At 37.9% G+C, this 70,716-nt stretch overlaps 5 protein-coding genes and 1 pseudogene across 8 annotated transcripts; 4 read left to right on the top strand and 2 right to left on the bottom strand.

Moving 5' to 3' along the window:
* Positions 1 to 3,532: 3,532 nt before the first annotated feature.
* Positions 3,533 to 9,540, top strand: LOC133871704 (disease resistance protein RPV1-like). The gene is made up of 5 exons (XM_062309121.1): positions 3,533 to 3,812; positions 4,854 to 5,550; positions 6,820 to 7,921; positions 8,348 to 8,629; positions 8,746 to 9,540. Exons 2-5 carry the CDS (start codon positions 5,051 to 5,053, stop codon positions 9,448 to 9,450), a joined length of 2,589 nt encoding a protein of 862 aa, XP_062165105.1. The 5' UTR covers positions 3,533 to 3,812; positions 4,854 to 5,050; the 3' UTR covers positions 9,451 to 9,540.
* A 20,465-nt stretch (positions 9,541 to 30,005) lies between these two features.
* LOC133871693 (probable xyloglucan galactosyltransferase GT14) lies at positions 30,006 to 32,182 on the top strand. The gene has a single exon (XM_062309116.1). It carries the CDS (start codon positions 30,460 to 30,462, stop codon positions 31,969 to 31,971), a length of 1,512 nt encoding a protein of 503 aa, XP_062165100.1. The 5' UTR covers positions 30,006 to 30,459; the 3' UTR covers positions 31,972 to 32,182.
* A 2,096-nt stretch (positions 32,183 to 34,278) lies between these two features.
* On the top strand, positions 34,279 to 39,717 carry LOC133867661 (uncharacterized; annotated as a pseudogene).
* A 2,119-nt stretch (positions 39,718 to 41,836) lies between these two features.
* LOC133871678 (disease resistance protein RPV1-like) lies at positions 41,837 to 49,503 on the bottom strand. 4 transcript variants are annotated; one of them, XR_009900861.1, is made up of 6 exons: positions 48,203 to 49,503; positions 45,770 to 46,871; positions 45,053 to 45,340; positions 44,099 to 44,935; positions 43,420 to 43,955; positions 41,837 to 42,593 (listed from the first exon to the last, which is right to left on the bottom strand). XR_009900861.1 is itself a non-coding variant. In XM_062309106.1 (5 exons), exons 1-5 carry the CDS (start codon positions 48,709 to 48,711, stop codon positions 43,470 to 43,472), a joined length of 3,276 nt encoding a protein of 1,091 aa, XP_062165090.1. In that variant the 5' UTR covers positions 48,712 to 49,501; the 3' UTR covers positions 43,072 to 43,469. The 4 variants fall into 4 exon arrangements, 1 of the variants encoding a protein (XP_062165090.1); XR_009900859.1 differs by having other exon boundaries at positions 43,420 to 44,009; positions 48,203 to 49,501; XR_009900860.1 differs by having other exon boundaries at positions 41,837 to 42,552; positions 43,420 to 44,009; positions 48,203 to 49,501.
* A 4,651-nt stretch (positions 49,504 to 54,154) lies between these two features.
* LOC133871667 (uncharacterized) lies at positions 54,155 to 59,045 on the top strand. The gene is made up of 9 exons (XM_062309096.1): positions 54,155 to 54,381; positions 54,501 to 54,623; positions 54,726 to 54,788; positions 55,943 to 56,009; positions 56,142 to 56,242; positions 57,478 to 57,522; positions 57,605 to 57,919; positions 58,015 to 58,117; positions 58,586 to 59,045. Exons 1-9 carry the CDS (start codon positions 54,364 to 54,366, stop codon positions 58,666 to 58,668), a joined length of 918 nt encoding a protein of 305 aa, XP_062165080.1. The 5' UTR covers positions 54,155 to 54,363; the 3' UTR covers positions 58,669 to 59,045.
* A 2,759-nt stretch (positions 59,046 to 61,804) lies between these two features.
* Positions 61,805 to 68,116, bottom strand: LOC133871657 (selenium-binding protein 1-like). The gene is made up of 7 exons (XM_062309088.1): positions 67,774 to 68,116; positions 65,537 to 65,732; positions 64,049 to 64,276; positions 63,488 to 63,719; positions 63,236 to 63,343; positions 62,836 to 63,108; positions 61,805 to 62,268 (listed from the first exon to the last, which is right to left on the bottom strand). Exons 1-7 carry the CDS (start codon positions 67,931 to 67,933, stop codon positions 61,987 to 61,989), a joined length of 1,479 nt encoding a protein of 492 aa, XP_062165072.1. The 5' UTR covers positions 67,934 to 68,116; the 3' UTR covers positions 61,805 to 61,986.
* Positions 68,117 to 70,716: the final 2,600 nt, after the last annotated feature.

Genomic DNA, 70,716 nt, shown 5'->3' with positions numbered 1-70,716 from the left:
ATTGTTTTGTATTCAGATTATCCATCTGTGATTGTAGGAGGACAATGTCCATGTGAATGCATTGACGAGAAATAGATGCTTTTCTTCTTCTTCAAGAAAAGCTTGTGAACGGCCGGTGATATCGAACTTATATTAATGATTTGGCAAAGCTGCATATAAAATAAAAAAAAAGTCAATGATCGCAATATATTTTTTTTAATATATATATATAGATGACTAAGAACAAATACATTAAAAAAAAAAAAAAATTACAGATATGAAACACAAATAATTAATAGAGAACCAACCAAAAAAAAAAAAAAAAATCAGTTTTAATAGCGATTCAACCATAGTTTCAAAGGGGATTCTCAAAGGTGGAGAAGGAAATCAAAAAAAGCTGCTAACGAAACTAATTGTTGTGGTTCATGATGGACAGTGTAAATATTAATTAATAAAATAAACTCCTTTTTAACTTACCTCATGTCTAGCTTATGATGTAACTGGGGAGGCTAAGAAGTAGATGTACAATGATGGAAGAGACACCATCTGGGGCGGTAAGGCAGAAACCACCAGGATCTGATATTTTTTAGGTCCATATTTAGATATGAAATTTTTGTTGAACTAAAAGAGCTTTACAAAGGAGAGCCAAAAAAACTGTGGTGGAAGAAATTTGTAGTAAGAGACCAAAACACTCATGCTAGAATGGTGCGTGGGGTACACCAACAAGGGCGATGCTGATTGATAGTTGAGTGAGGCCCGACAATGGAGAAAAAGGCGTGTGTGGGTGATGGAGGTTACTTCATGATGTGACAATGAACATCACTATTAATATATCTTATATATACAAATTAGCCCCTCCAAAATTTAGTGATGATTTTTATAATCAAATCAGAAATTACACTTGAAAGTAAATATAGCATTATTGTTTCCTTTGAACTTTTATTTTCCGAAGAAAGAAAGAAAGGGTCTTCATGTGTGTTGACAAGTGTTCTTACGTGACTTCCGTTATTATTAATTAACCCTAGAGTTAGTGGCCTGTTCTATACGCACCTTTGACAAAGCAATTTTAAGAAAAATAGAGAACTGAAATCCATACAAATAATTCCCTCTTTCTTAAAGAGTAAGAATAGACAATAATTCATAAATATCTAAATTATTATCTTAAGAATTATACTACTTTCTTTTTCACTTTTGGACTCAGAAGTCTGCTTGAGGATCACATCTTCCCCTTCTTTTCTTCGTATAATTATATATATATAAAAATAAATAAATAATAAATAATAATAAATGTATGTAATGTCAATAATAAAAACACCCCTTCCAAAGAAACCAATGAATTTTCGATTTGCATTTTTGAAGTAAATATACATGTCCTCCAGGACAAACATGGATTGTGCAATTTGAGCTTTTCTCAGTTTTTAAGATTAGTTTTCATTTAAAGGCATGAAGACTTTTGCAAATAATTAAATAAATAATATTAATTGTGAATCATAATTCACAATACTTGTTGATCCGAATCTATTTTCAAATATTAATACAATATTTATTTTCATGGTCCCTACCAAGCCGTCTTCTATTTTGGATTTTGTAGTGTCTCTGTCCTTGCTATCTCATACGACATACACTGTCACGTGTTCATGTCCTTGCTTCGAGTAACTTTCACTTTAAACACGTAAATAACAGTTACATATCATCGAAAGGGCAATAAAAAAAATAATGAAAAAAAAAGATTAAATACGTATTTGTCTACGGGGTTTAAAAATTTTATTTTTTACTCTATATGATTCATTTTGTATTGTATATGATATTTTGTTTATGGCTTAAGACGGAGATAGTACATCCGTCCAACTTCCATCCAAAACTTAACGAAAGTCCACGTTAACAATTTTAAGAAGCTGACATATGTCATATACCTAATAAAAAAATAATAATTTTTTTTTAAAAAAAAAAAATCTTTAAAAAACTTTTTTTTTTAAAAATGTAGGGGCGGCTAAGTTACCCCCTCATACCCGGTCTGGAGGTGGCCGAACACACCTTCAAGGGGTTCGGCCACCCCAAAGGCCCAACCTTAAACGTTTTCTTTTCTTTTTCTTTTCTTTTTCTTTTTCTTTTTAACCTTGTGGGGGTGGTTGGGGGCCACCCTCAAATCGGCCATGAGCCACCCAAAAAAAAAATTTAAAAGCTTTTAATTTTTTTTAAAGTTTTTTTTTTATTTTTAGTTTTTAATTTTTAAAGTTTCAAGACATGTGTCAACTTCTTAGAGGTGTTGACGTGGACTTTTGTCAATTTTTAGACGAAAGTTAAATGGAGATACCATCTTTGTTTTTAGCCATAAACAAGGTACTATGTACAATACAAAATGAATCACATGGAACAAAAAATAAAATTTTTAAACTACATGGAGTCAAATGTATTTAACCCCCCAAAAAAAAAACAAGAAAAAAAGAGGTATTTTGGGTTGAATGAAACACTACCGACTACCGAACAATCACTGTCGACTGATTGAGGTTCTCAATTGACCAAGTGCATCACAAAAAAGCAACTCGAAAAGCCTTTAATTGAACTCCAACCGATGCTCGATTGACTGAAGGGCTCATAAAGAAGCTCCGTAAATCATTCGATCTATGCTCGATCATTATTGATTACACAATATCTCGATGAGTAATGCTACACATCATCCTCTTGTCTACCTTTTATCCTCCCAAAATTGATGTGGCTCTTAAAATCACTATTGGATCAAAATTCAATAATGATTTATCATAAATTTAATGGTGATTTTAAGAGTCACATCAATTTTGGGAGGATAAAAGGTGGACAAGAGGATGATGTGTAGCATTACTCATATCTCGATAGTTCCTTGATTGATCGAGCTAAGATAGTGGTAGCAATTTTTTTTTTTTTTTTTGAGAAGTATAGTAGTAGCAAATTAAATGTTGCTTGCTATTATTGCAGAATAGTTTGGACCACGAGCTGTCAAGAATATGAAAAATAATTGAAGTGACGTGGCAGACAGTGATTTGCTGTGACACTCCTTCTGGGCTCACCATGTGTTGGGGCCGATGGGCTTTCCTTAGACCTATCTGGGTTAGTGGGCTCCGTAGGATTGTACCAAAATGAAAACTTTTTCACTTCTCCCGATGCTATTTTAATTAACATGTATTTACTATTTTACTGTGGCGCATTCCCCGTGATTTTTTATTATTATTTTATTTGAAGTAGCATTCCCCGTGATTTTAGCTTAACCGTTCGTTGCGGAAGAGCTTAGTCTTACGTGTGACGTGTCCACCGACAAATTTACACTGTTTTCTGAAAGCTGAAAACCCACCGACAAATTTACACTGTTTTCTAACAGCAGCCGTATTTGTGCCACAACTACGGGGGTTTTGGAAACCTTCGCCGCACATTCCGACTCGAATGCGCCACAGTAAATAATAAATACAAGTTTTTAATTAAAATAGCATCGGGAGAAGTGAAAAAGTTTTCATTTTGGTACACCCTAGTTTGCTCCCTACCTTACACGAATCCAAACAAAGTCCCCATCATCCAACGGACACCACTTTGATTCGAGCTCTCTGAATCGTTAACACCCCAAAAGTTAATTTTGTAGTTGTGTACTCTACACAATTAGGCTCAAGTCTTAATGAACAAAATCATAAATGCATATCCAGCTCAGTAGCTTTCTTCTTTCTGTTGCTCTATGAGTCTATGCACTTCTCAGTTGTCAGAACCTTTTTGGCAATGGGATTGAATAGATAGGAGTCGATTGTTCTGGGAATCCCATTTGAAGAGCATATGGAGAAACCAATCACCGGAAAATGCTCTCATCAACTCTGGTTAGTCATCTTCGTCCTCTTTATTCTATGCCTCGTATTATCTTCCTTTGATTATTCAACTCTGATGGGTGCCAACAAGGAAGTCGCTTATTTATTCAATCGACCCACTTCTTCTTCTCCTTTTTTTTTTTTCTTTTTTTTTTTTCCAAAAAAAGTGCACAGCTAAGAATACCCTCAGCAGCTTCCTTTTGATTTTTTTTTTATATATTAAAATAACGAATATAGAAGGTAAGGAGTTTGTAGCTTATCCAATATTTTAAAAAAAAAATTGCTAGAGTTTCTTCTAGTGTTTTAATTGTGAGGTTCTTCTATGCTGAGATAACACCATATTCTTTTAATAAAAATAAGAAAGAGAAAATTAAGTTGTAGTTTTTTTTTATTATTAAAAATAAGGTGTTATGTCATACTCATGAAGGACACAAAATAGAATAAATGTTAGCATTTCCCTTTAAGAAATATATAAAGGATCTGCTTTTTGAAACGGTTTCTTATATTTAGAGAAGAAAAGAGGTTTTAGGGTAAGAGCCCTTTTAGGTTTGCACCGCTTGGCTTATAGTTATAAGTTATAGGCTACTTATAGCTATAGTAACTATATAAGAAATGCACCGCTTTGGTGCTACATACCCATAAGACTTTTTGTCTCCCTCAGATAGAGAGACGTGCTGCTATACATCTTCTTTGATTCTTCTCCCATGTTTCTATTTTTTAAAATTATTATTAAATCTGTGGAACTTATGTATGAAATAACATGAGCACACAAATTCAATGTTAATTATAAAAAGTTGAAGAATGAAAAAATGAATTATTTCCCTTAGATAGAACATCATCTATATCAACGAAGTAATGGGAACGAAATAAATGAATATGTTTCCGCAGACCAAATAAATGAATATATATGTTAAAAACTTATCAATTTGGAACTGGTTATTTCTCTTCACTTTTATCATTTCAATTTCTACAAAACTTTCATATTTAAGATTTATCCACCTCCAAGTTTGATTCACTATTCCATTAATTTGGCTTACGTCAACATTGTGGTAGTTGTCAAGTCGTTATCAGCAATATTTAAGTTTCTCAACAACTATTGAAGGACGGTGGATGCATGGTAACTGCAAGCAGCTGGACAACTGGAAAACATCTTGCAGACTGCCGGCTTCCTTTTGCTTTTACACCAAATTAAAACTGAGTCACAAGAGCCTCCTTTTTCAGTCAAGTCAACCTCAATTACCTCCGTATCCATGGCTGCTCAAACCCAGCTTCTATCACCTTTCGAACCTCGTTGGAATCACGATGTCTTCTTGAGTTTCAGAGGTGAAGACACCCGCAAAACCTTCACCGATCACCTCTACACTGCCTTGGTGCATGCCGGAATTCACACATTCCGAGATGACGACGAGCTTCCTAGAGGGAACCACATCTCTAACGAACTGCTCAAAGCTATTCAAGGTTCAAGGGTTTCTATTGTGGTTTTCTCTAAAGGCTATGCTTCTTCCAGTTGGTGCCTTGATGAGCTTGTGGAGATCTTGCACTGTAAGAATACCATAAGCCAAACTTTTCTTCCCATATTTTATGACGTGAACCCCTCGGACGTGCGAAGACAGACCGGATCTTTTGCCGAAGCATTTTCTAAGCACGAAGAGCGGTTTCAAGCGGAGATGGAGAGGGTGCAGAAATGGAAAGCAACTCTTACTGAAGCTGCAAACTATTCCGGTTGGGATATCCAAAACATTGCAAACGGGTATTATATCTTACGATCTCTTATGCTTTTTGATGCATTAATAAATTATTATTATTTTGTCTTTTGTTTTTCTTTTAAATGTTAGTCTAAAATTGATAAAATAAAATAATATTGAGGTTGAGGTAAAAATAGATTGACAAAATTTCGAAGTTATTTTAGCTAGAATCCAATGGAAATCTAGACTTTCATCGATCTAAATATTTTCAAACTAATTTGGGATGCTTCAATCATCTCGAAACACATCTTTTATTTGGACAAAACCAAATTAATGATGAGTAACCGAAACTGTGATGAGTCCTGTTTCATCATTTCTGTTTAACTTTATGACTCATGATCCACATTTATCTTTGTTATAGAAAAAGTAATACGAGTTTTATAGTGATAGGCAGCATCAGATCTCAGATCAAGATGCATAGAATTCTGGGGTATTAGACTCTATCAAATCTTTTGTTTTGAAATTGAACTTAATTTTGTCATACCGGCATTAACAACTCAATGTTTACATGATGTTTGGTTGGGATTGGGGTTAATCCTAAAAACAATGGATAGAGTTTTTCTCCAACTTCCTTCAATTCAGTCTCTAAAAATATCATTGTCTTTTTCCGCGTGAGAAGCATATGCTTTTTAAATAGCAAATATAGAGTTTGAATAAATTTTATTAAAAAAACATGTGTCTTTTCTAACTTTATCCTTACTATTTAAAAAGCACGTGCAAAATAACACATGACGTTTTTATGGACTAGGTTGGAAGTAGTTTTTTCAACCTAGTTCGGAAGAAATCTTTGCCTGTATAAATTTCCACTGTAGTTCAATTCAATTTATTATTAATTATCAAAAAAGTAAACAAAGGTAAAGACATTGTTAATATAAAAAATGTTGTTTTAATAATTTTTTTTTTTTTTTTGAGTTGTGGCTCTCAAAAAAGTGAAAACAAATACCAAACTAAAGACATTTTCCATTTATATCTCTGTTTTTCAAATTTCTAAAACTAGATAACTGTTTCATGATAACTACATAAAGCATGCTCCTAACACTATCCAATATATTCCCCATTTAATTCATCATGTTGTTTCCATTCTCTGGCAAGAATTGTGTTTTGTTCGAACAAGACACCGAAATAGGCTTGTGTTTACCACGAAAATTAGTCTCAAATGACCAAAATGATAATATCCTTTTGAATCATATAATTTTCTTCATTTTCTTTTCTTGTGCTTATGTTGTGTTTTTTTTTTTTTTTTTTTTTTTGTTCTTTTAAACTATAATTACCAGGTACGAATCAAGGTTCATCGAGAAAATTGTTGAAGAAGTTTTGCGTAAAGTGAACAATGCTTGCTTGGATATTGCCAAATATCCAATAAGTATAGATTATCGTGCTGAAAAGATTAAAGCTTTATTAAATCTTGGAACAAGTGATGTTCGCATTGTAGGCATCTATGGCATGGGTGGAATCGGTAAAACAACCTTAGCCAAAGCTGTTTATAACCAAATATATAATGGGTTTGAAGGAAGTAGTTGTCTTTTAAATATTAAAGAAATTTCCGAACAACTCAATGGTTTAGTTCTTTTGCAAGAACAACTTCTTTCTGATGTCTTAAAAACCAAGAACTTGAAGATTGCCAATGTTGATAGAGGAATCAATTTGATTAGGGAAAGATTTTGTTGTAAAAGAGTTCTTGTTATCCTTGATGATGTGGATCACTTGAAACAACTCAATTCATTAGCTGGAAGCTCTGAATGGTTTGGTCCAAGAAGTAGAATCATTTTAACAACTCGAGATGAACATTTGCTAACCGAACTTGAAGTGCATGAAAAATATAAGGTTGAGGAATTGAATCATGAGGAATCTCTTCAACTTTTTAGTTGGCATGCCTTTAGGATAGCTCATCCAATAGAAGATTACCGAGAGCTTTCAATTAGTATAGTTAATTATGTGGGAGGGCTTCCATTAGCTCTTGAAATTTTGGGTTCCTCTCTATCAGGAAGAAGCACTATTGAGTGGAAAACTACATTGGAAAAATTACAAAAACATCCTCACCATGAGATTCAGAAAATACTTAGAATGAGCTTTGATTCACTAGATGATGATACTGTGAAGGACACATTCCTTGATATTGCGTGTTTCTTTGTTGGCATGGACAAAGATTATGCCATCAAAATATTTGACGGTTGTGGTTTCTTTCCGGATATTGGTATTAATATTCTCATTGAGAGGTCTCTCGTGACAATCAATGACAAAAATGAGTTGAGGATGCATGATTTGATTCGCGATATGGGAAGGGAGGTTGTTCGAGAAATGTCACCCAAGAATCCTGGAAAACGCAGTAGATTGTGGTTTCGTGAGAATGTCTTAGATGTGCTTAACAAACATCTGGTAAGAGGTAGATGCATTAATATTATATAAATACATGTACATGTACATGCACATAGACATAATATGCATATGTTTTGAAAGTATTTCTATATGAGAGTTTTGTCTTTTCGCCAAACTTAAATATTCTATCAATATGACCCATAACTGTAATTCATTAAAAAAAAAAAAAAAAAAAAAGGAGACCCATAAATGTAAGATCTTAAATCCTACGTACAATTCTCTAATCAATCAAACAACTAGTACTTGACTATAGTAAAAAAAAAAAAAAAAAAAATTGAAGTATGCAATTCTGGCCATGTATAAATCACATTAGTTTTTATTTATTTATTTGATTATGGTGAAAATATATAGGTCACCTCCAATTTGAAGGTGTTCTAGCTTCACAAAAAATGTGAATATGCATTGCTAACCCATCTATGTTTTCAGGGATCAAAAGCAATAGAGGGTCTTAACCTAAGTCTACCTGCACTTGAAGTTGAAGATGTACAATTGAAAACTGAAGCATTTGCAAAGATGAAAAATTTAAGATTGCTCCAAATCGATGGTGCATATCTCATAGGATGCTATGAACATCTTTCCAAAGAGTTAAGATGGCTTCACTGGCATAAGTGCCCTCTGAAATTTCTACCACCAAATTTCCACCTAGAGAACCTTGTTATTCTCGACATGCAGCATAGTAATGTCAAACAAGTTTGGAAAGAGAACAAGGTATAACAAATCTTACTTTGCCTACTATTTTCTTATTAAATATGAATGAATAAATTACATGAAATTCTCTTTTCTTTTCTTTTTGTTCTTTTTTTCATTTGATTTCGTTTTGACAGGTACTCAACAAGTTAAAAGTTCTTAATCTCAAAGGTTCTAAATGTCTCACCCAATCGCCAAACTTCTTACTAGTCCCACATTTGGAGGTGCTGATACTTGAAGGTTGCACGAGTTTGGTTGAGGTACATGAATCCATTGGACATTTGGAAAAACTTGTTTTATTAAATTTACAAGGATGTGAGAACTTGAAGAATCTTCCAGAAAGCATTTCTAACTTAGAATCTTTAGAGACTCTTAACTTGCCTGATTGCATAAAAATTGTCAAGTTACCAAAACAATTGGGGAATATGGTTGCTTTAACAAAGCTGAATTTACAAGGATGCAAAAACTTGAAAAATCTTCCGGAAAGCATTTCTAGCTTAGAATCTTTAGAGACTCTTAACTTGTCATTCTGCATAAAAATTGACAAGTTACCAAAACAATTGGGGAATATGGTTGGTTTAACAACGTTGAGACTTAAAGGTTGCACGAGTTTGGTTGAGGTACATGAGTCCATTGGACATTTGGAAAAACTTCTTGTATTAGATTTACAAGGATGCGAGAACTTGAAGAATCTTCCGGAAAGTATTTCAAACTTGTATTCTTTAATGATTCTTGACTTGTCTGGCTGCAAAAAAATTGACAAGTTACCAAAACAATTGGAGAATATGGTTGCTTTAATATATCTGGTTGCTGATGGGACGCAATTGAACAACTGCTATTGAGAAACTCGAAAATGTATCATTATCTTGATGTAAAGGGCAATCCTCAGAATCTTGGATGTCACATTTTTTGTTAGGGTTATCACGAAAATGCCCGAAACCCATAAATTTGCTACCAACTTCTGTTTTTGGATTGTGTCGTTTGAGAAAGTTGAATCTCAGTGATTACAATTTGTTTGAAGATGAGATTCTTATGGATCTTCGGAGTTTATCTTCATTGAAAATATTAAACTTATCACGAAACAATTTTCGTAGCCTGCCTCATTGGATCGGTAGCCTCCCTAAATTAGAAAGACTTTGGTTGGAGGAGTGTGCAAGTCTCCAATCAATTCCAGAACTTCCTGCAAGTTTAGAGGAGTTGTATGCACGTGGCTGCTCATCATTGCAGAGACTCCCAAATGTGCCGAACCAGGAAAGATTATGGACAAATTTTTTCATGGAGAGATGTGACGGTCTAGCATATGATTTCAGGAAGAGTCTTCTCCAGGTTCTCTCTCTCTCTGTCTCTCTCTGTCATTCTCTCATTTTATGATGTTGTTGGTACAGTTTCCGGTATGGTGACGTGTCGCCTAAGGATTCGCTGCCTGACTTTTTATCGAACACTTCAACCCTGCAAAAAGGAACAAACAACTCGTCGGGGGTGCCGACCACGCCCACTCCGATGCCTAAGTCAGTCTAAAAGGTTTTCTGTATAGAATCCTTAATCTTAATCTCCAGAGCTTAGAGAATTCGTCTCTTATACCTGGTGTGACGATCTTTATTTATAGGCCGGACCTTCTTGACATTGAGTTGGATTAGGAGTTTGAGGAGTCCTAGCCCGGTTTGAATTTTCATCACATCTTCTGGGAATTTGAATAGGAGTGTTGAATCCGTAGTTGATTGCGTTTGTACTTCTTTAAATTCGATTCTATGTCAATAATCATCTTATCCCATAAATCATGGATCTGTAGTTTATCCCTGATCTCCTGGGATTCTATCCTTATCGAATTCTGAGACGGGTGTGGCGCATGGCACCTTCCTAAGAGACTGTAGCACATTTCAGCTGACCTCCGAGGTGATGATATCCGAGACGTTTCTACTTTTACCTGGAGATCTCGGGATATATCCGCACCATAACAGGGTTGTGTAAGTCCGAGATGTTTATACTCTAAGATGTTGACTCATCCAATGGATATCACCCCGAGAAGATACCGCACCGACTCGATATTGTACCGAGGTGTTATTACTCCGAGGCAAAAATATCCGAGATACGTTCACTCCATCTTGGCTGGGAGATCTCGGGATATTTTACACACCGTAACCTGGAATTTTAAGACCGAGACATCGTTATATCTCCGAGATGTCTTCGGACCTAAACGTCCTTCCCTTTGCTGGATAGAACCATGCGGAACAAGTAGCCGAGACATAACTCCGAGATGTCATTGGATCCACGTGTCTCTAGGGTTGATTTTATCCCTAACAGTTACCCCCCTAATTCTCTAATTTCAGAAATAAACGGAAATAAGAGAATTACTTTCCAGCTGCCAGTCTGTATTTGATGTTTGCGCAGGGCGCGTCTTTTCAACAGTTCAAATTTTGAATTTGACCGCTTCTTTTCCCAACGTCGACGTCATCTCTGCACAGCCGCCCTTTTGTCATCATTAAATGGTATCGTCGAGGCAGCATATTTAATGCTGAATTTACGGAAGGCGCGCCTTTTCCTCTTCGGAAATTTTGAATCGACAGCGCCCTTTGGCATTTCGGACACGTGGTAGTGGAGGCGTTTAAAGTTGGGATATTGTACTGTTCACTCACTGATACTTCTTTTTCTCGATACTCCATTGTCGTCTTCCTCCCCAAACTTTTCCTTTCTCTGTATTTTTCTGTTTCTGCCTTTCTTCTTTCTTCCATGGCTCCCAAGAAAGCTGTCTCAGCCTCGTCTCGGGTTCGGACAAAGAGACCCGACGGCTCTGTGGATCTTTCTCCTTTGGAGAGCAGGGTCGATTCCATCATCTTCGCGAAGCATGAGGGTGTCCTTCGCTCGAATTATGAAATTTCTCCAACTGTGAAGATGTTCTATCAGGCGCCTGGAGCTCGGTTCATTGATGGCGGCGATATTACCCTTTATGAGAGGATGTTTCTTGCTGGGCTTCGATTACCGTTTCCGGAGATTGCTCGAGACTTCGTTCTTTTTCTGATGATCGCGCCCAGTCAGATAATGCCAAATGCTTGGCGGTACCTGTTTGCCTCTTACATCCTATGGAGGCTTGTGTTGAAGAAGGAGATGAACATCCTACAATTCTTCCACATCTATAGGCCGAGGCAGACTGCAGAGGGAATGATTGAACTCTGCAGCCGTCACCCGCCTGTTTTCATCAAGCTCAAGAGTGGGCTGACGAACAACAAGTTCTGGGAGATGCAGTTTTTCAGAGTTTCCGGGGAGTGGGAATGCCCCGAAGGTACTCTCCTTCCTGAAGATCGTATGATGCCTCGGACTTGGCAGTTGTTGCGACCTGACCGAAGTGACCCCCCTTCGCTCACTGTTTCCGAACTGGAGGATGTTAAGGAGATAAGTGGGTGGTCCGCTGCCAGAGTCAAGGCCGACAAGTTTGAAGAAGTCGATTTTGACAATCTTGTCACCGAGGAGAATATGAGGCAGTTTCTCGGATATGACATTCCGAGAGACAAACAGTTAATCACCAAAAGGGGAGCTGTCAAGAAGAGGAATGAAGCCCCTCCATCCCCGAGACCTATGACTAAGAAGAGGTCACCTGAGGAAGTTCTCGGGGATGTTCCTGCACAAAAGAAACAGAAGATTCCTTTGGCCGCCTCGGGTGCGAGGAGAACTCCTCCTTCGGCTCCATCACCTAGGGTAAGCGTTGAAGAGGGGTCTGCCAGCTTTCGGGGTTTCATTCCCGAGGCTAGTCCTGCTCCTTCCTTTGTTTCACGGGATGAGTCTGGCTCCGAGGCTTCGTTCCATGGTGAACAATGTGCGGTACCTGAGAGGTCTGGAGAAGGAGAAGGAAATGTACCTGAGGTCCGAGATGTCCCAGTTGCGCGTAGGGTAAAGCATCCGGCCAGGAAACGGAAGCTTACAGGCCAAGACCGAATGGCTCAAAGACTTGCGGACGCCGGGCGATTGTGGGGTAAAGCGGTTATAAAACCTTCCGACAAAGAGGAAGTGCGTCAAGAGCCTGTCGCTTCAAGTGGTGACTTTCTCGAAGAGATGGATGAAGAGTTCGGCACCCCCCTAGACGAGCCTTTGGCTGAAGATTCTGAGGTAGAAGGTACTCCCCGAACTCCTTCTTCGGAACGTCCAGAAACACCACCACCCCCTGAAGAAAATCGTGAAACGGGGTACTCCACCCCCCGAGTTTCATGTTCTGCGCCTATACAAACCGAGACTCCTACTGGACTGTCCGAGGCTGAGGACGTTGAAGAGCCTTGCCCCTCTCGGGAAGTGATTGATCAGGGGGTGCCGGGATCTGCTCCTGGAACTCAAAGTCCCGATCAACCCGAAACAACTCCCCATGTTGGAGTGGCTGAGGAGTCTCGGATCGAATCCGAGAACGTTACTCCTGAAGCTGGCGTGCTCCCCGAGACTTCTACTAGGAGCGAGTCTCGTGCTGAGGCCAGCCCAAGCACCGGGGCTGTACCTCAAGTGGGTCCTAGCTCTTCCTCCAGGGTCTCGGCCGGCTTCGAGATTTTGGGCAGGGGTCTTCTGGGTCATCCGATGGAGGCCATAAAGAACTTAATCCCCGAGGGATATCTGGGGAATGCAGGGGCGTCTTCTCCCGAGAAGATCGCCCAAGGCATTCTCATCTCTCATTATCAGGTAAGTTTCTGGAGCTAGGACTTTTTATTCTGTTTGCATCCCGATTCTGACTTTGCTTACTTTTTTCTTGACAGCTTCTTGTGAAGATGACTGCCCTCTGGCAGAAGTGCGAAAATTGTCCTGCGCCTCCGCCCACTCCTTCCCCCGAAGTTCAAGCCCGCATCTCGGGTTTAGAGGATGAAGTTGCGGCGCTGAAGTCTCTTCTTCAGTCCAAGGACGAGGAACTCGCGTCCCGAGAATCAATTATATCCGAGATGCGTTCTGCTAACGCTCGTTTGAGCAACGAAGTGGCGGAGGCCAACGGTCGATACGCTCGCTCTATTGAAAGTCTTTCTTCCGAGCTGGATCGTGCGGACCAATTGTCTATTCGTTTGTCGGCTGTGCAGAATGAATGCTCCGAGGCGTGCAAGAATGCATTGAGTGCCGAGGCTGAAAAGGACAAACTCAAAGATGAGGTTGAAAGACTTACAGCCGAAAGGGATAAAGCTCTCAAGGCGCAGGATCACTCGGAGAGTCTCTTGATTCGTCTCAGGGCTAGATATGACGCCGATCGGGCAAAGCTTAAACGTTATCAGAAGCAGTTGAGCTATGCGCCTTATCTTCGGGATCAGAGTTGGGGTCGGGGTTGTCATTGGGGTTTCGAAAATTTTCGAACTTTGGTGACAAATCCTCAATATAAATTTGATCCCGAGACGGTTGATCCGATGTTGGTGGGTTTTCCAGAAGAAGCCATTGATGAGATGGAGGAGTTTGGTAAGGATTTCATGCCCGACGTTCCGAATTGGGGTCTTGACGCGCCAGTTCCCGAAGAAGACCCTCTTGACGATCCTGCTAGCTAGAAGCTGTTTTCTTGAATTTTTATCTTCTCTTTTCTTTACCTGTACATTTTTCTTTGTATAAAAATTAGAATATGATATCTTTTGAATGAAATTTCTACCTTCTGCTTAGGCATTTTCTTTTCTGTTTTCGGTGTCGGATAAACCGAAGAACCTTTTCTGCTCTCGGTGTTTGACAGACTTTCCTGCTTACCTTAATGAGTTACCCCCCACAATCTTAGTCTGCGACCGCAGGCTAAGTCGTTTGAGGTGGGTAGTTAGATTGTTGAGCCTTACCTTTCTTTTAATTTCTTTATCTTTGAAGGCTTCAATCTTTCAACATTTGGAGACCTCTAACCGAGAGGTTTTCTTGTCTTAGTGTTCTTTTCATGACCACTTCGGGTTGTCTAAGGAAAGGACGTGGGCAGATTCTTTCCTGGATGCTCTTGTCCTTCCGAAAACCTGCAATCCTGCATTGATAGCCTTTATTGGACTGACCTTTAGGTTTTTCTTGCTCTCGGTTTTGGAAAGACCAAGAGATTTTTCCTATTCTTGGTTTCGAACAAACCGAGAGACTTGTCCTGCTCTCGGTACTGAGTGACCGAGAGACTTTTCCTGCTCTTGGTGTTGAATGACCAAGAGACTTTTCTTGCTCTCGGTTTTGGACAAACCGAGAGGCTTTTCCTGCTCTCGGTACTGAGTGACCGAGAGACTTTTCCTGCTCTTGGCGTTGAATGACCAAGAGACTTTTCTTGCTCTCGGTTTTGGACAAACCGAGAGGCTTTTCCTGCTCTCGGTACTGAGTGACCGAGAGACTTTTCCTGCTCTCGGTACTGAGTGACCGAGAGACTTTTCCTGCTCTCGGTACTGAGTGACCGAGAGACTTTTCCTGCTCTCGGTTTTGGACAAACCGAGAGGCTTTTCCTGCTCTCGGTACTGAGTGACCGAGAGACTTTTCCTGCTCTTGGTGTTGAATGACCAAGAGACTTTTCTTGCTCTCGGTTTTGAACAAACCGAGAGGCTTTTCCTGCTCTCGGTACTGAGTGACCGAGAGACTTTTCCTGCTCTCGGTACTGAGTGACCGAGAGACTTTTCCTGCTCTCGGTTTTGGACAAACCGAGAGGCTTTTCCTGCTCTCGGTACTGAGTGACCGAGAGACTTTTCTTGCTCTCGGTTTTGAACAAACCGAGAGGCTTTTCCTGCTCTCGGTACTGAGTGACCGAGAGACTTTTCCTGCTCTCGGTGTTGAATGACCAAGAGACTTTTCTTGCTCTCGGTTTTGAACAAACCGAGAGGCTTTTCCTGCTCTCGGTACTGAGTGACCGAGAGACTTTTCCTGCTCTCGGTACTGAGTGACCGAGAGACTTTTCCTGCTCTCGGTTTTGGACAAACCGAGAGGCTTTTCCTGCTCTCGGTACTGAGTGACCGAGAGACTTTTCTTGCTCTCGGTTTTGAACAAACCGAGAGGCTTTTCCTGCTCTCGGTACTGAGTGACCGAGAGACTTTTCCTGCTCTCGGTGTTGAATGACCAAGAGACTTTTCTTGCTCTCGGTTTTGAACAAACCGAGAGGCTTTTCCTGCTCTCGGTACTGAGTGACCGAGAGACTTTTTCTAAGTATGTAAATCGGATTGATTCTTGGATTTCTGCGATTGTCAGTAGATACTGGGAATAGACATTCTTTATTGAATATGAAATTGTTTGTAAAAAAAACAATGAACTACATAAAATATTTTTTCAGGTGCTCGGCATTCCATGATCTTGGAAGTATCTTTCCGGTCTCGGTCATCAAGCGATAAGCTCCCTTCTGATGGCATCCTATTACCTTGTAGGGGCCTTCCCATCCGGGTCCCATTTTGCCTTCCGTTGGATCTTTCGTCATCAAGCTCACCTTCCTGAGTACCCAATCTCCGATTTGGAACTTTCTGGGCACCACCTGTTTGTTAAAGTACCGAGCCGTTCGATTCTGATATGCCGCCCATGTGACATGAGCGTCGTCTCTTTTCTCCTGCAACAGGTCCAGGTGTACCTTAGCATTCTCGTCGTTGAGTCCTGGATTGTAGTGAGCCACCCGGAAGCTTGGAGATCCTACTTCCACAGGAATCACCGCCTCGGTTCCGTATGTAAGTGAGAATGGTGTCTCGCCAGTTGGAGTTCTTCTGGTGGTTCGGTACGACCATAGCACCTCTGGAACGTAATCAACCCATGCTCCTTTCTTTTTATCAAGCTTTTTCTTCAGGATCTTTACCAAGGTCTTGTTTGTCGCCTCTACTTGACCATTTGCCTTCGGGTATTGTACCGAAGCATAATGGTTTCGGATACGGAGCTCCGAACACCACTTCCGAAACGGTTCACAGTCAAACTGCTTCCCATTATCTGTGACGAAAGCATGGGGAATCCCGAACCGGCACACCACTGACTTCCAGAGGAAAGTTATGGCATTCGCAGTGGTTATAGCTGCTAATGCTTCTGCTTCCGCCCATTTAGTAAAGTAGTCTACAGCTACAATCAAGAACTTCCGTCCACCTTTTCCTACCGGCATCGGACCAACTATATCCACCCCCCATTTTGCAAATGGCCATGGAGAAGTGAGGGGGATGAGCTTCTCGGGACTTGCTTTCATGATTCTTGCGAATCTCTGGCATTTATCACAGGCTTTGACAAGAAGAGCTGAGTCTTTTTTGATCGTGGGCCAATAGTAACCTGCTCGGATGGTTTTTTGCGCCAGCATCCTTCCTCCTGAGTGGTCTCCGCACACTCCTTCGTGAATTTCCCTGAGGACATAGTTCGACTCGGCCTTGGAGAGGCATTTGAGAAGGGGTTCGGAATATCCTCTTTTGTACAGTGTATCCCCGAGGAGGCAAAACCGTGCTACTTGTATCTTCACCTTCCGAGCTGCAACCTTATCTTCGGGCAACAACCCATGTCTAAGGAACTGGATAATGTCCCTAGCCCACTCTGGCTCCTCCGGTGCTGAGTCTACTTCCATAACCTTGGTCCTCGGGGCTATCGAAGGCTCGGTCAGAACAATAATTTGCCTTCTCGACGCTTTCATCTCTTCCTCTGTTCCCGACGCGATCTTTGAGAATTCATCAGCTCGAATGTTTTCCTCCCGAGGTATTTTTGTGATGACAAACCTTTCAAAATAGGACTGGAATCTCCGTACTTCTTCCAAATACCTGGCCATTCTGTCTTCTTGTGCTTCGAATTGCCCTTGGACTTGGCCTACGACCACCTGAGAGTCACTTCGGATTTCGACATTGGTTGCCCCCATCTCTCGGGATAATGCCAAACCTGCTATCACCGCTTCGTACTCAGCTTCATTGTTTGTTGTAACGAAGTCCAGTTTCACAGCAAAACCGAATTCTTGCCCTTCGGGATTCCTGAGGAGGACTCCTACTCCGCTTCTGCTCTGTGTAGAGGAGCCATCTACAAACACAATCCAGGTTGACTCCTTAGGAAGTTCTTCTGCTTCAGGAATGTTACAGAATTCTACCAGGAAATCTGCTAAAGCCTGTCCTTTGATAGCCGTCCGAGGATGAAACTCGATATCAAACTGTCCGAGCTCCACTGCCCAGTTGACTAACCTTCCCGAGAGGTCAGGCTTTTGCAACACCTTCTTCATTGGATACTCGGTCAAGACTCGGATAGCGTGAGCTTGAAAGTATGGCCTCAATCTTCTAGCTGAAATGATTAAAGCGAACGCTAACTTCTCGATCCGAGGGTACCTCCCCTCTGCACCATGAAGTGCTTTGCTTGTAAAGTAGACCGGTTTCTGAACCCCTGAATCTTCTCGGACTAGCACCGAGCTTACTGCTGAGGGAGAGACTGCCAGATAGAGATAAAGAATCTCCCCTTTGGTTGGGCAGCTCAACAGTGGTGGGTTGGCCAGATATTCCTTCAATTTTTCGAAAGCTTCCTCACACTCCTCACTCCATATAAATGCTTTTCGTAAAATTTTAAAGAAGGGAAGGCACTTATCTGTCGACCGTGATATGAAACGGTTCAAGGCTGCAATTCTCCCTGTCAGTCGTTGAAGTTGTTTTGTTGTTCTCGGGGCCTCCATCTCGAGGACCGCTCTGACATTCTCTGGATTAGCTTCAATGCCCCTTTGTGACACCATAAACCCCAGGAATTTGCCTGAAGAAACTCCGAAAGCGCACTTTGCGGGGTTGAGCTTCATGTTGTATTTTCTTAGAGTCCGAAAAGTTTCTCGGAGGTCTTCTATGTGTTTGTTTGCCCGGACACTCTTAACCAGTATGTCATCTACGTATGCCTCAACGTTTCGGCCAATTTGACTTTGAAACATCCGGTTCACCAGTCGTTGATATGTGGCTCCAGCATTCTTCAATCCGAAGGGCATCATCTTATAGCAGTAAAGTCCTCGGTCTGTGATGAAAGCAGTTTTCTCCTGGTCTGTTTCTTCCATGCAGATCTGATTGTACCCCGAGAAGGCATCCATGAAGCTCAAGAGCTCATGCCCGGCCGTCGAATCCACCAATAAATCAATCCGAGGCAGGGGAAAGCTATCCTTCGGACATGCTTTATTCAGGTCGGTGAAGTCTACACACATCCTCCACTTCCCGTTGGACTTCTTTACCAGCACTACATTGGCCAGCCATTCGGGATAATCTACCTCTCGGATGAATCCAGCTTTCAGCAACTTCTCTACTTCTTCAGCAACTGCCGTGTTTCGTTCGGCGGCAAAAACTCTTCTTCTCTGCTTCACAGGGCGATAATTTGGGTCCACATTCAGCTTATGGACTATAACCGAGGGATCAATCCCCGGCATGTCTTCATGGCTCCAGGCAAATACATCTTTGTTGCGCCTCAAGAACGCCACCAAATCTTCCTTCAGGGGTTGAGGGAGTTGTGAGCCTATATGAATTTTGTTTCCCGAGTCGCCTATCTCGAACTCCTCCAAGGCTTCCACAGGCTCCCCCAACGGTGATTGCTATTTTCCATCCTCCTTAGTTCTCTCCCCCCGACCGTGCTGCCTCGGGGTATCTTTCAAGGACAGATTGTAGCATCTCCTAGCCTCCTTCTGGTCTCCTTTTACCTCTCCAACTCCTTCTTCTGTTGGAAACTTCATGCTGAGATGTGGTGTTGAAGTCACCGCTTTGAAATCGTTGAGAGCCGTACGTCCTATAATTGCATTGTAGGCCGAGACCTTATCAACTATTAGGAATTTTACCATAATGACTTTTTGCCTTGGATAAGTCCCGGCTGTCACAGGTAAATCGATAGAACCGAGAGGCAACACCTTCTCTCCGGCAAAACCCTGTAGCTGGCACGAGACCGGAACCAACTTTTCCAATGGAACACCCATGTGATCAAAAGCTGATTTAAACAGAATATCAGCCGAGCTCCCAGTGTCAATGAGGATCCGCCGGGTCTGATAGTTTGCTATGGTCAAGGTGACCACGAGGGCGTCTGTGTGCGGAAGCGAGACTCCAGCATAATCATCATCAGAAAACCCTATAACCAGAGGGTTATACTTCCGAGATTTTGGGGGCCTCTGGACCGAGTAAACTTCGAAATCATCGAGCTGCCTGGCGTATGCTTTCCGAGCTGAGTTGGACTCGCCTCCTCCTCCGAATCCTCCCGAGATGGTGTGGATGATAGGGATATTGCCCTGCTGTGCCCCCCGAGGCCTGCTTCTACTTCTCTCCCTTCTTTCATCCCTCCGAGGCCGAGGTGCTGGCTCTCGGCTTCTTTCTCTTCTTTCATCTTGTCTCGGTTGATAGTTTCTTCTATTATCCCGATCTTCTTCCCTCCTAGGCCTCGGATAATGATCTCGCTCCTGTCGATTCCTCTCATTGGCGAGGAATCGGACTAGCTTCCCATTCTCAATGAATTTCTCGATCAACTGCCTTAATGAAACACACTGCTCGGTCAGATGACCGTGTGAATCGTGGAAGGCGCAGTACTTGTGAGCCAAGTATGGAGGGGGATTTCCTTGAATGGGTCTCGGTTTCTGGTAATTCGGATCTTTCTTGAGTTCCATGAGCACCTCGGTGATGGAGGTGTTCAACGGTGTCCACTTATAATCTCCGAAATTTTTCTTCACCTTCTTATATTCTGCGGGACCAGCATCCTGTACTGGCTCAGGATTCTTCTTTTTCTTAGGCTTCTCAGTGGACGGCTGCTGTTGTTGCTGGGAATTACTGAGGAGAGCTCGGAGCGTTTCTTCCTGGTTGATGTACCTGTCCATCTTCACCATAAAGGTTTGAAGATCTTTCGGCGGTTTCAACGCCAATTCCGCCATCAGAGGTCCATCTTTTTTCAAGCCTTGAAAGATTGCACCGTAAATGAAGTCGTCTGGTGCACTCTCTGTGTTCAGCTTCTCCTGGTTGAACCTCCACAGATAGTCTTTTAGAGTCTCATTTGGTCCCTGCTGCACAGAGAGTAAGTACCCTCGGGGTTTCCTTCTAGCTCTCCCGGATACGAACTGGGCCAGGAATTTTCGTCCAAGGGTGTCGAAGCAATCAATCGACCTTGGTGCGAGATTCCTGAGCCAGTCTCGGGCTTTTCCTGACAGGGTGAGAGGAAAAGCTCGGCATGCCACAGCATCTGGTGTCTTGTGCAGGGAGACATGGGACCTGAAATTGTCCAGATGCTCCACTGGATCTTCGCTGCCAGAGAAGACAGGAATGTCAGGTACCTTGAATCTTCCGGGTAAGTCGCAGTTGGACACTTCTTCGGTGAATATGGATTCCTTGTGCTGGAAGAGGTTGTCAACAAGGGACTCCTTCCCATCACGCCTCTGGTCAATCGTCTTTGACAGCATATCATATTTCGCGCCCAGATCCTGGACCATCTTCTGCAACCTCCTTTCTGCCTCCGTGGGTGGAACCGGATTGATGGGCTCTCCACAATTCTCGTTCCGCCCGGCTCTCTCTTCATGGTTCTCGTTCTGCCCGTCATGATTCTCGTTCCGCCCGTTTCTCTCTCCTGAACCTTCGTGGTTCGTCCCATCGGCTACATCATGATTGGGCGGCGGAGTTCGTGCGGCTAGGAGCACAGCGTTCTGAGCCAACAAATCCTCCACATTCTTCTGCGCCTGGGCTAACTGTTGACTCAGTTGGGTTATTCGAGCCTCTGGATCCGCAGATTCTGCTTCTCCACGAGCATCGTCTCGGCTGGTTGGCGGCACTTCGTTTAAGATCGATTTGGAACGTCTCGTCGTCACCATTGCGGATTTGTTTTTCGTAAGAACAATTGATCGTTCCCACAGACGGCGCCAAACTGTTGGTACAGTTTCCGGTATGGTGACGTGTCGCCTAAGGATTCGCTGCCTGACTTTTTATCGAACACTTCAACCCTGCAAAAAGGAACAAACAACTCGTCGGGGGTGCCGACCACGCCCACTCCGATGCCTAAGTCAGTCTAAAAGGTTTTCTGTATAGAATCCTTAATCTTAATCTCCAGAGCTTAGAGAATTCGTCTCTTATACCTGGTGTGACGATCTTTATTTATAGGCCGGACCTTCTTGACATTGAGTTGGATTAGGAGTTTGAGGAGTCCTAGCCCGGTTTGAATTTTCATCACATCTTCTGGGAATTTGAATAGGAGTGTTGAATCCGTAGTTGATTGCGTTTGTACTTCTTTAAATTCGATTCTATGTCAATAATCATCTTATCCCATAAATCATGGATCTGTAGTTTATCCCTGATCTCCTGGGATTCTATCCTTATCGAATTCTGAGACGGGTGTGGCGCATGGCACCTTCCTAAGAGACTGTAGCACATTTCAGCTGACCTCCGAGGTGATGATATCCGAGACGTTTCTACTTTTACCTGGAGATCTCGGGATATATCCGCACCATAACAGGGTTGTGTAAGTCCGAGATGTTTATACTCTAAGATGTTGACTCATCCAATGGATATCACCCCGAGAAGATACCGCACCGACTCGATATTGTACCGAGGTGTTATTACTCCGAGGCAAAAATATCCGAGATACGTTCACTCCATCTTGGCTGGGAGATCTCGGGATATTTTACACACCGTAACCTGGAATTTTAAGACCGAGACATCGTTATATCTCCGAGATGTCTTCGGACCTAAACGTCCTTCCCTTTGCTGGATAGAACCATGCGGAACAAGTAGCCGAGACATAACTCCGAGATGTCATTGGATCCACGTGTCTCTAGGGTTGATTTTATCCCTAACAGATGTTAACTTTTTTTATGATGCATGTGAACTTTTTTTTTTTTTTTCTTTCGAAACAGTACTTGTTCGAGTGTGGTGACCGGTATCGTTACATTGTGCTCCGTGGTGATGAGGTTCCAAATTGGTTCGGCCATAAGAGAAATGGATCTAAATCGATATCCTTTCAACTACCTTCACTTCCAAAGGATCAAATCAAGGGGTTATTTATTTGTGCTGTTTGTGGACAAAGTGCAGATAATTTCGAGGAGAACGTGGTGTCCGTGGGGAGCCCTATTGAGATTAACAACCGCCGTTTGAAGCCAGACACACATCCCTATTTCTTGATTCCTGTAACGCTTAAGAGAGAGCGTTACTGCTGCATAATGTATATACCCAATCCATTTACTGAAGATGAGATAGCAAGTGGAATGGAAATGACGATATCCTTGGTTGGGAAACTTCATTGAAGTGAAGGAGTTTGGAATTCATCTAGCCGTTGATGAGCCAAATGCAATAATGGATTCCGAATATTCAATGGATATGGAGTCCGCCAATTAAGAGAGGTAGTGATGATCATGACAATGAGGCCAGATCAAGCAATGATTGGTATAGTGACGAAAACTGCCATAAAAGATCAAGGATCGTTGACTCTGAAGCGTAAGAATGAAAGGACTTGTTAATATGTTTATATATTCCAAACAAATTGAATTTTGTTTGTATGTATAACATTACCCTTCCTACATCTTGTATATGACCAGTATCATGAACATTCCAAAAAGTTAACACCTAATGTATGCTTCATTAGATTTGTTTTATAGAAAACTTCACTTACCACCCTTAATCTTTTATAACTTTTATAATTATATTCTTAAATTTTAAAAAGTGATAATTTAGTGTATCAATATCCTAACTTCGGGTTGTTTTACAAGCCGGCTTTAGACTTCACCCCTCAGAAAACAGATCTGTCCTTCCTCTCCCTTCCCCTTCTACTCTTTACTCCTACCCTCCCCATCCCATTCTAATTTTTTCTTTTGATTGTGTGTGTTCTCCGACTAAATCAACAATTTCGGTCTCTCTGCTATGCATTCGTCGATTTACTTCTGTACTGTGCCATTCATCTCCTCCATGGCTGTTGATGTTTGCTGGTTGTGTTTTTGCTTTGAATAAGAGTTTTATTCTCTTTAGATCTGTCATCATGGGCAATCTATAGAATGAAGGTTAGTCAGGTGTGAGGGGTTATCTCTCACGGCATGGATAGTTCAATGTGAGAGGTTATTTCTCACGGCCGGTTTAAATCAATTTTTATGATATTTGGCTATCATTGTCTTAGATCTAGTCTGCTCAGAGCAGATCTGCTCTTTAACTATTTTTGTACATGGGTTAGCAGAAGATAAAAGACATAGATAGTACTTTATTGAAAGAATTTTGTTTGTATGTATGATTATGTAATCTCATAGTATGTGCTTATGATTTTTCAGAGCTTTATGCTTTGTAATATAAGAGCTTTATGCTTGTAATCTTAGATCAATGATATACTCATATCTTTCGTTAAAAAAAAAAAAAAAAAAAGTGTATCAATCTTTTAATTTCACTCATCTATTAGGATTTTTCGTTAGGTTCTATCAAAATTTCCAAACTATCCTTTTATATATATAATTTTATTATTATTTTTTTTTTAAATTTAGGTTTGGGTATTTTTGTAAATTCCGTTAAATCATCACCAATGCCTAAATCTTTGAAAATTTTTTTCCTAAAAAACAGGAGGGGTATTTTAAGAATTTTGACACCCCTCCATTAGGATTTAACGGAATTATGAAATTGAAAAAGAAAAAAAGAAAAATTGATACACTAAATTGACATATTTTAAAGTTTATAGGTATGGTTGAAAAAAACGATAAATGACTAAGAGTGGGAAGTGAAGTTTTTCCTTTGTTTTTAATATAAAACCAATCAAATAAAACAAAATTATGCACAAATGTAGGCTAAGAAAATGTTTATAAAAATAGAGAATACCGTTAAAATAGTTGACAAAATGTTCATAAAAATGTTTATTTAAGAAATTAGTTAGGAGAGGGAGCTAGATGGTAAGGAGAGTTGGAAAAGAAGAGATTTTTTTTTTTTTTTTTGAAGTGGCTGAGCCCATATATATATATATATATATATATGTTTCAGAAGATCAGATAGATGTACTATGTCTTCTCAATTGAGAATGAAATATTTGAAAAACTTTAATATAAAACTAAAATAAATATTATTTAATTAATATTTAAATATAATAAAAACGTTACACTTAAATTTTTTAAGTTAAGCATCAAAATTCATCGAGCTAACCCTGAATCCCAGTAGTACTTGTACTCCAACAAGTCTGTTACTAGTAATTTATTCTCTAAAGAGACAATGACATTGAACAAAGTGTCGAGAGGGAAGACTACCTCAAATTTATAAGAACCCCGGCCCTTGTAGCCATCCCCTTCCCTTCATTCCCCTTTGTCATGTATCTCCCTCCCTCTTCCATTGAGGATTCTTGTACGGCCACATCTCTCTTTTAAAATATCTTTTTGGTGAAAATATACTTTAACCTTCGAACGTATTACTATTTTTGCATTTTAGCTTATAAAGATTAAAAAATGACACTTAAACCTCACAAGCTACGTAACTGAACATGACAAGTTTTTTTTTTTTTTTTTTTTTTTTTTTTTTTTTTTTTAAGTACAATCAGTAACCAATTACAACGAAAGAGAAAAAACACAACAAGAGGGCTTGGGCAACCCAAAATTTAAACTAAGAACGAAAGTATGCGGGGGCAATGCTTCCGAAGATGCGGGCCCATTAGCTCGAGGCACGGAAGCCACAAAGCCGGGGTCACCAGTAAAGGTGATTTCAAAGGTGTATTGAGTCACAAGAACCCAAACACCATAATAACAGAGGTAAACATGGGGAAAGGGAGACAAAACAAAAGCCCAAAAAATCATAAAACGAAAATAAACAACAGCAGCAGAAAATCTGGTGGATGATGGGTGGGAGCCGTCCTGAGTGGCGCGTGAGAAACACGCGCCGCCCAAGGACAGCCTCTCATCAACGGGAAGCCCCAGTTTCGTCAGGTTCCGCCGGGGGAGGAAACAAGAGAAGATGGAGGAAGCAGGCGGATGTATCACGCGCCGGTTGAGCATTGAAGCTCTTGGGTGCGTGGGAGACACGCGCCAACATCCAGAGGGCGGTGGAGAAGACGGAGACCACCGGCGGACACCAGAGAAGCCGAGGAACCCGTTGCTGAGGGTCATGTCCTGAACCAGTGGAAGGAGGCGAGTAGATCTGAAACCAAAGAAACAAAACCAAACACCAATCCAAAAGAAACAAGGAACACGGTGGAAGGGGAAAACAAGGAACACCAATAGCAGTTGCTGTTGGAAAGAGGAAAACCTAGTGAAAACAGGAAAAGGTTGAAGATAAATCCGGTACAAAGCCGGCCTTGTGATCTGAGAAGGAAATCTCAGAATTATTGGGTTATGGGTGTGGGTGTTATGGTGTGTTGGGAGAGGAAGTAGCATAGTGAACGAACGGGAGGGAGCATGTGAAGGGAAAGGAAGAAGCAAAGGGAACAAACGGGAGGGAAGCAAAAAGCTCCCCTCCCATGGAGGGAACACCAGTAGCAAGAAGCCCAAGATATTTCTAGAGAGAGGGGAGAGCGTCTCTCACTAGGAATTTGCGTGATACGAAAGAGTTCTCACTGAACATGACAAGTTAATGTAATCTCTATGCATCACATGTGACTTTTCAACCCCTAAACTTCAAATATATATATATATATATATATATACACACACACAAGAAAACAAAAGGTTAAATACAAAAAGAAAAAATAAATTAAAAAAAAATAGGATTGGTTTCAGCCACACCTAGTCCTGCCAAAGGGGGTGGCCAAGCTTTCTAAATAGGGTGGCCGGCCACACCCAAATTTTATCTTCTTTTTTGGTTTAATTTTGTATTTAACCCTATTTTAATTAATTTATTTAAAAAAAAAAAAAAAAAAAACCACTTATCCCTAAAACATTTTTGGGAGTTTAGGAGTACGTGCAACGCACATGATTTACATTATGTCCAAACAAACGTAAAAACTCAACAAATGGGCTAAAATTGTCACAATTTGATAGTTTATAGGGTGTTCAAATGTTACTTTTAAACTTTGGAGACTAAGATGCCAAAGTGGTGAAACTTAAGAAGGTAGAGTGTATTTTCTCCTAAAAATCGTAATTATTTATTTTCTTTTTAAGTAACAAGAGTCGTCATTCACACTTGAAAAATAAGCATGTATTTTCAAAAGAGACCTGCTACTTTATCGGTTAATATGATTGAATAAAAATATAAAATATTTGAGATTTTTGGTTAGTATGGCACTGACTTAAATAAAATATATGTCATATTTTATATTGACGAGAAATAGATGCTTTTCTTGTGAACGATGGTATTAAACTTAAATTAATGATTTGGCAAAGCTGCATAAAAAATAAAATAAAGTCAATGAACGCAATTTTTTATTTATGTTTTTAATATAGATGACTAAGAACAAATACATACAAAAAAAAAAAAAAAATACATATATGAAACACAAATAATTAGAGAACCAAAATGTTAAAGACCGAAAAAAAAAAAAAAAAAAAAAAAAAAAAAAAAAAAAAAAAACATTAGTCTTGACAGCGATTCAACCATAGTTTCAGAAGGGATTCTTGAAGGTGGAGAATGAACTCGGAAAAAGCTACCAACGAAGCTAGTTGTTGCAGTCCAACAAAAAAAAAAATCAATCTTAACATCGATTCAACCATAGTTTCAAAGGGGGATTCTCAAAGGTGGAGAAGGAAATCGGAAAAAGCTGCCAACAAAACTAGTTGTTGCGGTCGATGATGGACGTTGTAAGTATTAATTGACAAAATAAACTCTTTTTTAACTTACCTCATGTCCAGTTTATGATGGAGCTGGAGAGACTAAGAGGTAGATGTACAGTGACGAAAGAGACACCATCTAGGGTGGTGAGGCGGAAACTACCAAGATCTGATATTTTTTACGTCCATATCTGGATATGGAATTTTTGTTGGACTAAAAGGTTCTACAAAGGAGAGCCAAAAAAGCTGTGATGAAAAAAATTTGTAGTAAGAGACCAAAAAGAGCAGCAACGCATGTAGCCCACTCATGCTAGAATGGTGTGTAGGGTACACTCACGAGGGCGATGCTGATGGATAGTTGAGTGGGGCCCAACAATGAAGAAGGAGGCGCATGTGGGTGATGAAGGTTACTTCCTGATGTGATAATGAACATCACCATTAATATATCTTATATATACAAATTAGCCCCTCTAAAATTTAATGATGATTTTTATACTCACATCATAAAGTAAACACTTGAAAATAAATATAGGATTCTTGTTTCCTTTGGGCTTTTATTTTCCAGAGAAAGAAAGAAAGAGAGGGTCTTCATGTGTGTGGATCACAAGTGTTCTTAAGTGACATCAGTTGTCATTAATTAACCCTAGAGTTAATTAGTGGCCTGTTACGCATCTTTGGCCAAGCAATTTTAAGAAAAATAGAGAACTGAAATCCATACAAATAATTCCCTCTTTCTTAAAGAGTAAGAATAGACGATAATTCATAAATATCTAAATTATTATCTTAAGAATTATACTACTTTTCTTTTTCTTTTTTCTTTTTTTTGGACTCAGAAGTCTGCTTGAGGATCACATCTTCCCCTTCTTTTCTTCGTATAATTATATAATAAAAAAATGTATGTAATGTCAATAATAAAAACACCCCTTCCAAAGAAACCAATGAATTTTCAATTTGCATTTTTGAAGTAAATAGACATGTCCACCGGGACAAACATGGATTGTGCAATTGGAGCTTTTCTCAGTTTTTTAGATTAGTTTTCATTTAAAGGCATGAAGACTTTTGCAAATAATTAAATAAATAATATTAATTGTGAATCGTAATCCACAATACTTGTTGATCCGAATCTATTTTCAAATATTAATACGATATTTATTTTCATGGTCCCTATCATGCCGTCTTCTATTTTGGATTTTGTAGTGTCTCTGTCCTTGCTATCTCATACGACATATACCATTACGTGTCCGTGTCCTTGCTTCTAGTGACTTTCACTTTAAACACGTAAATAACAGTTGCATATCATGAAAGGGAAGTGAATATATATATATATATATTTAAAGAAAAAAAAAAGTTAAATATGTTTTTTGTCTACTCGTTTATAGCTAAAGGCGAAGATGGTACTTCCGTTCAACTTTCGTCTAAAAATTGAAGAAAGCCCACGTTAACACTTTTAAGAAGCTGACATGTGTTATATGCCTAATTAAAAATTAAAAACTTAAAATAATAAAAAACTTAAAAAATAATAAAAAAAAAAGAAAAAAAAAAAAAAAAGAGGATGAGTGGCTAGGCCACCCCATGGCCGGTATGGGTATGGCCAAACCCACCCTCAAGGGGTTCGGCCACCCCAATGGTCAAACCTTAAACGTTTTCTTTTTCTTTTTGGCCTTATAGGGGTGGTTCAGCCACCCCCAAACTGGTCTTGAGCCATACCTCCTTTTTTTTTTTTTTTTCAAAAAGCTTTTTTAAAAAAAAATAAATTAAAATTAAAATTAAAGCTTTTAATTTTAAAAAGTTTTTATTATTTTTAGTTTTTAATTTTTATTTAGGTATAGGACACGTGTCAGCTTCTTAGAAGTGTTGAAGTGAACTTTCGTCAATTTTTGGATGGAAGTTGGACGGAGATACCATTTCTATCTCTATCTATAAATGAGGGTACTATTTACAATACGAAATGAACCACATGGGGTGAAAACTAAAATCTTTAAACCATAAGGGGTCAAATGTATTTAATAAAAAAAATAAAAACAAGAAGAAAAGAGTACAGATTTTGAGGGGTTGTTTTTGGGTTGAAGGAAACACTACCGAGCATCGAACAATCTCAATCGATTGATTGAGGTTCTCAATTGACTGAGTGCATCACAAAAGCAACTTGAAAAGCCTTTAATTGAACCCCGATTGATGCTCAATTGACTGAGGGGCACACAAAGAAGCTCGGCAAATCCTTCGGTCGATGCTCGAAACTCGATCATTATTGATTACACAATATCTCGATAGTTCCTTGATTGATCGAGCTAAGATAGTATAGTAGTATCAAATTAAATGTCACTTGCTATTATTAGGAATAGTTTGGTCGCGAGCTGTCAAGAATATGAAAAATAATTGAAGTGACGTGGCAGACAGTGATTTGCTGTGACACTCCTTCTGGGCTCACCGTGTTTTGGGGCCGCTGGGCCTTCCTTGGACCTATCTGGGTTAGTGGGCTCGGTAGGGTTGTACCCAAATGAAAACTTTTTCACTTCTCCCGATGCTATTTTAATTAACTTGTATTTACTATTTACTGTGGTGCATTCCCCGTGATTTTTTATTTTTATTTTATCTGAAGTAGCATTCCCCGTGATTTGAGCTTAACCATTCGTTACGGAAGCGCTTAGTCTTACGTGTGACGTGTCCACCGACAAATTTACACTGTTTTCTGAAAGCTGAAAACTGCTATTATGGTCGCAACCCATGACTGATATAATTAACAGCAGCCGTATTTGTGCCACAACTTACGGGGGTTTTGGAAACCTTCACCGCATATTCCGACTCTACGTTGAATAAGAACAGAACAGTTTGGATTTGGATGTTCAAATTGTTAATAATTAGCTTTCTAAATTACTAATAATTTCAGCAGTAATTATCAAAGAACCCATATGAGATTTACCGGGAATAAATAGTAAGACAACCCAGAGAGAGGCAGGAGAGTTGCATGTAGTTCTGCTTGTTATCTTTCCACAATCAAAAATAAAAGTAGAAAATTACAGGGGGAGAGAGAGAGAGAAAAAGGTGAAGTTTCCGACGATAAAGTAACGGAAGTTTGCTCCCTACCTTACACGAATCCAAACAAAGTCCCCATCATCCAACGGACACCACTTCGATTCGAGCTCTCTGGATCGTTACAACCCAAAAGTTGATTTTGTAGTTGTGTACTCTACACAATTAGGCTCGAGTCTTAATTAACAAAATCATAAATGCATATCCAGCTCAGTAGCTTTCTTCTTTCTGTTGCTCTATGCACTTCTCGGTTGTCAGAACCTTCTTGGCAATGGGATTGAATTGATAGGAGTCGATTGTTCTGGGAATCCCTTTTGAAGAGCATATGGAGAAACCAATCACCGGAAAATGCTCTCATCAACTCTGGTTAGTCATCTTCGTCCTCTTTATTCTATGCCTCGTATTATCTTCCTTTGATTATTCAACTCTGATGGGTGCCAACAATGAAGGCACTTTTTTATTGAATCGACCAAACACACTTGTTATTTTGGAGAATGAGACCAATTTTGCTACCAATCAATCTTTCAAAGACCCAGCCGTAGGAACAGAGAACAATATAGATCACTGCCTGGGTAGATACATATATGTTCATGATCTGCCTAGCCGATTCAACTATGACTTCCTCAAGAATTGTCAGTCACTTACCAGAGGGACTAACTTCAACATGTGCCCGTACATGGTGAACTTGGGTATCGGCGCTGAAATTGAAAATTCCCAAGGGGTTTTGTCAGACAAGAGTTGGTTTTCCACAAACCAATTCTTGTTGGAAGTCATTTTCCACAACAAGATGAAGAAGTACCAGTGCTTGACCAGTGATTCATCGCTAGCCTCGGCAATTTTTGTGCCATTTTATGCCGGTCTAGATGCCAGTCAATTCCTTTGGAGTTCTAACCTATCGGTGAGAGACTCTTCCGGGCAGGACCTTGTCAAGTGGCTGGCGGAAAAACCCGAGTGGAAGAAAATGTCGGGCAGAGACCATTTCTTGGTCGCCGGGAGGATTTCTTGGGATTTCAGAAGACAAACAGACGAGGCATCCGACTGGGGTAGCAAGTTTAGGTTTCTGGGTGAATCCAAGAACATGACAATGTTGTCTGTTGAATCAAGCTCTTGGAAGAATGATTTTGCAATCCCGTACCCAACAAACTTCCATCCTTCAAAAGACAGTGAAGTGTTCGAGTGGCAAAACCACGTGAAAACCCAAAACCGGAGTTATTTGTTTACTTTTGCTGGCGCACCTCGTCCTGATCTTCCCGATTCTATTCGAGGTGTGGCTGTTGAACAGTGTAGAGCTTCAAGAGCTTGCAAATATATAGATTGTAGCTCTGAAGGGAGCAAGTGTGACGATCCGGTTAATGTTATGAGGGTGTTTCAGAGCTCTGTTTATTGCCTGCAGCCTCCAGGGGATTCCTACACCAGGCGATCAATTTTCGACTCCATTTTGGCTGGTTGTATTCCGGTTTTCTTTCATCCGGGTACTGCTTATGCGCAATATTTATGGCATTTTCCAACGAATGGTACCGAGTATTCTGTGTATATACCGGTGAGGAATGTGAAAGATTGGAAAGGTAACGTGGAGAAGATATTGCTTGGGATTCCGAAGGATAGAGAAATGGCCATGAGAGAAGAGGTTATAGGGCTTATCCCGCGGATAATTTACGCAGATCCCAGGTCGAGATTAGAGGCTTTTGAGGATGCGTTTGATTTAGCGGTGAAGGGTGTTCTTGAGAGAGTAGAAGGAGTTAGGAGGGTAATTAGCGAGGGGGGCGATCCTGGTGTTGGTTTTGCAGAAGGGGATGATTATAAGTACACATTTTCTGAGTGGGAGAAATTTGAATAGGATCCTTTGAATATGAGGAAAAAAAAAACCGAACAATTTCAAAGCAATAGTATAATGTAGGATTATATCACTCAATTCTGCCTATGAATTTTCTTTACTTTTCCATTCTTCTATTAAATTGTTGTTTCTTGTTTAGTTTCAATTCTGTATATAGGGATTTTATGCAGGTGTTACTGCAAATATATACTAATAAAATGGAACTTCTTCAAAATAGATGGCGTCTTTTCTCAATTTTTATTATTGTAACAGGCAAATATTGACAATAATAGGCAAATAGAACATTATTAAGAATCAGTTTATCTATGTTTGAGATTTCCTAGCATTCTAGTAAGTGGTTTTTGATAAAGCAGAGCACACTGCACATTTTATGTCTGGCCATACAAGCCTGCAATGAAAAATTCAAGCAAATTAAAATAATGCTACTCTTAATATTCATTTTACATCAAACGTTTTAGGTAGTTTACGTTTAATAGTCATCCTTGGGGGAGTAAGCAAGAGCAATTCAAACAAGCTTTCGGAGCATTACCCCCCTTCCGCTTCGCTTGTCCCATTCGAAAAACTTCAAGAATGACTATCACTTTACTCAAACTTGAAAGTAATGCTTCATTAGACTTGAGTCATCTAAGCTTGAGAGAGCATCACCTAATTCACCAATCTTATTAAGAGTAATGTGTCACGTACTCCCTAAGTAGAATACTTAATGCATTAGCTACAACATTACATAAGTTAATATGAATATCGCTTAATATTTATAGTTTAGGCCGATTCTTTAAAATATAAACAGTGAAATTATCCTTTAAAATTTGAAAAAAGAAATGAAAGAATTCATTCCTCCACATGCTCTACCTAATTGATAAGTATTAAGTCATTAGTTGGTGTTGATAGAAAGTTGTTCAAGCAACATTGTACGATCATTATTGCTTTGGTCAACTGAAATTCTTCGAAGGTTACTTGTAAGTAAGATCCCTTCCTTGGCATGTTCTGCAATTAGTTCTTTGTCTGGACTTTGGGCCAAGTAAGTCTATTACCATTCTTATTATTGCCTCTTTACTTGGGGCAAAGAAAAGAAAAGTATGTAAAGATTCCCTTAAGATTGCCTCTTTTCATTATTATATTCTTATTATCATTCTTATTTATTTATTTATTTTTATTCGGATTGTTAGTGTCGTGGGTTAAGGTTAATGTTTGCCGACACTTGAAAAGGGGACCCATCACATGTGTATGTTAGTGTGGGGCCGGAGGATAACCTTTATGAATGATCATCATGGCCTTGTGGGGCTGACTATGCCCGACTGCAGCCCCTTTTTAAGGCCTAAATTTCTGGTGATTCAAACAAAACAAAAAAAATAGTAAATAAATAATTACCGACAAAAAGAAAAAACACTCGCAAAAAAGATATTTTATGTTATGAATTTATTAACCTATTTGCTATCTAAAATCTTAATTTAGTTTGGATTCGTTGGTAATTTGGTAAATGGCAATCCATTGGTCCTTCATTCAAATATATTTTCTGAAGCTAAAACCAACTATTTTCTTTAGAGAAATATTAAGTTGTGTATTCTCTGTATTTCTGTTGTCAAATTTATCACACGTGAATTTCTTTGAGTTTTTATTATTATTTTTTTAAAAAAAAAAAAATACAAGTAAAGAGATCAACATAAGATGAGTTGGACAACAGAAGTACAGTGATATACAACCTAGCTTTTTTTTTTTTTGTTCATAACATATTTGGAAAATTAAATTAAAACTAGGTATAGAATTTGTTTGGACAAGTATTGACATCCTTGTCCACATCCACATTTACATTTTGCCGATAATAAATTTTAGCAACCGCATACCTGTATACACTTTGCGGAATCCGCCTATAACTACATATGTGTGGACGATTTTTTGATACTAATTGCTTGTAACATTCGCTTTGCATTTTAGGCTCTCTTTTGAGCTTCTATATATATATATATATATATATATATATATATATATATATATATATTTTAACCTTTTTAGTTTTTTTAGCTGAGCTTAATTTAACTTTTGAACTAAATATACCTATACATTGTAATATGAAAATACGAAGTGAATTGTAAACATTGGAACATACAAAATATTTATAAATTGAATTCTAATCTTAAAAAAAGACATCTATTTATATACTTTGAGTCATATAAATAAATTGAAAAAAAAAATTAATAAATTGACTTCAATTGCCTTGAAATAAAGTCAATAATTGAGTATGTAGATGCAGATGTTATTTGTCTCTGTCAACCAATATTTCAATATTTGCCCGTGTATGTGCAGATAGCGAATATGATATCTGCCTGCTTCGAGTTAATGGTCAAAAATTTGCTTGTAATCCCTGCAAATGTACGGATAGTGTGTGCAAAACAGTTTTTAATCACCCACTTAAGCACCACCCTAGGGATGGCAAAAGTGATGTGGTAAATTTTCCATATTGTAGAATAAGGTTAATCATTTATATGACAGGTTAATTATCAAAATTAGAAATTGAAGATTGATTGTGTTGTGTTATTAGGAGTGACAATTCATGTTCATATGTTGAGTTTGGATCGTGTCGAAGTATGAATATAAAATTATATATGTCATCTTACTTAACTCATTTAATTAAATGGAGTACATCGAATTAAATGGGGTACATCGAGTTTGCAGGTTATATCAAAAATTAACAGTCTTTATGTCGCGTGTCAAATTTAAATTATGTCATAAATATAAGATTATATAAATTGACTCTAATTCAATCTATTTAATTAAACATTTAAGAACTTTTAATTTTAAGATAAAATTATACTTTATTCCCTGAAATTTTACCAAAATTACAATTTTACCTTCAAAATGAAAAAACTTGTGTAATCAACCCCAACAAAGTTACAAAAATTTGTAATGCAGTCATTCCGTTAGCATTTTCTGTCTAACCCGACGAAAACTACCACACGTGCACTTTTTGGATCAAACTTACGGAAACGCCCTCTTCTCCTCCAACGTAGATGTGAACCTGTTCTCTCCGGCAGAGCCTGACCACATAGACCACCTTCAATCCCAGCCGTACCTTCAGACTCCTCCGCCTCTCAAGCTGTCCATTTCCATGGCCACAAGAAGATTGGAAGAGGGCAGAGAATGGAGTCATTGACCACAGATTTAGAAGACTTTGAAAACTCCGAAACGGCCTCGTTCGTGGGAACTTGTTTGATCTCGTCCTCTGACTTTCAATATTAATATTAGAGCCCCCCCGGCGCTTCTTCTTCTTCCTTTGCTTGGATTTCTAAACCAAAAGTGGTAGCATAGTAATTGCAACTTTTTTTTTTTTTTTTTCACTTTGGAAGAAAATTGTAATTTTGGTAAAACGTAAAGGGTAAAGTGTAATTTTATCCAATTTTAATCTTCTAATTCCGTATTGAGGTCGTGTCCAGTTGCAGCTAGCACGAAAAATTGGCAGGGTAGCGAATGGCGATACCAAAGGGAACAGAAAGCATCAACCGAAAGCCGAAAAGAAACAACCCCCATTTCGGTCTGCCGCTGCGGAGGCTGGGAAGCCCAGAAGTAGCGCCAGAATGGCGGCAACTCGGAGGTGAGCCTAAACGACAGTCGTAATACCCTAACGCACACAGACAAATGATTCGAGCTTCCACGCTCTGATACTTGACTCTGTTTTACGCGTTACTAACGCTCTCCATAAACCTTTCTCAGAAACCAAGTTTCGAAACGTTTCAACTATTCTCATCTTCGGACAAGTCGGGTCTAGGGTTTCTTGATTCTCCAGAAACGCCTCTCCCTCCTCCACCTCCTTGCGTCGAAGTACTTTCCTCTGAGGTACTATCATTATCGTTATCATTATTATTTTTTTTTTTTGATAAGTAAATCATTATTATTATTGTCATCAATTCATTAATTTGACTAAGTTTAGGGGTTCGATTGAGATTTTTATTTACTTTTTGTGAAATAGATATCGTCTTCTGTGAAGTACACTGTGGAGCCTGTGAACTTGGGGGAACTTACTTTGCTCAAGGTAACTTTTCTCTTTCCCTCTGTTTGGTTGCCGAGAGAATGAAGGAAAAGAAAAGGGAAAAGTATGACAAAAAAAAGGAGAAAACATGGAACATGTTATGCTTATGTAAGGGTTTATTATATGTTTGTGGTTTTGATTTCTGAAAGAGTGAGAATTTTCAGTGTTATCTACATTTTAGCCGGTTTCCAAAATCAATAAGAACGTCAAGCTAGAAGAGCTGAATGGTTTTATTAGGCTGCGCTTGATGTCTCAGATAATGGAAAGTCTGAGTATTTTTTTTAAACTGCTTGGTTGCCTAGAAAATTGTGGAAAAGAAAATGCAAGCAAATAAAATGGACAAAAATATAAGAGAATGAGAACTTTTTTTTTTTAAATGCCTAATTCTAAGAGAGAGAGAACTTTGAATCTACTGTTTTTAAAGATTTGATTTTTTTGAAATAACTAAGGACTGACCATGGATAATGAAAACAGAATGGTTTTCCGTCCAGTCCCAGATAATGGAAACTTCTGAAAAGATTCGAAATTTTGAATTCTTTGCAATTCTTCACATATTTTTCAGCCTGTAAGGAATTTTGTTAATACTCGACAGTTTCTAGGATTTTAAATTACTTGGATGAAAGTAGTTGAAGATGAGGATTTGATTTTAGCTTTTAGTTTAAATGGCTTGAATAAAGTATATCTTTTTGATAAGTAATTGCAAATTCATTAAAAAGCGTAAAGGCACAATCCAAGTATACATGAAGTGGCCTTGCCTTGGAGGGTTCCTCATCATATAAAAAAATAAAAAAATAAAAAAAATAAAAAAATAAAAAAAAAACTAGAAGAAGAGAAGATCTAGAAAAATTTGAAACTAAAATTATTGAATAAAGTATGAAAACTATAAAAATTCATGGATGCAATTAAGCCTTATTAAGAAGTAGATTTGAAATGATTAGGCATAGATGTTATGCCAAATTCATAAAGCTAGTGTTTTTATTAAAGTAAATAATCAAAACTCAAATCCATCATCTGCTGTTAAACTCCATATAAAGCGATTCATACTAACAATTACCTTGGTTTTAAATACTTAAATCCAAATGCAACCTTGTTATATGACCAATTTATATATTGCCTCTTTTAGGGCCGGGTTAATACTCGAGGTTTTTGGTTTATCCAACTCTGATTTAGTCCCGGGGAAATATGAAGGTGTGTAAGAATTCTCCCGTCTTTGCTTCTTTTTTAGCTTGTAGTTTTTGTTGCTACTCTGTTTCAAGTTTGGTTTTCATATTCATAAATTGAGTCATATTTGTTGTGCTTATGATCAACTGATAATGCAGGGGGGCTGAAGATATGGGAAGGTTCACTGGATCTAGTTAAAGCCCTGTGCTCAGAGGTTAGAAATGGCAATTTGTCATTCAGCGAAAATCGAGTTTTAGAGGTGGGCTCCTAATTTTCAGGTGATTCTATAATGTTCAACGATGCATAAACATGTGAATACTTAGGATGATAAGATCACAGTGGTTTTCATCTTCTAGATAAAATGGAAAAGCGATATCTTTGGTGTTTTATGACTACATCTTTTTAACGCAGAAGCTCAAATGCTGCATTGTTGTTAATAATTTATATTTTGTGTTTTCCTTCTAAATGCCCATGCGGATGTTACATAGTCAGGCTGTCACTATTGATTTGGTATATTTATATGATTCCTCATGCCTCATGGATGAGAGATTTGCTTTTGGGTGAAACAGAGAGCAAACAAAATCAATGCTTTGTTTTAAACGGCATTCCATTTTCATTTAAACAACATATCCTTTTTTCTTTTCTTTTTTCATATAGATTTTCTTTTTTAGGGTCATTTTGTTTTAGGCCTGTTTTAGTTCTGTTTTTCCCCCCAAAACATTTTGTCCGGTAAAAATTAAGAGAACCTTTGCTCATAAAAGGGAGGGTGGGATAGATGATACGGGACCTTGAACTTTTGGTGTTTTATTCTTCTAGACCCTGTCCCACAGATTTACATATATAAGGGAAAACAAACTTGTGTTTAGTGTAGTAGATCATGAGAAAAGATTTTGCATAGCTAATCAACATAAGTTTTAATTGGTTTCAGATCCAACAGTTATTGCAAAAGAGCATGTGCTTTTGGTACTTTAGGTCTGCTTAATTACACGTGTATTGATTTAGGGGTAACAGAAGCTTTTCCTCCGGCACTTTGCTCTTTGTGCTTTAGGCGTGCTTCAACAACACTGCTTATAGGATCTCCAACAATATAACTCCCCCTGTAATTTATATATCTGCTCATGTTGTCTACTTGATTTACGATACTTTATTCTCAAGTTCCTGTGAATGTTGTACAATGATAATAACTGGCTTTTATGTCAACAACATAGGTGGATTTAGACGTTAAATGAAGCTTATATTTGAATGTCAGATCTAGGTATGCAGTGATTCAGTGTTTGAATTTGGTTAAACTTTGGTCAACCTGTGGGGATGGTTACTTTGTGGTAGTTTTTGTATATCTTTATAATCATGTTTGGTAATTCCTGCCCTAATTACCAATTTTCAGGATATTGTGAATGGAAATTGAGACAGATGCCTTTTATCTTTTGCCCTCTCCTTCCTTGCTACCCCCTAATGAGCTTCCTCTAATCTTTTCAGCTTGGATGTCGTCATGGACTTCCAGGGATCATTGCGTGTCTTGAGGTGGACTTTGCTTCATTGGTTGTTGCATAGAAGATTGTTGAAAATTTATAGGTCTGCTGAGCTTCTCCATTTGTTATGTCAGGGTGCAGCTGTCGTTCATTTTCAGGACTTCAATGCTGAGGTCATACGTTGTCTAACCGTTCTCAACGTAAATGCAAATCTTTCAGAAAAAAATACACCTTTAGCAACAAACGCAAAAAATTCTGGTGGTGAAGTTCGTTTCTTTGCTGGTGACTGGAGTGAAATCCATAAACTTCTCCTCATGTACAAGACAATGAGAATGATCTACACTATAGTTCAGGGCACAGTCATATTGTTTTAATTGCTGAAACGGTTTACTCAATCTTCACTCTCCAAAGCCTTTTTGAACTTATTAAGAAGGTTTCTTTCTTTCTTTTTCCCTGGCCTTTTAGTCGCTGACCATATATTTTTGTCATTTTGAAGCTAAATGCTCTAAAAGTTTTTAATTTACAGAGCACAAGGTGTCCTCTTGGGGTTGTTTACATGGCAGCAAAGAAACATTATTTTGGAGTAGGTGGGGGAACATGGATGCGCTTAATTATTAGTGTGGCCTTCCCTGGTTAGGCCTTCAGGTTTTGAATTGTTCTTGTTACTTTCTTAGATCTGTCATAACCCAGTGGTCCCAGACTCTACCATATATATATTACCAATTAATGGGTTGCGAGCTGGGATCTACAATGACAAGGTTTTAGGATAAAATAAACTAGTGCTGAACGTGTTAATTTACCTGTTTGATTGTGGAGAAGTACGTAAGAATTTAATGACTCACATGATCTAGTACATAAGACAATTTATTAGACTCTTAATGTTGATTAATTAATCATCTTTAATGAATTGTTGGTTAATGGTTAATTAACTACGGGAAGTGGTTTCTTATTTAATTCTGACTTTGATGAGAAGTAGAATTAATGATGATAAATAAAGGAAACCGGTCCTCTTTCTACCCTATAAATATGTACGATCTCCAACCGCTTTGTTAGTGTATTGGCTACATTATGTTGACAAAAAAACTACCATATCAGTGTACTACTAAAATAGGGTTGCTGTACTTTCCAGAATATTCAGAGTATTTATTGATTTATTTGGAAGAGCATTATTATGACAAGTTCAGTATCACAATCATTAAAGAAGGCAATTTTCGGAGAAACCAAAAGATGCTACACAAGTCTAGCTCAACAAGTTAGTTTCCATAGAGATGGTCCAGAGGAAGCGTCTAGACGCCCTCCAGTGTTTGAAGATGTCTAAACACCTCAGCAGACACCAGCCACAGAGACTACATGTTCGCGCTCAGACCGTTCAGACAGCCCAACGGACAGCTAGACCTAAGAGCATGTGTTCAGAGTTGTGTCCGGACAGAAATGCCATAGCTGCAAACAATTGAAATTTCCTTGCAACCGTCCAAACGTCGGTCTACACCGTCTAGATGCTTTTTCAGAAGTTTACTGAAGAAACCCTATTTCGAAAGTCGGTTGCAATTGGAAGTTCGGGCGTCCTATGTCTTCTTCCGGACACCACCTAGAAGATTCCATCTCAGAACAGTACAAGGACTGTTGAAACCTATATATAAAGACCTCTAGGTATGTTTATTTGTAAAGAGTATCATATAAACTCTTGTGTGCTAAGAGAGGGTGTTTAGGCAGATATTGTAATATTTGCTAGCTCTCTTAGAGTCGTGTTTACTTGATTAGTTGAAGTCTAACTTAAGGAGGAACCATGAGTTAAAGGATTCCATTGAAGTTAGGTTACGTGTCAGAGTTAAAAGTACAACTACTGCATTTGAGATATGTAAGTACGAGTACTTTGTAACTAGTTTTGTCTTCTAAATAGTGGATATCCTGGATTTGGCTGCTCCGGAGTGGTTTTTCTCTTAATTGAGTTTTCACTTCATTAACAAAATATCTGTCTCTTTTAAATTTTGCACTCTAGATATTTTGTTCACAACTAATCACACACTCATGATAATTTAGGAATCACGTTTATTTTTCAATTGGTATCAAATCAGTTACACTTATTTTGGATTACAATCCTAAGTGTAGTCCATGACTTCTATTTTATTTATCATGTCTCAACATCTTAATCATGTTTCTGCTTTTGATATCACAAACAATGGCTATTGAAAAGTGAGAATGCGTTTCTTTTTAAAATCTATAGATGTCTGGCATTTTGTAGAATCTGATTGGGATAAACTAGAAACTGCAGTTGGTGAAAAAATGGTTGCCCAAACAAACACTCCATTATCCAATGATAAAGCCTTATATGCTCTATGTCAAGCTCTTTCACCCTCAGAATTCTCACGAATTTCTCATTGTGAAATTGCACAAGAAGCATAACAAATTTTGAAAACGACATACAAAAAGGATAAAGATTGTAAAATCTACAAAACTTCAATGTTGATTTCAAAATTTGAAGAAATGAAAATGATGGAAGATGAGATATTTGGTGAGTTTTAAGCCAAGATAGGCAACCTGATAAACTCGATAGTGAGTCTCGGAAATAAGGTCTTTGATGTAAAACACATCAAGAAGATATTAAGATCTTTGTCCGAGCGTTAAAATAAAGGTGATGACCATAGAAGAAAGCAAAGATATGGACTCTATGAAGATTGAAGAGTTGGTAAGATCTCTTCAAACATATGAGTTCTCCATGCCTCTTGTCAAGAAAGCAAGAGCAATTGCTCTCAAGGCAATGAAGAAGAAAAACCGAGTCTCCTTTGATGAAGACTCCGACCAAGATAATGATGCGATTGCCTTGCTTGCCAAGAACTTCAAAAGACTAATGAAGAATCCCAGACTAATGAAAAGATAAATGTTATTTCTCAAATTTCTGTTCAACTCTTATCCAACTCTAATAATTTTTTAAAAATGAATCATTGAATATATAAAACTCACATGTAAGAAAACATATCTAATGGTTAATTTGAAAAAAATGTTGGATAAGAAAACTTGTGCTTATTTTTCAACCGTGAAGGATGACTCTTGTTACTTCTAAAGAATAAGAAAAATTAAGATTTGAAAATAAATAATAACTTCTAAATTATTAAGTGTGTGTTCGAGTGCAACAAAATATCTTAAATGTGGAAAATAAAAGAGATAAGATATTTGTTGACGAAGTGGAAACTCTGTAAAGCAAAAAACCACTCCGGGACAGCCAAACCCAGAAAATCCACTATCCAAAGATAAAGCAAGTTACAAAGCACTCGTAATCACAAAAACTATCGCAGTGGTTATACTTTTAACTATAACACGAAATTCATCATGAACGCTTCCCAACCAAGTCTTCAACTTGAATGGGTTTTTTATGGAATCATTTACCTTAGGGCCGACCCCTGAGATAGACTTCACACAAACAAAGAGCACACACCGACAACGGTTAGAGAGCTAGCAGATCTTCAATTCTCCCTAAACACCCTCTCTAAGCACTATAGAATTCTATACTGAATTCTTACAAATAACAAGCCTAGAGCCTTCTTTATATAAGCTTCAAAAAACTTAATTCTAGACAAATTCGAACTCTGGCTGTGGAGCGTTCGGACGGAAGATAGCATTGTCCGCAGGGTCTTCTGCGACCGTCTTTCCAGAAAAGCGCAATTCTTCCCAAAACAGGACTACGTCCAGACGGCTTGGCTGAGCGTCCGGACAGTCTTTGCTGTAACTCCTTTTCGCGCTTGTAAAGGAAACTCGGAATGTTCCGGAATGCTGGATATCGTATGGACGTCTTCAACGCTGAAGCTTCTAGACATTGCGAGGCGTCTGGACGCCTTCAAAGGCCTGTCCAGACGATTGCACAGGAAGCGGCTAGTTGACTTGGAATTTGCATGGAATTTTCATGAACATCTTCTAGAAACTTGGCTTGAATAAATACTGTCCATAAAACTTGAAGATTCTAAATAAGATCGATAATCCTGTTTAAATAGCAACCATTATATAAAGTGTTTTTGTCATCCATAATGTAGCCAACATAAAATACTAACAAGATTTTTAGGAGAAAATACACTTTACCCTTTTAAGTATCACCAGTTTGGCATCTTAGCCTCCATAGTTTAAAAGTAACATTTGAACACCCCACAAACTATCAAATTGTGACAATTTTAGCCTATTCGTTGAGTTTTTACGTTTGTTTGGACGGAAGTCACAAAATGTAAATCATGTGCATTAACAGAAAAATCTAACAAATGAGTGAAATTGAAAGATTGATGCACAAAATTAACATTTTTTAAAGTTTAAAAATATAATTATAAAAGTGATAAAAGATTCGGGGTGGTAAATAAAGTTCTCTATAAAACAAATTTTATGAAAAGCATACATTAGGCGTTAAATTTTTGGAATGTTCATGAGACTGGTTTTTTTTTTTTAAAAAAAATTCAAAGATCCCTTCCAATATATACAAAAGAGACCAAACGGTCAAATGTTCAAGGTTACAAAAACTTCCTAATAAACTAAGTCAAAAGCATTGGAGGTAGAGTTTTCCCCACCTAGGCAAAGTCAGATTCAGACCATTATAAACCACAGCTGCTACAAGATAACCTAGACAACATAAAACGCCCCTACGTCACATGAACCTCTACTTGGGCACACATTCAGAGCTATAAAATAGCTTTTACAGACTAAGTTTGATCTAAAAAATAGAACAGACTGCATTATAAGACTACCGAAAAACAAACAAACAAAGAAACATAATAATTTATTTAGAATAAACATATTAACATTAACAAGTCGTTTCATTCTTACGCTTCAAAGTCAACGATCCTTGATCTTTTATGGCAGTTTTCGTCACTAGATCAATCATTGCTTGATCCGGCCTCATAATTGTCATCATCACGATCTCTGTTTGCGGACATCATATCCATTGAATATTCGGAATCCATTATCGCCTTTGTCTCATCAACGACTAGATGAATTCCACACTTCTTCACCACTGCAGAGTCTTTTTCCACAACATCCCGACAGGATATCGTCATCTCCATTCCACTTGCCATTTCATCCTCAGTAAATGGATTGGGTATATACATTATGAAGGAACAATCGCCGAAGGAATGACCGCTCTCAAATGTTACAGGCATCAAAGGGGAGGGTATCCCCAAACGGCGGTTGTTAATGTAAATAGGGAACGACATGTAGGGCGCGGGGTAGAGCTCTTTTTCCATGGAGGTCGATGCACAAACAACACAAAGAAACAACCCCTTGATTTGACCCTTTGGAAGTGAAGGTATTTGAAAGGATATCGAATTAGATCCAATCCTCTTATGGTTGAACCAATTTGGAACCTCACCACAACAAAGCACAATGGAACGATATCGGTCACCACAATTGGAAAAGAACTGTTTAGAAACAAAAAAAAAAAAAGAAAAAAAAAGTTCACATCATAAAATGAGAGAGAGAGAGAGAGAGAGAGAGAGAGAGAGAATACCTGGAAAATCTCCCTAAAATCATATGTTAGACTGCCACAACGTTCCATGTAAAAATTTGTAAATAATCTTTCTTGGGTCGGCGCATTTGGGAATCTCTGCAATGATGAGCACCCACTTGCATACAAGTAGCCTAAACTTGCAGGAAGTTCGGAAATTGATTGGAGACTTGTACACTCATTCAAAGAAAGATGAACTAATTTAGGAAGGTGACCGATGCAACGAGGTAGGCTATAAAAATTGTTTTTTGATAGATCCAAATTGTAGAGTGAAGATAAACTCCCAAAAGCCATAGGAATCTCATCTTCAAACAAATTGCAACCAACGAGATTCAGTTCTGTCAAACAACATAATCCAGAAATTGGTAACAACTTCATGGGTTTCTTGCATTTTGGTGATATCCATGACAAGAAACTTGACATCCATGATCTTGAGGATTGTGCTTTACATCCAGATAATGATACAATTTTGAATTGATTAAAAAACCTAAGGAAACGTGGTAGTTTTCTAAAAGTAGTTCCATTAGCAAGTAGCTCTGTTGAAGCAATCATATTTCCCGACTGTTTTGGTAACTTGTCAATTTTTATGCAGCCAGACAAGTCAAGAGTCTTTAAAGAATATAAGTTTGAAATACTTCCCGGAAGATTCTTCAATTTCTTGCATCTTTGTAAATTTAATAAAAGAAGTTTTTCCAAATCTCCAATGGACTCATGTACCTCAACCAAACTCGTGCAACCTTCAAGTATTAGCTTCTCCAACTGTGGGAGTGCTAAGAAGTTTGGCGATTGGGTGAGACTTTTAGAATCTTTGAGATTCAGAACTTTTAACTTGTTGAATACCTGTCAAAACAGAATCAAATGAGAAAAAAAAAAAAGGAAGAAGAAAGAATTTCATGTAAGTTATTCATTCATATTTAATAAGAAAATAAAAGGCAATATATGTAAGATTTGTTATACTTTGATATCTTTCCAAATTTGTTTGATATTACTATGCTGCATGTCGAGGATAACAAGTTTCTCTAGATGGAAATTTGGTGGTAGAAATTTCAGAGGGCACTTGTGCCAATGAAGCCATCTTAACTCTTTGGAAAGATGTTCATAGCATCCTGTGAGATCTACACCATCGATTTGGAGCAATCTCAAATTTTTCATCTTCGCAAATGCTTTAGTTTTCAATCGTATTCGTACATCTTCAACTTCAAGTGCAGGTAGACTTAGGTTGAGACCCTCTATTACTTCTGATCCCTGGAAACATAGCTAAGTTAGCAATGCATATTCACATTTTTTATAAAGCTAGAACGCCTTCAAATTGGAGGCGACCTAGATATTTTCACCAGAATTAAATAAATAAATAAACTAATATGATTTATACATGGCTAGAATTGCTTAAACAAGATTGTATACTACACACACACACACACACACACACACACATATATATATATATATATATATATATATATATATATTAGTCAAGTATAAGGTGTTTGATTGATTAGAGAATCGTAGGATTTAAGATCTTACAGTTATGGGTCATATTAATGAATATTCAAGCTATATCCATGTTTGGCAAAAAGACAAAACTCTCATGTAGAAATACTTTCATAACATATGCATATTATGTTTATGTGCATGTACATGTATTTATATAATATTAATGCATCTACCTCTTACCAGATGTTTGTTAAGCACATCTAAGACATCCTCGTGAAACCACAATCTACTACGTTTTCCTGGATCCTTGGGTGACATTTCTCGAACAACCTCCCTTCCCATATCCCGAATCAAATCATGCATCCTCAACTCATTTTTGGCATTGATTGTCACAAGAGACCTCTCAATGAGAATATTTATACCAATATCCGGAAAGAAACCACAACCATTGAATATTTCGATGGCATAATCTTTGTCCATGCCAACAAAGAAACACGCAATATCAAGGAATGTGTCCTTCATAGTATCATCATCTAGTGAATCATAGCTCATTCTAAGTATTTTCTGAATCTGGTGGTGAGGATGCTTTTGTAATTTTTCCAATGCATTTTTCCACTCAATTGTACTTCTTCCTGATAGATAGGAACCCAAAATTTCAAGAGCTAATGGAAGCCCTCTCACATAATTAACTACTCTAGTTGAAAGCTCTCGGTAATCTTCTATTGGATGAGCCATCCTAAAGGCATGCCAACTAAAAAGTTGAAGAGATTCCCTAAGATTCAATTCCTCAACCTTATATTTTTCATGCACTCCAAGTTCGGTTAGCAAATGTTCATCTCGAGTTGTCAAAATGATTCTACTTCCTGCACCAAACCATTCAGAACTTCCAGCTAATGAATCGAGTTGTTTCAAGTGATCCACATCATCAAGGATAACAAGAAGTTTTTTACAACGAAATCTTTCCTTAATCAAATTAATTCCTCTATCAACATTAGCAATCTTCAAGTTCTTGATTTTTAATACATCAGAAAGAAGTTGTTCTTGCACATGAACTAAACCATTGAGATGCTCTGAAATTTCTTTAATATTTAAAAGACAACTACTTCCTTCAAACCCATTATATATTTGGTTATAAACAGCTTTGGCTAATGTTGTTTTACCGATTCCGCCCATGCCATAGATGCCTACAATGCGAACATCACTTGTTCCAAGATTTAATAAAGCTTTCACCTTTTCAGCACGATAATCTATACTTATTGGATGTTTGGCAATATACAAGCAAGCATTGTTCACTTTATGCAAAACTTCTTCAACAATTTTCTCGATTAACCTTGATTCGTACCTGATAATTATAGTTTAAAAGAAAACAAGAACAACGTAAGCACAAGGAAAGAAAATTATATGAGTCATAGGAGTCAAAATGATATTATCATTTCAGTCATTTGAGACTAATTTTAGTGGTAAACACAAGCCTATTCCAATGTCTTGTTCGAACAAAACACAAGTGTTGCCCAAAGAATGGAAACAACATGATGAATTAAGTGGGAATAGATTGGATAGAGTTAGGAGCATTCTTTATGTAGTTCTCATGAAATGTACAGTTTTCTAGTTTTAGAAATCAGAAAAACAGAGATATAAATGGAAAATGTCTCTAGTTTGGTATCACTTGTTTTCAGTTTTTTGAGAGCCGCAACTCAAAAAAAAAAAAAAAAAAAAAAAAAAAAAAAACTTTTTTTAGAACAATATTTTTTATATTAACAATGTCTTCACCTGTGTTTACTTTTTTGATAATTAATAATATTCTTGAATTGAACCACAATGGAAAATTATAAGGACAAAGATTTCTTTCGAACTAGGTTAGAAAACTACTTTTTTTGATAAGTAGGTTAGAAAACTACTTCCAACCAATTCATAAAAATGTCATGTGTCCATTTTGCATGTGAGAAGTACATGCTTTTTAAATAGTAAAGACAAAGTTGGAAAAGACACATTTTTTTTTTTTTTAATAAAATTCATTCAAACTTTGTCTTTGCTATTTTAAAAAGCATATGCTTCTCACGTGGAAAAAGAAACTGAATTGAAGGAAGTTGGAGAAAAACTCTATCCATCTATTTTAGGATTAACCCCAATTCCGAACAAACAACATGTAAACATTGTGTTGTTAATGTTGATAAGACAAAATTGAGTTTAATTTCGAAACAAAAGATTTGATAGAGTCTATTACCCCATAATTCTATGCATCTTGATCTGAGATCCAATATTGCCTATTACTATAAAACTCGTATTACTTTTTTTTTATAACAAAGATAAATGTGGATTAGGAGTCATAAAGTTAAACAGAAACGATAAAGTTAAACATAAAATGATGATACATGAGTCATCATAGTTTCAGTTACTCATCATTAATTTAGTTTTGTCCAAATAAAAGATGTATTTCGCGAATGATTGAAGCATCCCAAATTAGTTTGAAATTATTTAGATTGATGAAAGTTTAGATTTCCATTGGATTCTAGCTAAAATAATTTTGAGATTTTAGCTCAACCTCAATTTTAGTTTTGTTTTTATTTTTTATTTTTATCAATTTTTTGCTAACATTTAAAAGAAAAACAAAAGACAAAAAAGTAATAATTTATTAATGCATAAAAAAGCATAAGATATCGTAACGTATAATACCCATTTGCAACGTTTTGGATATCCCAACCGGCATGGTTTGCAGCTTCAGTAAGAGCTACTCTCCACTTCTGCACCCTTTCCATCTCCGCTTGAAACCGCTCTTCGTGCCTAGAAAATGCTTCGGCAAAAGATTTGGTTTGTTTTCGCACGTCCGAGGGGTTCACGTCATAAAATATAGGAAGAAAAGTTTGGCCTATGGTATTCTTACAATGCAGGATCTCCACAAGCTCATCAAGGCACCAACTGGAAGAAGCATAGCCTTTGGAGAAAACTACAATAGAAACCTTTGAACCATGAATAGCTTTCAACAATTCGGTACAGATGTGGTTCCCTCTAGGAAGCTCGTCGTCATCTCGGAAGGTGTGAATTCCGGCATGCACTAAGGCGGTGTAGAGGTGATCGGTAAAGGTTTTGCGGGTGTCTTCACCTCTGAAACTCAAGAAGACATCGTGATTCGAATGAGGTTCGGAAGGTGATGAAAGGGTTTGAGCAACCATGGATAAGAACATCTCCGGCGAGAGAGCTAAATTTCTCAAAATAGTCAAATTTGACTTTTTTTTTTTTTTTTTCTCTCCAACAGATTAGGTTCTGCAACTTTTTCTTCTTAACGGTGAACGGTGAAGAGGCAACGTTGCATATATATACTGTTCATCTGTTTAAAACAGCCGGCCATGAACAACCAACCAAAATCATCAAAATCAACCATGATATAGCTTTAGACGTGATACACATAACCGAAACAGGGGAGACGATTCAAAATCAGAGGGTTCAACCAAAATCAAGCCCTTGGTCAGTCACCGGAAATCGCTCACAATAACCGGAAATCACCTCTGACTCTGCCGGATCCACGCCTAGCTCAACCGAAACTCGTCTCAGGACACCGGAGCTCGGCTCATGGAGGATCGGGTTAATGGGTTTCGTCTGGGTTCGTCGGGTTCAGCGGGTTCTCTCTCGGATCATTCTCGGCCTCTCGGATCTCTCCATCTCCGGCTCTCCTCTCATGGGTCTCTCCCTAATCCCCTCGATCTCTCTCTCGGTGCGTTTCAGACGAAAAGAGAAGAAAGAGCAAGAAACAGTGATCGGACCAGAAGAAGAAAAGGGGGAAGAAGTGTATGGAGAAACCGAGAAAGAAGGGAAAAGGAAGAGAAGAAAAGAAAAATAAAAAATATAATAAAAAAATAATGAGAGATAATATATAAATAGAATAGAGAATTTATTTAAAAAAAAAATAAGTAATTAAAGTAAATATTCGTATTTTTTATTAATTATTATTTTTTTAATTTTTTTTTACTGGAGATAGCTCTAAAGCAGGGGCTTGTTGTAAACTTGAAATTGAGGAATTGACTGGACAGCAAAGGGGTCTCTTTTTTCTCAAAAAAAAAAAAAAAGCAAAAAGAAAAAAAGAAGCAAAGGGGTCTCTTTTTTTGGATAAAGCAAAGGGTCTCTTTGAGTTAATAGGAAGGTTGGTAGAACTTTTATATATATAAAGGAAGGATGGTGGAAGTTATATATATCTTTACTTTAGAGTAATATAATAAGTGTCAGTCAAAGTCTCTTGTACAGTAAAATTTTCTTTGAACGTGTAAATAGTGATTTTTCTTTGATACTGCGGTTTTACTATTCTGTCCTTCATCTTTCTTCATTGGACCTAAATCAGGCAGGGGTAGTTTTGTTTTTCAATATTTTCTTTTATTACGAAATTACTATTTTGCCCCTGACCCCCTGTTATCATTCGGCTGGTAAAGGAATTTGCTGATCATTTTTGTCTTTTATAATGAAATTACTTTGTTACCCTTTAAATTTGTACAGAATGTAGTTTTTTTGAAGGGATGTCTTGGTATTTTCATTTGTGTATTAGTTTTACCTTTTTGCACTTCTAAATTCTTCTGACTTCAAAAAAATAAGACAGGGTTTTTGGTATTGTTACTTGAAATTACTTTAGTACCGTTTTGGTTATTAAAGAGGTTTTTTTTTAAGGGGGCTTTTTTGTTCTTATACTTTTTTGTGCCCAGTGAGTTTACTGTTTTGCCCTTGTTGGCTTTCACATGAATCTGATCTTTTTGCGGTAATTTCGTTTTTCCTTTTTTTTTTTTTTTTTTTTTCTCGGATGTTCTTTCTCGACAGAAAGAAAGAAGAAAAAAGAACACATCCATACCAAACCAAAGGACACCAACCATACCTCTTTCTACCAAACGTATCTGCAAATCGTGCGTTTTTACTGCGGAAATCCAGTAAATATTGAGAGAAATGCAGAAAGGACGATACGTTCTAACAACTCTTTCAAATAACTGTTGGATTTATATTCTAGCTAAAATAACTTTGATATTATTTTTTTTCCTCTAAATTTTGTCAGTCTATTTTTAGCTCTACCTCAATTTTATTTTATTTTTATCAATTTAATATTCAACTAACATTTAAAAGAAAAACAATAGACAGAAAAATAATATTTATTAATGCATCAAAAAGTACAAGAGTCCATAACATATAAAGAGATGTGTTATTTGTACACCATTTATTTATTTATTTATTTATTTATTTTTACACACTTACATTTGATGTAGGACCCATGCATATGAGATGGGTCTCATACTAAATATGAATGTATACAAAGTGTGTAAAAAAAATTGTGTAAACAAATATGATTTGCCAACATATAATACCTATTTACAACGTTTTGGAAATTCCAACCATAATAGTTTGCAACTTCAATAAGTGCTGCCCTCCCTTCTGCAACCTCTCCATATCCGCCTGAAAACCGCTTTTCATGCATAAAAAATGCTTTCGCAAAAGATCTAGTCTATTTTCATACATTCGAGGGGTTCACGTCATAAAATGTAGGAAGAAAATTTTGGCATCTGGTATACTTACAATGTAGGATCTCCACAAACTCATCAAGGCACCAACTGGAAGAAGCATAGCCTTTGGAGAAAACATCAATAGAAACCCTTGATCCTTGAATAGCTTTGAGCAGCTCGGTAGGAGCAATGCGTAGGAGAAGCATTTTTTCCGGATTTCATCCGAGAAAAATGGTTCTACATGGCATTATTGTAATTAAAATATTACAGCAATGCCACTTTTAATTACAATAATGCCATGGAAAAGCATTTTTTCCGGATGATATCCGGAAGAAATGCTTCTCCTAAGCATTAGCCGCTCGGTAGAGAACTAGAGATGTGGTTCCCTCTAGGAAGCTTGTCGTCATCTCGAAAGGTGTGAATTTTAGCATGCACTAATGCGGTGTAGAGGTAATGATGGATAAAGGTTTTGCGAGTGTTTTCACCTCTAAAACTCAAGAAAACATCAGAAGGTGATCGATGCAAGGATTTGAGCAGCCATGGATCGGATGCGCAGGTGCTTGTTGTAAACTTGAAATTGAGGAATTGACTGGACTGCAAAATCGGCTCTGTGAGTTAATTGGAAGGTTGGAGGAACTTTTATTACATGAAAACTCCAGTTCTAATTTAACCTTAAAAAAAAAAAAAAAAAAAGGTGGTTGAGGCGGCATAGGGTGTGAAGTCGACAACAATAACTCTTCTTTTTGACGTACATTGAAGAAGGAATATTACCGCCTCTTTTGCCCCGGGCCATTCTCTTGTATTCTTTTCAATTTACTATTTTTTTTTTCCTTGCAAATATCACATCTCATCGAGGAGATAAGGGTAATGATTTATTAAGTATTTAAATTACCCGAAACAAAAAACTATAATAGAGTACTTTCTGTATTATTGACAATACAAAAATCAAACAAATTCCTAGCAAGGAAATTTAACAACAATAATTTATTTTTTATTTTTTGAGTGACAAATTTAAAAACAATTGATATATATATAGAGTGTTTCTACACGTCCAAAAGAATTTTTAATTTATACTAACATCTCCAACATTTGTTATCTTTGGGCCTAATCTTAATGATATAATACAAGGAGCAAGCTAGAGATTTCAGTTAGAGTTAAATGATATAGACAGATACATTCTTCTTTAAATTTTTCCTTTAAAATGGGTAACAAATAAGTTGTCCCAATTTTTAAAATGATTAGTAAAAAATTATGTTATTTCTAACATGATCAGTAAGGATCGGAATCCTCACTTAGTGTTGCTGTGCCTTTATTTAATGAGATATGATGTTTGGTGTCATTTTTTTTGTACGGTCCTTATGGTGCGTGTCAAATTTAAATTATATCATAAATATAAGATTACATAAATTAATTTTAATTCGATCCATTTAACTAAAATGTTAAACCTTAATTGTAAGATAAAATTACAATTTACCGGCCTCCAAAATTTTACCATCACAATGAAAAAAGTTGCAACCAACTCCAATAAGTTACAAAAATTTACAATATAACTATTCTGTTAGCATTTTTTGTCTGACCCGATGGAAACTGCCACAAGTGCACTTTTTGGATCAAACCCGATGGAAATGCCCTCATCTCCTCCAACTAGGGGCGGAGCCAAGGGGGGTCGAGAGGGGGCACATGCCCCCTCTCAACCCTCAAAATTTTCCCTTACCTCTAGCAGATTTTTTTCTAATACCTTAGTTGCCCACCCTCAACCACTCGCCAGGGGCACCTACATTATGTGGGCAAAGCAATTCCAAGACAAGGAGGACTAAGATTCGGTCTTCAAGCTTTTATCATTTTAGATTTTTAAGTTTCTACAACTTTTAGGTTAATATTTTCACTCTTCCAAGAAGGAAGACGAAAAAAACACACCGTTTCATTAAGACTTGTTGTGTTTTAAGTTTTTTACTTTTAAAAGTGATGTTGTGTTGGCGACGTGGCGTGTTTAAAATGACATACTTGGGAGTTGAGAACCTATCTAGACTCTAGTATCTAAAACTCGTAAGTACCAAAAAAAAATTTACTCCGTCACTCATCAGAACTTTTTTTTTTTTAAAAAAAAAAAATAAAAAAATAAATAATTATTCAGTGGAGAAAGACAACAAGTCAACAATACTTATATTTTTGTTAAAAAAAAAAAAAACAGCACTTCTATTCCTTCAAAAATATTACCAGCCAATCAAATATCTTAAATGACAAAAAATAGTTCTTTTTTTTAAACAAAAAATAAAAAATAAAAAAATTCCTGGTATACGGTAAAATGATAGTGAAAATTTTACCCTTTTTCTGATTTTTCTTTATTGAATAATTTTAGATATGTAGTGAGATTTATGTACTGATTTATTTTTAATTTTATTATTAAATAATAATAAATTTTCCAATTAAGTTTTATATGTAAATTGTTCTTTTAAATTAGTTGTTTATTTATATTTTAATTGTATGAAATATATAATTATAGTTACTTGAAATTATGGAAAACAACAATGATTTCATTGGGATTCAATCAATTTTAAAGGAGCTCGTGTCAAGTTAGATTTAGCAAATTTGAAATATAGAAACACGTGGAGGATAGGCTTGACAAAATAAAGTATAAGTTACATTTATATATTTTAAACAATCAAAAAATTTTGTTAAATTGTTTAGTTGTTTCGTTAGTAATATTTTTTAGTATTTTTAATCAAATTGTGTTCAACTTTAATTTTTAATTTTGCTCTCCGTGATCTAAAATCCTGCCTCCGCCACTGCTTCCAACGTAGATGTGAACCTGTTCTGTGCTGCAGAGCCTGACCCAGATAGACCACCTTCAATCCCAGCTATTCCTTCAGGCTCCTACGCCTCTCAAGCTGTCCATTGCCATGGCCACAAGAAGATTGGAAGAAGGCAGAGAATGGAGTCATTGACCACAGATTTAGAAGACTTTGAAAACTCCGAACGGCCTCGTTCGTGGGAACTTGTTTGATCTCGTCCTCTGACTTTTAATATTAATATTAGAGCCCCCCCGGGGCTTCTTCTTCTTCCTTTGCTTGGATTTCTAAACCAAAAGTGGTAGCATTGTAATTTTAATTTTTTAATTTTTTTCACTTTGGAAGAAAATTGTAATTTTGGTAAAACTTAAAGGGTAAAATGTAATTTTATCTAATTTTAATCTTCAAATTTCCTATCGATCGAGGTCGTGTCCAGTTGCAGCTAGCACGAAAAATTGGCAGGGTAGCGAATAGCGATACCAAAGGGAACAGAAAACATCAAACGAAAGCCGAAAAGAAACAACCCCCATTTGGGCCTGCCGCTGCGGAGACTGGGAAGCTCAGAAGTAGCGCCAGAATGGCGGCAAACTCGGAGGTGAGCCTAAACGACAGTCGTAATACCCTAACGCACGCAGACAAATGATTTGAGCTTCCACGCTCTGATACTTGACTCTGTTTTACGCGTTACTAACGCTCTCCATAAACCTTTCTCAGAAACCAAGTTTCGAAACGTTTCAATTATTCTCATCTTCGGACAAGTCGGGTCTAGGGTTTCTTGATTCTCCAGAAACGCCTCTCCCTCCTCCACCTCCTTGCGTCGAAGTACTTTCCTCTGAGGTACTATCATTATCGTTATCATTCTTATTATTGTCATCAATTCATTAATTTGACTAAATTTAGGGGTTCGATTGAGATTTTTATTTATTTTTTGTGAAATAGATATCGTCTTCTGTGAAGTACACTGTGGAGCCTGTGAACTTGGGGGAACTTACTTTGCTCAAGGTAACTTTTCTCTTTCCCTCTGTTTGGTTGCCGAGAGAATGAAGGAAAAGAAAAGGGAAAAGTATGACAAAAAAAAGGAGAAAACATGGAACATGTTATGCTTATGTAAGGGTTTATTATATGTTTTGTGGTTTTGATTTCTGAAAGAGTGAGAATTTTCAGTGTTATCTACATTTTAGCTTTGGTTTCCAAAATCAATAAGAACGTCAAGCTAGAAGAGCTGAATGGTTTTATTAGGCTGCGCTTGATGTCTCAGATAATGGAAAGTCTGAGTATTTTTTTTAAACTGCTTGGTTGCCTAGAAAATTGTGGAAAAGAAAATGCAAGCAAATAAAATGGACAAAAATATAAGAGAATGAGAACTTTTTTTTTTTTTTTTTTAAATGCCTAATTCTAAGAGAGAGAGAACTTTGAATCTACTGTTTAAAGATTTGATTTTTTGAAATAACTAAGGACTGACCATGGATAATGAAAACAGAATGGTTTTCCATCCAGTCCCAGATAATGGAAACTTCTGAAAAGATTCAAAATTTTGAATTCTTTGCAATTCTTCACATATTTTTCGGCCTGTAAGGAATTTTGTTAATACTCGACAGTTTCTAGGATTTTAAATTACTTTGATGGAAGTAGTTGAAGATAAGGATTTGATTTTAGCTTTTAGTTTAAATGGCTTGAATAAAGTATATCTTTTTGATAAGTAATTGCAAATTCATTAAAAAGTGTAAAGGCACAATCCAAGTATACATGAAGTGGCTTTGCCTTGGAGGGGTTCCTCATCATAAAAAAAGAAAAAAAGAAAAAAATAATATAAAAAATAAAATAAAATAAAATTTGAAACTAGAAGAAGAGAAGATCTAGAAAAATTTGAAACTAAAATTATTGAATAAAGTATGAAAACTATAAATTTTTTCTATTGATAATTCATGGATGGAATTAAGCCTTATTAAGAAGTAGATTTGAAATGATTAGGCATAGATGTTATGCCAAATTCATAAAACTAGTGTTTTTATTGAAGTAAATAATCAAAACTCAAATCCATCATCTGCTGTTAAATTCCATATAAAGCGATTCATACTAACAATTACCTTGGTTTTAAATACTTAAATCCAAATGCAACCTTGTTATATGACCAATTTATATATTGCCTCTTTTAGGGCCGGGTTAATACTCAAGAGGTTTTCGGTTTATCCAACTCCGATTTAGTCCCGGGGAAATATGAAGGTGTGTAAGAATTCTCCTGTCTTTGCTTTTTTTTTTAGCTGCTTGTTTTTGTTGCAACTCTGTTTCAAGTTTGGTTTTCATATTCATAAATTGAGTCATATTTGTTGTGCTTATGATCAACTGATAATGCAGGGGGCCTGAAGATATGGGAAGGTTCACTGGATCTAGTTAAAGCCCTTTGCTCAGAGGTTAGAAATGGCAATTTGTCATTCAGCGAAAAGCGAGTTTTAGAGGTGGGCTCCTAATTTTCAGGTGATTCTATAATGTTCAACGATGCATAAACATGTGAATACTTAGGATGATAAGATCACAGTGGTTTTCATCTTCTAGATAAAATGGAAAAGCGATATCTTTGGTGTTTTATGACTACATCTTTTTAATGCAGAAGCTCAATTGCTGCATTGTTGTTAATAATTTATATTTTGTGTTTTCCTTCTAAATGCCCATGCTGATGTTACATAGTCAGGCTGTCAATATTGATTTGGTACATTTATATGATTACTCATGCCTCATGGATGAGAGATTTGCTTTTGGGTGAAACAGAGAGCAAACAAATTCAATGCTTTGTTTTAAACGGCATTCCGTTTTCATTTAAACGACATATCCTTTTTCTTTTCTTTTTTTTTTTTTTTTTATTTTCATATGGATTTTCTTTTTTAGGGTCATTTTGTTTTAGGCCTGTATTAGTTCTGTTTTTCCCCCAAAACATTTTGTCCGGTAAAAATTAAGAGAACTTTTGCTCATAAAAGGGAGGGTGGGATGGATGATATGGGACCTTGAACTTTTGGTGTTTTCTTCTTCTAGACCCTGTCCCACAGATTTACATATATAAGGGAAAACAAACTTGTGTTTAGTGTAGTAGATCATGAGAAAAGATTTTGCATAACTAATCAACATAAGTTTTAATTGGTTTCAGATCCAACAGTTATTGCAAAAGAGCGTGTGCTTTTGGTACTTTAGGTCTGCTTAATTACATGTGTATTGATTTAGGGGTAACAGAAGCTTTTCCTCCAGCACTTTGCTCTTTGTGCTTTAGGCGTGCTTCAACAACACTGCTTATAGGATCTCCAACAATATAACTCCCCCTGTAATTTATATATCTGCTCATTTTGTCTACTTGATTTACGATACTTTATTCTCAAGTTCATGTGAATGTTGTACAATGATAATAACTTGCTTTTGATTATGTCAACAACATAGGTGGATTTAGACGTTAAATGAAGCTTAAATTTGAATGTCAGATCTAGGTATGCAGTGATTCAATGTTTGAATTTGGTTAAACTTTGGTCAACCTGTGGGGATAGTTACTTTGTGGTAGTTTTTGTATATCTTTATAATCATGTTTGGTAATTCCTGCCCTAATTACCAATTGTCAGGATATTGTGAATGGAAATTGAGACAGATGCCTTTTATCTCTTGCCCTCTCCTTCCTTGCTACCCCCTAATGAGCTTCCTCTAATCTTTTCAGCTTGGATGTGGTCATGGACTTCCAGGGATCTTTGCGTGTCTTGAGGTGAACTTTGCTTCTTTGGTTGTTGTATAGAAGATTGTTGAAAATTTATAGGTCTGCTGAGCTTCTCCATTTGTTATGTCAGGGTGCAGCTGTTGTTCATTTTCAGGACTTCAATGCTGAGGTCATACGTTGTCTAACCATTCCCAACGTAAATGCAAATCTTTCAGGAAAAAATAAACCTTTAGCAACAAACGCGAAAAATTCTGGTGGTGAAGTTCGTTTCTTTGCTGGTGACTGGAGTGAAATCCATAAACTTCTTCCTCCTGTACAAGACAATGAGAATGATCTACACTATAGTTCAGGGCACAGTCAAGTTGCTGGTTATGATATTGTTTTAATGGCAGAAACGGTTTACTCAATCTCCACTCTCCAAAGCCTTTTTGAACTTATCAAGAAGGTTTCTTTTCTTTTCTTTTTCCCTGGCCTTTTAGTCTCTGACCATATATTTTTGTCATTTTGAAGCTAAATGCTCTAAAAGTTTTTAATTTACAGAGCACAAGCTGTCCTCATGGGGTTGTTTACATGGCAGCAAAGAAACATTATTTTGGAGTAGGTGGGGGAACACGGCGGTTCCTATCTCTGGTAGAGAAAGATGGTGAGCTAGTCCTTCTGAAATATGTTCACAAAAATTGCAAAGGCTATATCGTGCAAATTTTTTTTTTTTTTGCCCCTTGAGATCATGTGCGAGGGAAATGAAACATTTACAGCATATCGTCATAATGAATGAGTAGCCTTTCTCATTGTAATAAATCTTGTATGCTTCAATTATTTTCTGAAAATATTATTTCTTAGACAAATATCATAGGCAGGCCAAGAGCAAGAGGACTCAGACAATTTGTTTGTTATGTAACTTCATGTTGGTCATGTGCTCTGTAGGTCTGAGCTGATGCACACAGTTAATATTTCTGTGCCTAATATAGAGTCCAAATTCAGGAGCTATGCAGTGCATGCTTAACGTGTCATGGTTAATCTATATATACATTTCTTATGGTACTGTATTTTGGTGAAATTAACTCAAATGGTACAGAGTACTAGTTAAGTGGACCTCTTTTTCCCCCTTCAGGTGTTATGGCTGCTAACCTGGTTGCTGAAGTTGCAGATGGTTCATCTAATGTCCGAGAGGTATGGAAGCTTTCATTTAGGTAGATCCAGATTTTCAGTTATGTGGGCTGAAAGCTATCATTGTCTTTCTCACTTGTAACCAGTTTTTCCTTTTTTCTCCTTTATTTGTTTCTTGAGCCATATGTGGACCCTGCCTGCCATATGAGTGACCAATTTCATCGACATTAGTCTGTATTTGGACAAAATGAGCGTTAAGGATATCCATTCTTAGATAAAAATGTCAAATTTCCCCCTTTTTGTTTAGGCATGCCTTTATGTTTCGTTATGTGTTATAGAATTCTGCAACGGGACTCCTGTAGTTGACCTTAAAAATGTGGGGGATGATCTCTAGTATCTTTTTTAATTATTTATTTTAAAATTGTGGTTCTTTTCAATATTATTATTAGGATCAGATTTGGTAACTTGGAGTTTGGCTGGACTCTGTATCCTTGCAGTTCTAAATCTTTGGTATAATTGGGGAATTATGACACAAATTTCCTACCAATTGGTATATAGAAAACTCTTACAAACCACCTTTAAAAGTGACCTGTCTTTTTTAAACTATTAAAAAGTATGTGAGAAGCACATGCTATTATAAAAACATTGTTTCTCATTGCTAAAAGACACGTACATGTCATTCTTAGATGTTGGTTTGTAGAAAATTTCTCGATTTGTAGGAAACTTCTACATTTCTTAGGGGGTATACATTTTACAACATTTAACTGTGTATATGGTGCTATATCATTTAAAAAAAATTTAAGTGATGTGCCTACGTAGGCGGCATATGCATTATTAACTATTATAAATTTAATCTGGACCGTAAAATAATTCCTATTCTGTGATGGAGTGGGGTGTGTTTATGAATTTTGAAAGTAATTTTGGATTCTACCTACCAATCCCACTAATTTTTGAGAATAATGTATAATTCTTATAATAATGAACAACATTATAGGTTCAAATTATATCCTTCACAAAAAGGCATTATCACCTACCTTTACTCACATCCAGCACTGCACGACGATGGCTATTAATTAAAAGTAAAACGACAACCTAACATAATAAGCAAATTGTAAAATCGACAAACAAAATTATATTATTAAGTTTCTCAAAAGAAATATGAAAAGAATCAGAAGAACGATGCAAATCAAACTAATTACTGTGTTTGAATGAAAATTAGATGAAAAAGAAATGGTTGAAAATAATATGAAAGCAATTGAGTTGTTAATTACGAGACATAATTGGACAAAATGAAATTAAAGCCAAGGAAAACAAATGATAAAGCAGAAGAAGTTAAGTACCGACAAATTGAGATTATTTAAGAGTTAATTTATAGCAATAGTTTGGATATATAGATTCGTGGTTGATATCAAGAATTAGAAAATCACTGCATATTACAAACGACAACAGATAGATTTACATGAACCTTAAATTAAAACTTGTTTCAACCATATGGGTTTGAAGCTTGGATCATCATCATGTCATACAACTTCCATGCATGGAGTTTAGATGATCAGGAGCCGGACCTACAACGGTAATATTTAGGGCACCCTCTATTGGGAGGGTTAGCTGGGGGAGGGAGACAGCCTTCACTGTCACTATAAGCTTGACCTCTAGCTCCGGAGTCGCAGGCAGGGCGGTCTGGCCTTAGCGCCCCATATGATATGGATTTCTGTTGTGCAAGAAATCTCCGACTTATCTCTGACTCCATCAACTGCTCATTTTCTTCATTGCACTCTGCAATCGAACCGTTGCATGGGGTACTACTGTGAGCATGGGTTGCCAAGGAAGAAGGGTTGAAGAGATAGACAAGGGCAAGGACAAAAAGGAAGCAGAATTTGAGAGACTTCATGGTGGATTGATCGAGTTAGACGACGTTTCTGTAAATCCTTCCTACTTTTAAGCACTTTGATCGAGAATCATCAAAGACTTTTTGGAAAAAAGCTCTTAGTGGAAGCCGCACTAGCTAGAAGCTGTGGGACTGCACTTCACCAAACCTTGATAATATATATTGTATTCCTTTCGTTTTCATGTGCTATTTTTCCTCTTTTATTATATGTTTTGTTCTACTCTATTATTGCATTTAGATGGATAGACATATATAACAACAATTTGTTACCATATCACTGCATGCCCTGCCACATACACACGCAGAGATTTTATTTTTATTTTATTTTTTTTAAAAAAAAATCTTTAATAACTGTGAGGGATGGGACTGTGAAGGAATTGATAGGGTGATCAGAAAATGTTGTTTTCCCATTGTAGCATGTCCCAGTGTGCTCAATCTCTGTCACATGGCACTCGTGAGGAATCCAAGACATGGTCATAAAGAACGATCCAGAGATTTTCTTGGAGACATACATCATACATATATATATATATAGTTAAGAGAAGCAGGAAAAAATTAACGAAAGCAAATTGACATATGATACTGGGATAATAATATGCAAATAGTGAACAAGTAGCTAGACGACATCGCATCCTACACCTGTAGTACTTGTTGCAGCCTCTGTTCGGACGGTTTGCTGGCGGAGGCAGACAACTTCCACTATACGCCTCACCCCTCACTAGTTTGCCACATACCGGCTGATCGGCCCTGAGAACTCCTGGAAATATGTATTTGGTCGTTCAAAGAAACCTGCCGCCTGTCAAACCGTTGCATTGTCCGTGAGTGTGATCATCATCATGATCATCATCGTAGTTGTTTTGTGTAGCAGCAACTCTATCAACTGAGCCGAGTTCTTGCAGAAGAAGGATCATTAACAGTGGTGCGAGCACAAGACATAATGAATGGGTTCTCTTCCGCGCAGCTTTCATTCTCTTTGTACGACGAGTTTCTCAATGAATCGCTTCTATTATTGTGGGTGTCTCTATCCGATTCAATATGCATGTGGTGATCAATGGTGTATCAGAATTCCCGTGGGGCCGTCACCAAGCGGAAGGCTACCACCACATGCTCAACTTGAAATAAAGGCAATCAGACAGTGACTCCGTGATCGTTTAGTGAACGTATTACTGAAAATCTTTTAGCCAATTGAAACGAATGTTGTATCAGAATTCCCATGGGGCCGTCACCAGGTGGCAGGCTACCACCACATGCTCAACGTAAAATGAAGGCAATCTGACTGTGCGACCGTAATCGTTTAGTGAACGTGTATATATATATATATATATGAAACCACAATTGGAAGTACAAATATTATTTCATCCATCAAAGACTGTGTTGCCCTTACATCCATGCTGTCATCACAATCAACATAAGTTGGACAGATAAGTACATCTTGCAAAGACTCTGTTTCCTATTACATCTTGCAAGATTAGCCTTTATTGCTGGGAAAAAAAAAAAAAAAAAGTTTTCAAAGTTGCTCAAACCCATATATCTGAAGTGCAGTCACCACCAGGATATCTCATCTCATGGGCTAGGGATGGACCATCAGGTTCACCTGAAAAATCCACGAAAAAGTTGGGGTTTATTGTCAGACCACCTTTCTCTGTGTTAACATCAATCTGTAGCATGTGGGATCCTTTCTCAACAAGATCAGGATAAAATTGACGATCCCATGTACTAAAGAGCGAGTTGGTGGCATAAAGCCGCTTCCCATCTAAGCTTAACTGTATCATTTGAGGTCCCCCTCTCAACTGATTTCCCTGAAAGGAAAATTTGAAGCAAATAATAGAGTAAATTAATGGTACTCCATGGAGCAAAACTACTATCAGATTAGTATGTGAAATAGAAGGGTTTTTTGCACCTAAGCCACATAATTACACTAGTTTATACTACCATGAAACATCAGAGATATGGTGAAATGGTCAAATACTTCTATTTTGCTGCAGCCTATCAGTTGAATGGTCTAGCTCAACTAGGAATGCCACTTTATGGGAAAAAGGCATTTCAAGTGATGAATGACATTCATGACATTATTAAATGTTAAACACTGTCAATCACCAAATAATGAATATTAGTCAATCGATATATAGAAGTTTTTGTTACGGAAACATGATGTAAACCAGAAACTTAAAGAGCCAAACAGATTATCTGATGCGTCTCCGTGTGAAAATACTTTTAAAGCATTATCCAAAATTCACATGAGCAATATTCCAAACTAAGACTCTCGTTAGAGAAATTGTTAACAAAAGCGCCCAATCAATTATAAATTAGGCAGCAATAAGCTAGCTCAGAAAGAGATCCAACTCTACAATGGAGATCATACAAACCTTAATCTCTGGAATGTCAAACTGCCATGTTTTACCGTCTTCTCCCACTGCCACTATTGGGCTGCCCTTTCGTATGAGTCCCCCAACCCATACTTGGCCTGTCAATACAGGATTCTTAGGGTCCTCAATGTTATACTGCCTCACATCCCCATGAAGCCAGTTCGCGAAGTACAGAAAACGATCATCAAGAGAGATCAGAAAATCAGTTATAAGCCCAGGCATTTCTGGAAGAATCCAGTTTTCCACCTTCAATGGCTTCACTGATATTGCAACCTGCAAATATTAATCAGAGTACTGTGGGCCACAATGCTTCTACAAAAGACAATACAGAGAAAATTTAAGGCGAACAGACACATGGGCACGCTACTGCGTAGACATAATAGATATCTTATGTGTATACCTCGTGGCTCCATGAGCCATCTTGGGTCTTGAAAAATCGCACCATGTTACTTGTCAAGGCACAACCAACAAACCCTGTGTCTTTTGAAGGATCATGCAGGAACCTTATCTACAAAATCCGTTAGATTGAGACAAAGTAGGTCCAGAACAATAAAATTTTGATAACAAAAATAATAGAAATTAAATTAACAAATAATAACATTGGCCAGATTCTGATATAGGAAACAATGCTGTAGAATTTCTACACAATCACCTCCAAAGGTAAGAGCCCTGTACTGCCAAGATCCAATGTTTGTCTCAGTTCGCCCCCTGGCCAGCTGTACACATGCAGATGCCTCCCATATAAACCATCAGAAACATGTTGAAGGTTGAAACCTTTGGTGAAAGCAGCAGGGGCACCCCATGATGAGCTTATCATTGTCTTGTGTCGTGGTTGGTACCAGAAATCGTAGCCAAACAGTGGACTATGCCCTGGTTTCTCCCACCTGATAGATCTCAAGGGAGCTAAGGTTATATTATGAATATAACGATCAAATCTGCCTTAGACATGTTCAATTTACAATGCCAACAATTCAAATATGTTATGAAACTGTTACCATCTACATGAAATCTTCGAAAAGCTTTCCAGTGTTGTGCATTATCAATCTTATCTTGCATGTTGACAGATTGTTTACATTAATTAATCTAAGAAATTGAACAACAAAAGAAGCATAGATGAGACACAAGATTTTCCAAAACTAGCATGCTTATAGTAAAAGATTATTTTTACATGTATGTCTCAAGTTAGACAAAAGATTGTCTCAAGTTACTCTACCTTCCTTTCACATTAAATTTGGAATCAAGGAGAAGAAAGCCATTCCCTGCAGCATTTCCATCTTTATCTCCAAGGCATGACACCATTATATCTCCAGAAGCAAGACAATGGGATGTGTGTGGATAAGCTAAACCAGTCTTCTGAATGATATCTTCAGGTTCAACAACTTTATGCAATGATGGAGCCTTTGGATTGGTTTTTGTGTCAATCACATATATCCGCCCAGATCTGAAAAAACTTGACTTAGTAAGGAAATTATATCACAGACAGTTGATGCATCTCTTTCAAATTAGAAAACATCAATACTAGTAATCGGAACTTTTGGAGAACAGTTGAGAGGAAATACTTAAGGCTTCATTATTAGGTCTCTTATGGAAACGAAGTTATTCTAAAATGCTTCCATGGAATTTTAAGGCACATAAGCATCCTATAGCAAAGATCCCTTGGAAATACAAGAAAACACAAAAAGGTACCAGACCAAAACAGAAATTGTCAAAATTCAATACCATCAATCGTATCTCACCAAACCATAAAACTGATCCTTTTGTTGAAAATAAAAGACTTATAAGATTCATGGATAAAAGTGTTTCACTTGTGTTTCTTTCGTGGGGATATTCCAAAACATAAAATGCAACCAGAAATTACATATCTAGGATCTAAACAGTGTGGGGATGTGCCAAAAAAGTAAAAAAAGGTGTAGACCTATTAAACCTGAGCCATAATTTTCTAGTCCACGCATACTGGTGAGGTTTAAGAATGTGATACTGCTCATAAAACTAAATTAAGGAAAACTAGAGCACCAATAATAGGTTATTAAATACATAAATCATCACAAGATTACTATACGTACATTAGAAAAACCCTTCTAAGCAATGAAATACTACATTATTAGACAGCGAGCTACAAACACCAGGTCAAACCCAAGTGCGAGATGGGACATGCGATTAAACCACTGCCTAACTGCTTGATTATGACTAAATCCTAGAACTAAATGAAGCACTATATATGGATATACATCTTTTCAAACTCGTCCACAACAATCCAGAGATTAAGAGAACTTCAGACTGTTAAGTTGCAATTTCAAAACTGATCACAGTTCATAAATTTAACTAGTATTTCAATTATATGAACCACTTAAATTTATCAAATGGTGATTCACAACAATATTCTCAGACTCAATGCAATACACACGAGCCAGTCTCCAAACTAGTCGTTTACCAGTACTTTTGCACTAAGAATATTTATTACAAGCTTCAAATAAAGTAGGTTCTAAAGCTCTTGCTTACATTCTTTTTCTACCATTTTACGTTGGCCAATTTTGTCCACCCTTTTCTCATTCATCAATAAATTTCCATTTCTTAACCAAATACTATATATACACACACACATACGCACACATTAGTTATACTACTGATTTGTATCTGTGCATTTATATATGTTTATGTTTGTAATGAAGTCATTGATGCAACATAAAATTTAGTCTCTTACACTAGTGAAGGTAGGATCAGAAACCGTCGATCTGCTGATGGATCTCCATGGCAAGAGCTGCATGAATTCCACCCTGAATGATGTAGTTCATCGCCTACATGAGGCACAGGCAGCCTGTGGATAACTTTTGAATAAGTAGGAGAGCTTGGATCTATGTCCACAGTGGCCAGGTAATCAGGCTTCTCTATTCCCGTTCCTGTATATGCATGCATCAAACCATTGAATTTAATAACTTATTATAGTATCTCTGTTAGAATATTAATCAAATGATTAAATTCACTGCTATTTATTAGCTTAAACTTTTGGGATATAGAGTGTTTTAACATGGTATCAGAATAAAAGTTTTGAGTTCAAACCTTATTTTCGTAATTTACCTCAATTCAATTAAATATTCAACGTATTAGACTTCATTTATTGAGGTGGAGTTTGCGCCCACACGTGATCATTTTCTATTAGTTTAAGTTTTTGGAATAAATGGTGGTTTAAAGATGTCAAACTAAGATAAGTAATTCAAAACGATTCCATATCTGCACAAAAGCAATCTGTGGAAAGAACAAGAACTAATCAATTGGTCCACGCACAGAAAAGGATATTTAGTGGTGGAGACCAAAGGTGAGGAACAAATATCCACCAATATAACCATAAATTGTAAAGACACCAACAGGTTATATAAAAAGATAATATATGGAAAAGAAACTGCCTCATTGAAATCCATACTTCTGCAAGACAGGAAGGGGGGAAAATCCAAAACTGTTTAAATATATTTGGAGTATGGTTTGCTTGAAAAAACCAAGAAGGAAATCTTCATTTTTCACTTGATGTTTATTTGGTGCTAGTATCAGCGGATCAGCCACAGGTCATTTTTTTTTTAAAAAAAAAAAATTGCAGAAAAGCAACCTAAAACTCCATCACTACAAACTTTAAAGATTCACTCATTTGCCACTGGGCCTTTCAGAAGTTAAAGAACCATAAAACGATGAAATAGAAGAAGAGAAAACCAAGTTTTGAATCCAAATCAAGATACCCTCTTATTTTTCCTTGTTTATCAATAAAATGAAACATTAAAGTGAGGATAAACAAGAAAGGACATCATTGTGACAAAAGAAAAAATGGTGCAAGGGGATATGACCCTCACAATGCAAAAAAAGCGTCCCTCTGCATCCAAAATTCTTAAAAGGACATCAAAGATGATTGCTTCAAGTGATAAATTATCTAGATCATCATTGGCTTTCTCAGAGTGTATAACTGCGTAATTAATGCATTCATCATATTCATTCCTAGATAGAAACCAAATGGAAAATTTAAGGAAAATCAGAAAATGAAGCCATGCAAATATAAGAATCCTACGATACTAAATTAACAAAGGATAAGAACAAAATAATGCAAATATCCAAATGAAAAGACAGCTAGAGTTCTTGAATTATAAGAAGCAACTTAAGAAGAACAACATTTCAGGTTACCAGTTGGGTTCATCTTTTAACTCAAAAGGCAAATGAAACAGCCAAAGGTTGTTAGATACACGGCTCAAAATAACAGTTACAGAGGAGATGCACCACGTAGATTTAGGCTTTTGATTTAGCAATGCAAGGAAGCGTGATGATAAATATTGTTCAACTCAGGATGCATTTCGTGAAATGGGATTTAGTACGGGCAGGCATATATAGTCCACCCAATTAGGCTTGCCAAGTAGGACTAACTGCTCATTCTCTTACAGTTGAGGTCCTTGAGGATCCAGTAGTGAAACGATTAACAGAGAAAGCTAATATCTTAAAACCATGATATCATCTCAAAGCAGGAAAAGGGACACAAATCAGGACAGCACTAAGTAACCTACCCTTTCATACCTCTGACAATTTAATGGTCAGAGGCAATGGAAGCTAAAAGGAGCTACGAGCGATTTACTTGTCTAAATGTACAGAATGTTCTTCGAATTGGATTTAAGCATCCAAAAGAATAGAAGAACCCCCAAGAACTACATATCTGTCGATAAGCCAAAATTACAAATATTGTCGTTCCTTTTATTCCCATAAAAAAAATATAAAAAAAAAAAAAAAAAAAAAAAAAAACACCCAAGAAAGAAACAAAAAGAGAAACACCCTCAGCTCAGAAATTCAATCATAAACTGAGCAAACCGTCTATCCAAACAACTACTAAGAATTTCCCCTGCCACAATGGCAAAATTGCTATTTATGCGATGCCAAATCAATTGAAGTAGAGAAAGATGAAGCTGGGGGTACCTGTATAAACGCATGTGACATAGATCAGAGCCTCTCTGGGACCAGACATGGCCTCCAACGGGGTGGCGTACCCCGGTCCTGTCTTGCAGCACGCACTCGCGTTCGCATGCTTCTCCTCCCCCACCACTCCGTGTTTCAACACTGCCACATCCGTAGCCATCTCTCTCTCTCTCTCTCAAAGACGATTCAAACAGAGAGCAAAGCCAGCAGGCAAGCAAGAAGAGAAAGTTCAAGTAGAAGTAAAGAGACGAGAGTCCCACATGGAAGAATCTCTATCCAATACTGATCGACCTTAAAAAAGGACAAGTGACAGGTATTTCTTGCCCCATGACGTGGCACGTTCCCGACATAGGGAGTGGTTCATCTTTGTTTTGTACGTGGTTACAGATTTGGGCTTCGTGCAAGTGCAAACATTGTCCAGGGGGGACGTATCGGGAATTTTGCTTGATGTGACGTGGGAACCTTATCTGACATTAACCTCACATGTCTCGCTTCGAGGTCAATCGACTGCTCAGAGTCCGCCACGGCATTTGTGATTGTCCGTGGATTCTGCGCCGATTTGCGAATGGGTCGTACAATGTCAACCGTTCACTGTGTAGATCTTATTTTTCTTTATTTTTATTTTGAGAAATGATAAAAACTATTGAAAAAATTACATTTAACCCCCCAAATGTTTCACCAAATTATTATCGTTAATGTCAAATTTCGAATGTGACACGTGTCAGCTCCTGACTGGTCTCCAGACTCCGAGTTGATTAGAGCGTAAAATCTTGGAACGATTTCCTCCACGCCCTGCAAAACAGAAGGACCGGCGGGGTTTCCGGCCAAGCCCCCTCCGACGGTCAAATTAGTATGGATTCAAAGATGGAGGATGGAAAATCTTTAGATCAGAGAACCTGGGGGTGTTTTTTCTCCATTTTCTCTCTTCTGTTTGTTACTTCTTATACCTTTTTCCTTCTTAGTCCGTACTGCTATTTATTACTCTAAGATGCTCATCTTTTCCCCATTAATTCCCTTCGACGATCTCAGATGATCATCTCACGCTGCAGTTCGTGCTTTTCTGGATGCGGCGGTTGTCTTTGACCAGCTGGATCACTGCTTTTTATGAAGTGATTTCCCCATTAAAGCCTTCATTTAATGTTTCACTGCTCCTCCTTTCCTCTCCGGATTCTCCCTGTTATAGCCGTTGGGCTCTGCGCTTGTTCGGAGTCACCAAAAGTTTCTTTTTTATAAATTTCCCTAACAATTACCCCCCGAATTCTCTCTCCTTTTTCATAAGGAGACGGGAATTCCGGCGATGCCTTTTGAAACCCCTCGAGTCCGGACCTTACATTGATCTTTCTTTGACACTTGGGTTCTGAGAATTAGGTCCTCAGTGCTGCAATTTCGGGTAATGGGTCTCAGATATCCCAATTACTCGTTGGTATCGTATCCACTCCCCCTTTGCATGAGGAAGCGACGCGTCCGTCCACTGCCCTGCCATAAGCGGGCATTTACATCCCCTCTACCATGGGTGAATTTCGATCGCCCGAAACGGACGGCCGTTGGAGTGCTTTCGCGCTGGTTAATTTTACTCAGCCTTTAAGTGTGAGGCTCCTAAAATAAGCAATCATTCAATGACTGAAGTGTACTTTTTCGGTTACTGTGCTGACAGTATGGACGTCCGCCGCCATCAGTCAGACAGTCGCGTCCTTTCACCTTCCAAAGGCTGTTGGCCTCATTATAAATATCTCCTTTTGATCTCGATTCAGGTCATCCCTTCCATCGCTTATCCCATTTTCGTCTTCTTCTTTAGCTTCATTTCTCCGTTAGTTCTTCCGATCGCCGTATGACTATCACTCGCAGAGGAGATTCAATAATTAAGGGCCACGCGGATGCCTCTGGTGAACCCGTCCCTTTGGCCATTGTTCCACCTCCGGCTACCAGGTCTGGGGCCGTTCGCTTGGTACCGCCGGAAGACCGGTTGGAGTCGACTTGGTTGGCGAGTCATGAGTCGACCCTCCGGAGGGCCTACGACATCGGCCCGTCTGTCAACATCTTCTTCCAAGAGCCCGGATCGCTGGGAATAGCCGGTGGCAAAGTTACCCTGACAGAGCGAATGCTCATGGCAGGTGTACGACTTCCATTTCCGAAGATTGTTCGCGAGGTGTGTGCGTTCCTCGGGGTAGCCCCCAGCCAGATAGCACCGAATGGCTGGAGGTACGTAGTGGCGTCGTCTATCCTATGGCGGCAGGTCCTCGGAACTGAGATGGATGCCGCTCAGTTCTTCAGCATATACCGTCCATCTACCAAGGACGGGGCCGTCGAATTGCGAGTGCACCAAGATCCCATATTCATCTACCTCGATCAGCGCAAGTACGGGAACAACAAAGGTTGGAGAGAGCAGTTTTTTCGGGTCTCCGGGGAATGGGAATGCCCTTCCCAGTCGGTTATTCCGGACTCCCAACGGGTGCCCAGAGAATGGAGGCCATTGGTCAACGACTTACGGATCCTACCCACGCTGAGCATCGCTAAAGTCAAAGAGGTCAACGCCATGCTCTCCTTTTCGACCAGGGCGGTCCAGTCGTCTATCGACTACGAGAATCTCGTTTCAGTTCACAGCCTGAACGAGTGCTTTGGGTACCAAATCCCAGAGCAAAAAGTAATCTTGGACAAGCGGGGGGCCCCGATAGCTGGGTGGTCCGTAACGACCAGTAGGCCCATTCCGGGCAAGGTTCCAAAGAAGGCCGCCCAAAAATGAGTACGTCAGGGAGGCAGGCCGATCTGTCTCCCTGGAGAACAAGCGCCTCAAAGGTTCAACAACCACAAGCCCCGGCTTCCCGAGCTCCTGAGGCCCTTCCGGACAAGCCGTCTTCTGATTCATCAATCGGTTCCGACGACTCGATTATGAGGGAGATCGACGAAGTAGCCGAGGCCTCGTCCGAGGGAGAGGAGGGGAATTCT

This window comes from Alnus glutinosa, chromosome 1 (genome assembly GCF_958979055.1).
Source record: "Alnus glutinosa chromosome 1, dhAlnGlut1.1, whole genome shotgun sequence".
Lineage (NCBI taxonomy): Eukaryota > Viridiplantae > Streptophyta > Magnoliopsida > Fagales > Betulaceae > Alnus > Alnus glutinosa.
This window is presented reverse-complemented; position numbering and strand designations above follow the sequence as displayed.

Bases quoted from the DNA above. Each gene is read 5' to 3' on its own strand.
- LOC133871704 (XM_062309121.1), top strand. From the start codon at position 5,051: ATGGCTGCTCAAACCCAGCTTCTATCACCTTTCGAACCTCGTTGGAAT. The intron at 7,922-8,347 runs GTAAGAGGTAGA...CTATGTTTTCAG, and splicing joins ATGTGCTTAACAAACATCTG to GGATCAAAAGCAATAGAGGG. The intron at 8,630-8,745 runs GTATAACAAATC...TCGTTTTGACAG, and splicing joins AAGTTTGGAAAGAGAACAAG to GTACTCAACAAGTTAAAAGT.
- LOC133871667 (XM_062309096.1), top strand. The intron at 57,523-57,604 runs GTGAACTTTGCT...TTGTTATGTCAG, and splicing joins GGATCTTTGCGTGTCTTGAG to GGTGCAGCTGTTGTTCATTT. The intron at 58,118-58,585 runs GTGAGCTAGTCC...TTCCCCCTTCAG, and splicing joins ATCTCTGGTAGAGAAAGATG to GTGTTATGGCTGCTAACCTG.
- LOC133871657 (XM_062309088.1), bottom strand. From the start codon at position 67,933: ATGGCTACGGATGTGGCAGTGTTGAAACACGGAGTGGTGGGGGAGGAG. The intron at 63,344-63,487 runs GTGATTGTGTAG...CGGATTTTGTAG, and splicing joins CAGGGCTCTTACCTTTGGAG to ATAAGGTTCCTGCATGATCC. The intron at 63,109-63,235 runs GTATACACATAA...TAATATTTGCAG, and splicing joins ATGGCTCATGGAGCCACGAG to GTTGCAATATCAGTGAAGCC.
- LOC133871693 (XM_062309116.1), top strand. From the start codon at position 30,460: ATGGAGAAACCAATCACCGGAAAATGCTCTCATCAACTCTGGTTAGTC.
- LOC133871678 (XM_062309106.1), bottom strand. From the start codon at position 48,711: ATGTTCTTATCCATGGTTGCTCAAACCCTTTCATCACCTTCCGAACCT. The intron at 46,872-48,202 runs GTATTATACGTT...TATAATTATCAG, and splicing joins ATCCAAAACGTTGCAAATGG to GTACGAATCAAGGTTAATCG. The intron at 45,341-45,769 runs GTAAGAGGTAGA...CTATGTTTCCAG, and splicing joins ATGTGCTTAACAAACATCTG to GGATCAGAAGTAATAGAGGG.